The 72089-nt window shown below is 47.4% G+C and overlaps 1 protein-coding gene across 1 annotated transcript; it reads left to right on the top strand.

The window, feature by feature from the left end:
- The first annotated feature begins 51671 nt into the window (after positions 1-51671).
- On the top strand, positions 51672-53141 carry LOC123039122 (putative disease resistance RPP13-like protein 1). The gene has a single exon (XM_044462407.1). It carries the CDS (start codon positions 51672-51674, stop codon positions 53139-53141), a length of 1470 nt encoding a protein of 489 aa, XP_044318342.1.
- Positions 53142-72089: the final 18948 nt, after the last annotated feature.

Genomic DNA, 72089 nt, shown 5'->3' with positions numbered 1-72089 from the left:
TCAATTTCTGTACACGGATGAGTACTGTGATGCAATTCAATACGAGGGTCTTGTGTTTGCTGCCACCACTCATGGCACTATTTTTTGCATGGAATCCTGATGCTTTTGGTACGTTTGTCTTCCACCGTAATTATAATTGTTTCATCCACATGCATGCGGGTTAGCTAGTTTCCCTTTACTAATTAAACTTCTTGTGTTTCCAAGGTCCTGTGAACATTCCACCACCTATACTTGAAAAATTTTATAACCAAGGGGGAGATGACGATGCTGATAATCACAAGCAGGACCCATATACTCATTGGCACCTGGCAACTTATTTCGATGGATCACCTCTTCTTGTCTGTATACAGGGCACTGCTGATGTTACTAAGGAAGCAGGTGTTGTCTTGCATGGTCGCACTCTCCGGACCTCCAACATCTGTTGCAGGGTATTCGGGATGGATACTGGTGTACTAGCACCAATACCTTCTCCCTGGTTCAGTATTGAAAATCTTGGAGGAAACTCACTCTTCCTTGGACAAAACTATCCAATGATGGTGGAAGGCGATCAGATGCTATTGACACAACGTTACTACCATTTATGAGAAGCAACTGTATATATACCTCGGACATTGCTATGCTTCCCTACTGCCCCAATATGGGTCCTGACATAGGTTTTGGATGATCAGTCCTGCGTTTGTCTCGAGTTTGACAGTAGCTGCCCCTTCCCAGAGAATCCTTCTGGTTCAAAGCAAGCGTTTCCAACACCGACGAATGGTTGAGCTGAAGTTCATTTCATCACTTTGTTATTTGTTATGTGAGAAAAACTTCACTAGAATGTTTTGTTGGAAATGATCTATAATCCAATGTGTATCCTCGTTGTCATTGTGGATTGATGACTTGTTGTATGTAATCAATGGTACATTTGCATATGTGTCCATCAACTCATGCCTGCTAGTGGTGTCCATATGAACAGTGCTAGTGATTTTAGTTGCAAAAATTAGATAGTGCTAGTGATTTTTAGCTGCATATTTTGACAAATTGCAGTGTTACAAGGTCGACAAATGGCAATGTTACTAGATAAACAAATGTCAATCTTTCCAGTTTGACAAATGGCAACATACAAAAAATGACAGATATGCAAATCTTACCCAATTGTTTGTATGTGGTTGCACATGGGTCATGCAAAACAACCGTTTGCTTTGAAGGGATGCAGAAATCCTGCTCGACACATTTTCCCTTGGCTTCCTGGGGAAGCTGTCGGTTTGCATATGGGTGTTCTAACTAAAACGTTTGTGATGAGTGTTTTATATTTAAAAACCATTGACGTTTTTTCAAAAGAAAGTCGTTTGATAAGTCTGTACATTAAGAGAGAAAAACACAAGTTTGTTCAAACCATATCTTTCATTCAGTCACACTGTGAATTTATATTCATATGATCGAGAATTCGAGATATAGTATTAAACCCAAAAAAACTATTTCCGGTGGCTGCGGAGGCGGCGTGCCGCACCGTCGTTGTCGTTGTCGTCCTCCGGGACGCTGTTGTTGAAGTCTTCAAGGCAACACAAAATGTTCTTCACTTTTAAATCAAACATCATGTCGTCGCGTGATCGACAGGCGGGGCACGGGAGGACAACAACTGGCACCGCTGCGAGGTAGCGGTCGACGGCAGCGTCCCATGGAAGTCAAAGAGCTCGCTTTCCAGTGAGCCTGCGCAACGTACAACTCGCATGCTTCCCAGTGAGCCTGCACATTGGAGGACAGCTTGCACGCCTCTCAGTCAGCCTGCGCACCGGACTGCGCTCACACGCCTCCCGCTCAGTCAAGGTCAAGCAGCTGTCCGCACAACACCTCCTACAACCATTAAAACCAAGACACATGGCATCACGTGAATGGTTAACAGAACGCACACGGTTTGAATTATACAAACATTTGAGATATTAAAGTGGTAGCTATTTTTTTAAAATGCCTTTGTTGGCTATCATTATTTGAGTGCTCCTTCTCTCAAAATGGGCACGAAAAATGCCACAGCATGTCGGGTGCCATTCCATGATAGCATGCCAAGTTACATGAATTTCAGACGAGTTTTGGATTTACTAGAATTTAAAAACCAGGCATCTCAATGTTTTGCCGGCAATCAATGGTGCCCTGCTGTTTGAAATTCATTCCCATTTCTTGCATGGGACCTAATCATGCACCCAAGGACACAAATTTGATTTTTCAACCAATTTATATGCACTGGAGCATCTGCATGTGGTTCAAATTTGAATTATGCACATAAATGCATTGAAAACTCAGTTAATGCATAAAAATGTCCAAACGAACCCCAAAAAATCCCAAAAATTGACACAACACTCCTGTTGTTCTATGTTGACACGAGAAATTTTTTGAAAGCATGCAATGGATATCGTTTCGTCCCCAAAGATGGGACATTCCCTACCGAAACCATGCTTGTTGTGAGAAGCTCTGGTTTGTGAGAAGCATATATATACCCAAACCTGCCCCAAATGGGACAAATTTTTTACCACGACATGTTGATGCCGCTCCATGATAGCATGCCAAGTTTAATGAATTTCAGATGAGTTTTGGATTTACTAGAATTTAAAAACCATGCATCTCAATGTTTTGCCGACAATCAACAATGCACTGGTGTTTGAATTTCATTCCCATCTCTTGCATGGGAACTAGAAATTCACCCAAGGACACATATTAGATTTTTCAACTAGCTTTAGTGCATTGGAGCATGTGCTTGTAGTTCAAATTTGAATTATGCACATAAAATGCCTAGAAAACCCAGTTGATGCATAAAAATGTCCAAACAAACCCGGAAAAATCACAAAAATTGACACAACACTCCTGTTGTTCTATGTTGACACTAGAAAGTTTTGAAAGCAATAAGATGCAATGGATATTGTTTCGTCCCCAAAGGTGGGACGTTCCCTATCGAAAACCATCATGCTTGTTGTGAGAAGCTCTGGTTTGTGAGAAGCTTATACCAGAACCTGCCCCAAATGGGGCAAAATTTTTACCACCGCATGTTGATGCCGCTCCATGATAGCATGCCAAGTTTCATGAATTTTAGACGAGTTTTGGATTTACTAGAATTTAAAAACCAGGCATCTCAACGTTTTGCCGGCAATCAACAATGCCCTAGTGTTTGAATTTCATTCTCATCTCTTGCATGGGACCTAGAAATTCAAGCAAGGACACAGATTAGATTTTTCAACCAACTTTAGTGCATTGGAGCATGTGCTTGTAGTTCAAATTTGAATTATGCACATAAAATGCCTAGAAAACCCATTTAATGCATAAAAATGTCCAAACGAACCCCGAAAAATCACAAAAATTGACACAACACTCCTGTTGTTCTATGTTGACACTAGAATTTTTTTGAAAGCAATAAGATGCAATGGATATCGTTTCATCGCCAAAGGTGGGACGTTCCCTATCGAAAACCATCATGCTTGTTGTGAGAAGCTCTGGTTTGTGAGAGGCTTATACCCGAACTTGCCCCAAATGGGACAATTTTTTTACCATGACATGTTGATGCTGCTCCATGATAGCATGCCAATTTTCATGAATTTTAGACGAGTTTTGAATTTACTAGAATTTAAAAACCAGGTATCTCAATGTTTTGCCGGCAATCAACAACGCCCTGGTGTTTGCATTTCATTCACGTCTCTTGCATGGGACCTAAGCATGAACCCAAGGACACACATGTGAATTTTCAACCAACTTTGGTGCATTGGAGCATGTGCTTGTAGTTCAAATTTGAATTATGCACATAAAATGCCTAGAAAACCCAGTTAATGCATACAAATGTCTAAATGAACCCCGAAAAATCACAAAATTTAACACAACACTCATGTTGTTCTATGTTGTCACTAGAAAAAGAATTGAAATCAAGAAGAGGCAACGGATATCGTTTCGTCCAGAAAGCTAAAGCGTTCCCTACCGTAACCATGAGGCTTGTTGTCAGAAGCTCTGGTTCTTGAGAAGCTTATATACCCCAACCTGCCCCAAATGGGACAATATTTTTACCACTGCATGTTGACGCCTTTCCATGCTAGCGTGTCAAGGTTCATACATTTCAGACGCGTTTTTGATTTACTAGAATTTAAAAACCAAGTATCTCAATGTTAGCGGCCGAGCGACGGTGGCAAGGTGTTTGACATTCATTCCCATTTCTTGCATGGGACTTAAGCATGTAACCAAGGACACACATTCCAATTCTGAACCACTTTATATGCACTAGAGCATGTGCATGTGGTTCAAATTTGAATTATGCACATGAATGCATAGAAAACTCAGTTAATGTATAAAAATGTCCAAGCTAACCTTGAAAACTCCCAAAAAATGACACAACACTCGTGTTGTTCTACGTTGACACGAGAAAAATTTAGAAAGTAAGAAGAGACAACATATATCGTTTGTCTGCCAAGGTGGCATGTTCCCTACCGAAACCATCTGGTTTGTTGTGAGAGAAGCTCCGGTTTGTGAGAAGCTTATACCCAAACCTGGCCCAAATGGGAAAATATTTTTACCACAGAATGTCGATGCCGTTCCATGATATCATGTCAAGTTTCATGAATTTCAGCCAAGCCTTGGATTTACTATAATTTTAAAACCATGTATCTCAATGTTAGCGGCTGAGCGACAATGTCAAGGTGTTTGACATTCATTCTCATTTCTTGTATGTGACCTAAGCTTGCAACCAAGGACAAACATTTGATTTTGCAACCCGTTTTTAGGGACTGGAGCATGTGCTTTGATTTTGAATTGTGCACCTGAAATTGCTAGAAAACCAATTTAATGTGTAAAATTTCCAAATGAACCTTGAATAATTCCAATTTTTTACGACACACCTATAGTTGCATGTTCACTGCAGATAAAAGGTCTAGCAATTCAAACACTGTCCATTGCCGCTGTGACCCCATTATGCAATTCAAATCAAAATGAAAAATCAAGTAGATTCCACACAGTTTATTGTCACCAACCGTGTGAGATGCAGTACAAAATATCCTGGAGCATCGTTGGTGTATAGTACGCCTATGGCTTACGCGAGAAGGTGCGTCGGCTACAGTCTACAGCCGGTGTGTCAAGCACACTAGCTCGCTCCCCAAATACTCCTGCCTCTGCATCCCTCGCAATCTCAAAAATGTCTGCTCGCCCTTATCCAAATTTTCAGTAACCCCGCCTTGTTACTCCCGCCTAATAAAATTTTCAGTTGTCGCGGTATTTCCTCAAACACCACCTTAACCCCCCAGACACACTCCACACACTCCACAAAACCTGCACTCACCAACACATGGCCGCTGAGGTGTCCCCGTCATCCTCCGCGGGCTCTTTATTGATCCGTCGTCGCCGTTCCCCCTATCCGCTAGCCGCCGCGCCCCCTGTCGTGGTTCTAAGTCTGACAGTAGAGTGGGGGGTAGGTATGGAGAGGCAAGGTCCTAGCTATGGAGAGGTTGTAAGCACAAGAGATGTACGAGTTCAGGCCCTTCTCGGAGGAAGTAAAAGCCCTACGTCTCAGAGCCCGGAGGCGGTCGAGTGGATTATGTGTATATGAGTTACAGGGTGCCGAACCCTTCTACCTGTGGAGGGGGGTGGCTTATATAGAGTGCGCCAGGACCCCAGCCAGCCCACGTAGGAGAGGGTTTAAGGTGCGTTAAGTCTGGGGCGTTACTGGTAACGCGTTACTGGTAACGCCCCACATAAAGTGTCTTTACTATCATAAAGTCTACTTAATTACAGACCGTTGCAGTGCAGAGTGCCTCTTGACCTTCTGGTGGTCGAGTGAGTCTTCGTGGTCGAGTCCTTCAAGTCAGTCGAGTGAGTCCCTCGTAGGTCGACTGGAAGGTGATCTCTTCTAAGGATGTCCCTGGGCAGGGTACTTAGATCAGGTCTGTGACCCTACCCTAGGTACATGACTCCATCATTAGCCCCCGAATGGATTGAGGCTTGAGTGATGAAGGAGTTGATGTTGTTTCCGATTAGCCTTCGCATGCTAGTCGTGCGTTGCTTTGAACCAAAAAATCTCTTTGTTGATAGTGAGCAACTTTTCTTCAGTCGACTCGATCCATTCTTTTTCTTCGTCGAGTGATCTTTTGGACTTCGCTGATTTCCGAGCGACGGATCGCAGGGAATCCCGCGTCTGGCAGACTGATCTGCCGTTCGCGGATTCCGCGGGATACGGAATTTGGGGGAGCGCGCGAAGCGGAGCGGTCCGCGGCGCTCGGATGGGACGGGGCATAGACGCCTCGATCCCCGCGCCGCTTTTTTCGCCACGTATCACGCTCGCGCAACTGTTTCAGGATATGATTAGATCGACCGGGCCCACCTGTCATCCACTCGGAAGGGATCTTATAAATGCGCCCGGCGAGGGTTTTTTGAACAGTGCCTCAGCATTCTCCCTCTGCTCCCTTCGTCTCCGCCCAACGCGCTCGCTCTCGCCTCCGCACAACCTCTCCTCGCGCGCCTCGCCGGTAGCCATGGTCAAGGAGAAGACGGCGGCGCTGGAACGCGCGAAGAAGGCGTCGGCGACGGAGAAGGCGAAGGGGAGATCCACCAGCCGCGGCGGGTCTTCGTCTAGATCTCGCCTGCCGAAAGGCTGGGTCCAGGGAGATTGGATCCAGTCGACCATCACGGAGAAGGATCTCCTCGACATGGCCAACGAGGGCCTGATCCCTCATGGAGCTGCGAGGCTTCCGGGGAAAGAGTGGCAGCCCCAGCCAGAAGAGGGTGAGTGCGTGCTTCTGGCTACCCATGTCGACCGCGGATTCTCTTTGCCGCCGAGCATTTTCTTTCGTGGTTTCTTGAACTTCTTTGGAGCGCAACTCCACCACTTCACCCCGAATTCTATCGCCTATCTTGCCGCGTTTGTGTCCATGTGTGAGAGTTTTCTGGGTTGTCGACCGCATTGGGGCTTGTTCAAGCACATATTCACGTGTCGCTCTCAGACCGTGAAGAAGGCGAGCCCAGGCGACGAAAAAACCCGAGTTGTCCAAATGTGTGGGGGTCTGGGGATCCAGGTGAGGAGCAAGAGCACCTTCCCAGCCATGACATTTCCCGAGTCAGTCAGAGGCTGGCAGTCGACCTGGTTCTACTGCCAGGATCAGTCGACGCCGGGACAGTCGAGTGGACTCCCTCAATTCACCATGGACCGAGTGAACAAGCCCTCCTCTCTGAAGGTGATTCCGGAGGAGAAAGCTGACGTGAAGATGCTGATGGAGCGTGTAGTTCAGTTGGTTCGGGATGGAGTGACGGGTATGGATCTCCTGGAGGTTTTCCTTAGGCGTCGTATCCAGCCTCTTCAATTCCGGAGCCATTGCATGTGGCTGTACTGCGGGACTGAGGATGTGACTCGGGTCAATCCAGAAACAGTCGACGATGCCACTCTGGAAAGGTGGATGGCCGCTGTTACTGGGAACAAGGATAACCCTCGCGGAGCCAGAAGGATTCCTCCACTCGACTGCCACAGTGATCCAAACAAGGTATGTCTGCTCCACTTCCCATTGTATTCTCGTCATATTTATTTCTGTTTTCCCTGCCGATCGGTCGACTGATCTTTGTCTGGATGTCTATCAGGCCCTCACTGAGCTGTACTCGATGCCCAACGGAGCACAAGCTCCGACTGAGGAGGGAGAAGCGAGCGGGGGCGAGAGCCAGGAGGAGGAGTGGGACTCGGACGCCGCTGAGGATGATGATGATGACGATGACACTGATGACGATAATGATGATGTTGATGAGGACGAGGAAGAGGAGGAGGAGGAGGTTGCACCACCGCGCTCGGAAAGGCGGTCGAAGCTTGTCCATGACCCTGCGACTGAACGTGGCAAGGGGGTTGCGACTGTCACTCAGTCGACCAAGCGCCCTCGGACCACCTCTCCGGCGCCGACTGAAAAGGCGTCGAAGCAGCCCAGGGCGGCCCCGTCAAAGCCGACCAAGCACCTGCCGAAGATGAAGGTGTCCATCCCCACCATATCAGGGTAATCATGTTGCTTAAGTCTTCTTGTTTTGCGTGAACTTTATCTCTGGTTGGCGCTGGAGTTAGTCGACTGACTCTTTGGAGTTGCAGTGCTGCTACTTCTGAGACCTCAGCCCGGGCTGACGATCATGAGATGGAGGACGCAGCAACCTCAAAACCTGGTACTATACTCTTAACCCCGTTTCTAGTCGACTGACTCATGATCTCTAATTCTGATTCTTTTCTGTAGCTCCATCCAATGTTGTTATCACTCTCCCTGATGATGATGAAGATGAGGAACCGCTGAAGCACAGAATGAGGAGGAAAGCGTCTGCCAGCAGGGTGCCCCAGGATGTGACGGTGCCTGAGACTCTGGTCGCGGAGGAGGAGAACACCACTCGACACACTGTGTCCTTCGCAGATCCGCTGACGAGTGCTCCGCAACCCTCCCTCTTCACGACGCACCACGTCCCAGAGGACCAAGCTGGCGCCGCGAAGGAGGCGATACGCCAGGCAGGTATCATGATGGAGCAGTTGAAGACCATCCGGGATGCGAGCCAGGCAGCTTACGACGCCAGTTCCGCCCTTCAAAGGAATGTTCAGGTCAGTCGACCACCACTTGTTCTGTTAGGATATGCTATCAAAAAACTTTTCTTTCCAGAATTTATAGTAGTCACCCACTGGGTGTGTCGATTTAAACTCCGTGTTAGCGGGGGCACGCTGAGTGCACCCGCTGGGTGTAGTCCCCAAGGCTAAGGTCGACTGCTGGCAGTCGGCCTTAGGCTTTATAATTTCAGTCTCTCCGTCATTCGACTACGGCGAATGGATTTCGCAAACCGGTGGGGGCACGCTGAGTGCACCCACTGGGTGTAGTCCCCGAGACTGTGGTCGACTGCTGGCAGTCGGTTACAGTCTTAAAGAATACATCTTGTTTTTTTTTGAGGTCGACTGGTCGACTCTGTCTTCAATAGGATTAGTGGGGGCACGCTGAGTGCACCCACTGGGTGTAGTCCCCAAGGCTAAGGTCGACTGCTGGCAGTCGGCCTTAGGCTTTATAATTTCAGTCTTTCCGTCATTCGACGATGGCGACTGGATTTCGCAAACCGGTCGACTGGTCGACTCTGTCTTCAATAGGATTAGTGGGGGCACGCTGAGTGCACCCACTGGGTGTAGTCCCCGAGACTACGGTCGAATGCTTGGATTCGGCTGTAGTCTTAGAAACGCGTGATTTTTCCTTTTCCACTCGGAAGTGAATTATCTTTGACATTTAGTCGATTGGTTCTTCGCAGAACTCCTGTGACCTTGCGGCTCGCTACACTGAACTGGAAAACAAGCACATTCAGCTCGAGCTGAATTTGAAGCTGGTTCAGGAGAATCTGACGAAGGCAAAGGAGGAGACCGAAGGTATGTTTGGTGAGACCTCGACGACTGCTTTTTCCCTTCATTTGTTTCAAAATCTGATCTTGCTGTAACTTGCAGGTAAGGTGAGGGAGGCCCAAAGGAAAAAAGACCTTGAACTAGCTGAGAGGATCAAGCTTGCCGACGAGAAGTTAGCTTCAGTTACCAAGCTTGAACAAGAAAATACCAATCTGAAAGCTGCTCTTGAGAAGAAAAATGATCTGGAGGCCTTCCTGAGTGGTCTTGCCAAGAAGCTGTTTCTTATGCTTGAAGGTAAACCTTCAACAATCACTTTCAACTGTGGTTTTTTTCATTCGACCATTGCTTTGACTCGGTGATCGTCCTTGCAGAATTTTGTCAAAACTTTGAAGAAGAGACTAGCCGGCTGGAACCAAACCTTGACCCCGTCAATTCTCCGGTGAACGACGAAGTTGCCATGAATGTTTTCCGACTGGAGTCCCGTGTTGCAGCTGCCGTGGACTATCTTGCAAGGCTGAAGGTCGCCACATCTCGCATCGACTCAACGCTCTGGCCCGGGGAGACACTCCAGAACGACCTCGAGTCGCTGATGGCTCGTTTGAACGCTGTCCCTGGTCGAGTGCAGGAGTGGAAAAAGTCCTCGGCTCGGTGTGGTGCAGATGTTGCTCTGTGTCTGGCCCGAGTCCACTGCAAAGATGCGCGAGAAGACAAGCTGGCTGCCCTCCGAGTGGCCAACACCAAGAAACACGACTTCAGGTCCTTTATGGAAACTTTCCTTGCTGCTGCCACTCGGATCGCAGATGGAATTGATCTTGATGAGTTTGTTGCACCTTCCAGCCCTCCACAGGAGGGGTAAAAAACTTCTTCTAAGCTCGACGCTTTAAATTTGCCTCGGTATGCCGAGTGGAGTTGTAACCGATAAACCTTAACAGGCTTAGCGCCTGAGCACTTTCGGTTCCTTTAGGTATCGATCTGAACTTGAATTTGGTGTTTGAATATGATTGCTTTTGGCTCGAAATGTCTTTTGCAGGTTCAAAGCAAGACGCTCACTGCAGTCGACTTATTCCTTAATCCACTTAGGCGAGCGCTGGGCTGCAGCTAAGCCTCCCGAGTGAGAGGTTTGCTCTTCACTCGGTAGGATTTCTATATCTTAGGCGAGCACTGGGCTGCAGCTAAGCCCCCGAGTGAGAGGTTTGCTCTTCACTCGGTAGGATTTTATATCTTAGGCGAGCACTGGGCTGCAGCTAAGCCCCCGAGTGAGAGGTTTGCTCTTCACTCGGTAGGATTTTTATATCTTAGGCGAGCACTGGGCTGCAGCTAAGCCCCGAGTGAGAGGTTTGCTCTTCACTCGGTAGGATTTTTATATCTTAGGCGAGCACTGGGCTGCAGCTAAGCCCCGAGTGGAAGGTTTGCTTTCACTCGGTAGGATTTTTATATCTTAGGCGAGCACTGGGCTGCAGCTAAGCCCCCGAGTGAGAGGTTTGCTCTTCACTCGGTAGGATTTTTATATCTTAGGCGAGCACTGGGCTGCAGCTAAGCCCCCGAGTGAGAGGTTTGCTCTTCACTCGGTAGGATTTTTATAACTTAGGCGAGCACTGGGCTGCAGCTAAGCCCCCGAGTGAGAGGTTTGCTCTTCACTCGGTAGGATTTTTATATCTTAGGCGAGTACTGGGCTGCAGCTAAGCCTCCGAGTGGAAGTCTGGCTTACCACTCGGTAGGATTTTTATATCTTAGGCGAGTACTTGGACTGCAGCTAAGCCTCCGAGTGGAAGTCTGGCTTACCACTCGGTAGGATTTTTATATCTTAGGCGAGTACTTGGACTGCAGCTAAGCCTCCGAGTGGAAGTCTGGCTTACCACTCGGTAGGATTTTTATATCTTAGGCGAGTACTTGGACTGCAGCTAAGCCTCCGAGTGGAAGTCTGGCTTACCACTCGGTAGGATTTTTTATATCTTAGGCGAGTACTTGGACTGCAGCTAAGCCTCCGAGTGGAAGTCTGGCTTACCACTCGGTAGGATTTTATTAATCTTAGGCGAAACGGATTCGCAGCTAAGCCTCCGAGTGGGAGTCTGGCTCACCACTCGGTAAGGATTTTTACAAACTTAGGCGAAACGGATTCGCGGCTAAGTCACCCACTGAGGGGAAAATTTTATTGGACAAAAATAAAAAGTGACAAAAATTATGGAGGAACTATGACACTATTATTTTGAAATCCATGAACTACAGGAGTACTTTATTGCAACTCATCCGAGTGATAAACTTAAGTGTAAAATGGGCGGAGAAGTTCCGCGTTCCAAGCTCGGGGCTCGTCGATATTATGTTCGACGTTGTAAAGACGGTATGCCCCGTTGTGGAGAACTTTGGTGACGATGAAGGGTCCTTCCCAAGAAGGAGCAAGCTTGTGTGGTTTCTTCTGATCCACTCGGAGAACTAAATCTCCTTCCTGGAAGGCTCGACCTCTCACATTTCTGGCGTGGAAACGACGCAAATCTTGTTGGTAGATGGTCGATCGGATCAGAGCCATCTCCCTTTCTTCCTCTAAAAGGTCGACTGCGTCCTGCCGCGCTTGTTCAGCTTCTGCTTCGTTGTAGATCTCAACTCGAGGAGCATTGTGGAGAAGATCACTCGGCAAGACTGCTTCAGCTCCGTAGACCAAGAAGAATGGAGTTCTTCCGGTCGACCGATTAGGTGTGGTCCGCAGTCCCCAAAGCACCGAGGGAAGTTCGTCGACCCAAGCTCCAGCTGCATGCTTGAGATCACGCATCAGTCGGGGTTTCAATCCCTTGAGAATCAGACCATTGGCTCGCTCTGCTTGTCCATTCGACTGCGGATGGGCGACTGAAGCGTAGTCGACTCGTGTGCCTTGAGAGTTGCAGAAATCCCTGAATTCTTCCGAGTCAAAGTTCGACCCATTATCCGTAATGATGCTGTGCGGGACTCCATATCTGAATATCAGTTCCCTGATGAAGCTAACAGCAGCACCGGCGTCAAGGTTCTTGATTGGTTTAGCCTCAATCCACTTGGTGAACTTGTCGACTGCCACCAGTACATGCGTGAAGCCACTTCGCCCTGTTCTCAAAGGACCGACCATGTCCAACCCCCATACTGCGAAAGGCCAGACGAGTGGAATGGTCTTCAGAGCTGATGCAGGCTTGTGCGACATATTAGAGTAGAACTGACATCCCTCGCACTTATCCACTATCTCCTTTGCCATCTCATTCGCCTTTGGCCAGTAAAATCCGGCTCGGTATGCTTTGGCCACGATGGTCCGAGAGGACGCGTGATGACCACAGGTTCCCGAGTGGATATCATTGAGGATGATTCGACCTTCTTCTGGTGTTATGCACTTCTGACCAACTCCAGTCGCGCTTTCTCTATATAGCTGTCCTTTGATTACGGTAAAGGCTTTAGATCGACGGACGATCTGTCGAGCCTCTTCCTCATCCTCCGGGAGCTCTTTTCTCAGGATATACGCGATATACGGAACTGTCCAGTCGGGAATGACCACCAAGACCTCCATGACCAAGTCGACTACTGCTGGGACTTCAACCTCAGTCGGATCTGTGGCACTCTTGGGCTGTGGAGCTTCTTCGGTGAAAGGATCTTCTTTGACTGACGGAGTGCGTATATGCTCCAAGAACACACCACTCGGAATGGCTCCTCTCTTGGAACCTATCTTTGCTAGATCATCAGCTGCTTGATTTTTCAGTCGGGGTATATGATGGAGCTCCAACCCCTCGAACTTCTTTTCCAGCTTCCTCACTGCACTGCAGTATCCAGTCATGGCTGGGCTTCTCACGTCCCACTCCTTCATCACTTGGTTGACCACTAAATCCGAGTCGCCATAGACCATCAGGCGACGGACGCCGAGTGAAATGGCCATGCGCAATCCGTATAAGAGGGCCTCATACTCTGCCTCATTGTTGGAGGAATCAAAGTGAATCTGGAGCACATATCTGAGCTTATCTCCTCTGGGGGAAACCAGGACAACCCCAGCACCGGAACCATTCAACATCTTAGAGCCATCAAAAAACATGGTCCAATGCTCCGAGTGAACTTCAGTCGGCTGCTGCTGTTCAATCCATTCGGCGAGGAAATCTGCTATTGCCTGGGACTTAATGGCTTTCTTTGCCTCAAACTTGATATCAAGGGGAAGAAGTTCAATCGCCCATTTAGCCACTCGACCAGTTGCATCTCTGTTGTGCAAAATCTCTGATAGTGGAGCGTCGCTGACGACTGTGATGGAATGATCAGAGAAATAATGAGCAACCTTCTTTGTGGTCATGTATATTCCATACACAAGCTTCTGATAATGAGGATATCTTTGCTTGGATGGAGTCAAGACTTCAGACAAATAATACACTGGGCGCTGAACTTTGAAAGCTTTTCCTTCTTCTTCCCGCTCGACCGTAAGCACAGTACTGACGACTTGTCCTGTGGCTGCGATATAAAGCAACAGAGGCTCTTTGCTGATTGGAGCAGCAAGCACCGGCTGGGTGGAGAGCAGAGCTTTTAGCTCGGCAAACGCTGCATCAGCTTCTGGAGTCCACTCGAACTTGTCTGCCTTCTTCATCAGTCGGTAAAGAGGCAATGCCTTTTCACCGAGTCGTGAGATGAATCGACTTAATGCGGCCAAGCATCCAGTAAGCTTCTGGACATCGTGCACTCGCACAGGGCGTTTCATTCGGAGAATAGTGCCGATCTTCTCTGGATTAGCATCGATCCCTCGCTCGGAAACGAGAAAACCGAGTAACTTGCCACCAGGAACTCCGAATGTGCACTTTGATGGATTGAGCTTGATATCATACCTTCTGAGGTTGGCAAATGTTTCGGCGAGGTCAGCGAGCAGGTCGGAACCTTTTCGTGACTTGACGACGATATCATCCATATACGCTTCCACATTCCGACTGATTTGAGTGAGTAGACACTTCTGAATCATTCGCATAAATGTGGCTCCGGCATTCTTGAGGCCGAATGGCATGGTGATATAGCAGAAGCACCCGAATGGAGTGATGAAAGCTGTTTTTACCTCGTCGGGTCCGTACAGACGGATCTGGTGGTACCCGGAGTAGGCGTCTAGAAAAGACAATCTCTCGCATCCCGCGGTCGAGTCAACAATTTGATCTATGCGAGGGAGAGGAAAATGATCTTTCGGGCAGGCCCGGTTGATGTGCTTGAAATCAATGCACATTCGGAGTGATTTGTCCTTCTTAGGAACCATGACGACATTAGCGAGCCACTCGGAGTGGTATATCTCTCGGATAAATCCTGCCGCCAACAGTCGAGCCACTTCCTCACCAATGGCTTTTCTCTTCTGGACGGCGGACCGCCGAAGATGCTCTTTGACTGGTTTTGCAGATGAGTCGACTCTTAGGCGATGCTCAGCCAGTCCCCTGGGAACACCTGGCATGTCAGCGGGCTTCCATGCAAAAATGTCCCAGTTCTCACGGAGGAACTGGATGAGCGCTTCTTCCTATTTCGGGTCGAGTGTTGTGGAGATGTGGGTCGGAGCTGCATCGGGGTCGGTCGGGTGAATGTGAACAGGCTTCGTCTCACCGGACGACTGAAATGCAGATTCTGTGGCGGGTTTCTTGGATCGCAGCAAGTCACTCGGATCTGCGTTTTGCTTGTATTCTTCGAACTCGACCGCTGTCACCTGGGAATCAGCAATCTTTGAGCCCTTCTGAAAGCACTCTTCTGCCTTTTTCCGATCACCGGTGACAGTGATCACTCCTTTGGGGCCGGGCATCTTCAATTTGAGGTACACGTAACATGGTCGAGCCATGAACCGTGCATAAGCTGGTCTCCCCAAAATGGCATGATATGCACTCTGAAAATCCACGACCTCAAACGTCAACTTCTCTTTGCGAAAATGTTTCGAATCACCAAACACCACGTCCAGAGCTATTTGGCCGAGTGACTCGGCTTTCTTCCCTGGTATAACTCCATGAAAGCTCATGTTACTAGTGCTCAGTCGGGACATCGGAATGCCCATTCCTTTCAGTGTGTCTGCATACAACAAATTCAGCCCGCTACCACCGTCCATCAGCACCTTTGTCAGTCGAGTGCCTTCGACAACTGGATCGACCACCAAAGCTTGCCTCCCAAGGGTGGCAATATGAGTCGGGTGATCAGTTTGGTCGAATGTGATGGGTGTTTGGGACCATTTCAAATAATTTGCTTTTGCTGGGGTAACCATGTTCTCCTCATGGTTAATGACTTTCAATCGACTCTTGCTTTCCACATCTGCAAAGATCATCAGAGTGGAGTTGATATGCGGATATCCTTCCTCACTGTCCTCCTTGCCTTCGGCCTTGTCCGACTCCTTTTCCTTGTCCTTAGACTGTTTTCCTTGAAACTGCTGGATCAGGAGTCGACATTGGCGAGTGGTATGCTTTGGGTAAATGATATTCCCCTCTTCGTCTTTCTTCGTGTGGATGTGGCACGGCATATCCATCACGTCGTTCCCTTCTTTATCCTTTACCTTCTTAGGGTTCCAGGATCCTTTTGGTTTCCCCTTAAACTTTCCCTGAGTCACGGCCAGAGCCTCTCCAGGAGCTGCCGGTTCAGCCTTCCGCTTCTGTTTCCGACTGGTGTTTCCCTTCTCCGACTGACTCGGCTTGTGCTTGCCGCTTCGGAGTCGGTCTTCTTCTTCGCCGTTGGCGTACTTGGTAGCAATTTCCATCATCCGACTCAAGGTCATGTCACCGGTTCGACCAAATTTCAAACTCAATTCTCTGTTCTTGACACCATCCTTGAAGGCGCAGACTGCCTGATGATCAGACACATTCTCCACAGTATGGTGCAAAGTGATCCACCTCTGAATATACTCCCTGAGAGTCTCATTGGTCTTCTGCACGCAGACTTGCAGCTCCGTCAATCCAGCCGGTCGCTTGCAAGTTCCTTCAAACGTTCTGACGAACACTCGGGACAGATCTTCCCAAGTGTAAATGCTGCTAGGAGGTAACTGAGTCAACCATGCTCTGGCAGAACCTTCCAACATGAGGGGCAAATGCTTCATGGCCACCTCGTCATTCCCACCACCAATCTGAACCGCCACTCGGTAGTCCTCAAGCCAAGTTTCAGGCTTAGACTCACCAGTGAACTTGCTGACTCCTGTTGCCAACCTGAAATTGGGAGGGATCACTGCGGCTCTGATAGCTCTGCTGAAACATTCCGGACCAGAAACATGCACTCGACTGCTCGTAGGCGCATCTCTGTCGAGTCCACCTCGATGGGCTCTGTTCCGGTCGACCAAGCCTTGCACGATAATGGATCGCTCGTCGAAGCCTGGTTCTCTGGGGTCGACTGGAACTCTTCGCCCCGCACTGAGCTGACGTCTGTCATCTTGCTGCCGAGGAGCGTAAGACCCACCCCTCGGAGGGGAATTGGGCACTCGACGCCTATCATCTCGGTCGTGTCGGTCTCCATATTGGTCTCGCCGATTCTCGCGCCCTTCACGCCGCGGAGGCGATCTGGGGCTGTGAGCCGACTGAACCGTATTCGCAGCGACGGATCGACTGTGAATTCTGTTGCGCGACTGCGACACGGCCGAATTCTGATCACCTGCTGCCCGGAGCAGATCCCTGATCTGCATCAAGCCTCTGCCAGCTTCCGACTGAGAGGGCTGGATGGACTCTGCAATACGGGTCGCAGCTGCTAAATTCTGGATTGGGGTTCGATATACCTGAGTCGGCGGGAAGAGTTGACGTCGACTGGTGTCGGGAACTCGTTGCCGCGCGCGCTCGTCGAGTGCTCGCTGAAGATTCTCCAGGCGAGTGCGTTCGGCCAAGTTGGCCAAACGTGCCTCCTCCAAGGCGCGAGCCTCGGGGGTTTCTCCTGCGATGGGAGTACGCAGGGCATCCACGTTCCTGCGGCGAAGTTCCTCTCTTTGCAGAGAGTCGAGTGGCTCGGGCTGGTACTCTTCGTGGTCTCGTGCGGGGTCGCCTCCGTCGCCTGCCCCACCATCACGGGCGAAGCCAGGGGGACTGCGGGGCCCGTCGACCATCAGGATTTCCGCCGCTGGATCACTGCTATCGCACTCGGATGCAGTCTCTACGGAGCCAGTCGACAGATCGAACAGGCCGTAAAGAGATTCGTCGGGCTCGATTGCCGCAACTTGGGTGGTGGCCGTCTGGCGAGCCACCGCGTGCCTCACCCACCGCTGAAGCCTCGACCGGCCCGAGCGCTTGCGCTGGCGGGAGACCGGGAGGGTGGCCGATGGGGGAGTCGACCGATACGGGGTCGACGGTTGCCGCAGCAGAACGCCGCGGACACATGCGCGAAAATGCGTCGCACCGCGGACGGGGAGCGCATCGACGTCGAGTGGAGCCTCCTGGAGCCAGGCGGAGTCGTCGGCGACGAAGGTGAGAGCACCGAGACGGATCTCTCGGCCCTCAACCAAAACTCCAGCAGCCACCATGATGAAAGTACTCGGAAGAATCGCAACTTCTCCACAAAATCGCTAAAACACCTGCCCCACGGTGGGCGCCAACTGTCGTGGTTCTAAGTCTGACAGTAGAGTGGGGGTAGGTATGGAGAGGCAAGGTCCTAGCTATGGAGAGGTTGTAAGCACAAGAGATGTACGAGTTCAGGCCCTTCTCGGAGGAAGTAAAAGCCCTACGTCTCGGAGCCCGGAGGCGGTCGAGTGGATTATGTGTATATGAGTTACAGGGTGCCGAACCCTTCTACCTGTGGAGGGGGTGACTTATATAGAGTGCGCCAGGACCCCAGCCAGCCCACGTAGGAGAGGGTTTAAGGTGCATTAAGTCCGGGGCGTTACTGGTAACGCCCCACATAAAGTGTCTTTACTATCATAAAGTCTACTTAATTACAGACCGTTGCAGTGCAGAGTGCCTCTTGACCTTCTGGTGGTCGAGTGAGTCTTCGTGGTCGAGTCCTTCAAGTCAGTCGAGTGAGTCCCTCGTAGGTCGACTGGAAGGTGATCTCTTCTAAGGATGTCCCTGGGCAGGGTACTTAGATCAGGTCTGTGACCCTACCCTAGGTACATGACTCCATCACCCCCACGCCGGTTCGAGGATTTCCCCGTCCTCCCTCGGACCCGGCAGCCGATGAGGTCCTACCTCGGGGTCTGGCAACGACGGTGGGGGACGTGGGTCACCGAGATTACAGATCAGGAGACCCACACCCGCCGGTGGCTCGGTAGCTGCCACACAGCCGAGCTCGCGACCATGGAGTACAACCACTGGCAGGTCCTCTACCACGATGCAGCGGCTAGGCTCAATTTCCCCTTCGGCACATGTCCGGTCCACCTCGTTCCGCTGGAGCCAAGGGTGGCGAGGTCAGCTATGGAGTGGGAGGACCGCGAGGCGTGGGAGTGCCTTGAGGCTGAGGCCGCCGACGAGGCCTACATGCAAGAGCTCCGCCGGCAGCACCCAGAGCTCGTGGAGGCGGAGCGGGCGATCTTTGCCGGCACAGAGGTCGGCGAGGTTATTGCGCTCTCCTTCGATGATGCGGTCGAAGTCGAGCAAGGACGGCGGCATGGACGACAGCAAGATTATCGCGCTGTCCTCTGATGACAAGGTCGAAGGCGGCAAGGACGGCGGCGTGTAGGGTGGCGAGGTTATCGCGCTCTCCTCTGATGACGAGGTCGAAGGCGGCGGCGCGGAGGGCGTCCAGGTGGGCAGTGAGGACGAGGAGATCGACGAGTGGAGGAGTGCCTTCCCCAACGACCCCGATGACGGCACCGGCCCAGACCCGGCTCGTGGCACACCGTACCTGACGAGGAAGGATTGGGTCGACCTCTACTTTGACCGAAAGTAGTTTAGCTTAGTTTAAATTTATGTTTTATGTTCGGTTATGCAAAACCATCTATGTTTATGTTTGAATGCATGCTACTTTCGGTTGAACCTGCTTTGAACTTGATCAAATTGAAGTTTACAACATTAAGTTTAGGCGATCGACTAGAAATGGCCAAAAATTGCTGGAGTATATATATATATATATATATATATATATATATATCCACTAATTGTTTTAGTCCTTTAACTTTTAAAGGATCGGCTAGAGATGGCCTTATGCCTTGTTTATTTTAGTTCTTCACAATGTGATGCTCTATATGTACAACTATTTGCCACGCAATTCAATTTCAACAATAACAGTTTCAACAATACCACTATGATTTACGATATTTGGTTGCTGTTAAGGATATTGTAGTTAACATGCCTTTTCTTTTTTTAACAATAACTAGTGTACTTTAGACCTGCACAATACCAGTTTGAATGACTATTTTCTTGTTTATAAATGTTATGCCTGATGCAGTTAACACACCTTTCCACTTCTTATTTTGCTTAACTAGCGTGCTTAAGCCTGCACACTGAAGCTATCATTTGTAGATTATGTTGTCTACCATTGATATATTTGGTTGATGTTTAGCCTGTTGTGCTTAACATGCCTTTATATGTACAGGACAATATTGAGAATAGTGCTGTTTTTTCCATCGAGGTTAGTTTCATCGCACTGCTTATATGTACTCACTGTTTAGGATCTCGGTAGCTGGTACCATATAGCCTGGGGCTGATAAGGGATTAATCGTCGAATTGGACATTTCACTGAATATATCTGTAACCCATTTATCGGTAGGTTAAATAGGCCATATTTAATATATCTAAGGCTACATAGCAACATGAATTATAATGAATGACTAAATATGCAATCCCAGGCTACATAGCAACAAGGAAGAGTGTTACCTTAATGTTCGTGTTACCTTAATGTTCTGATGATGTCTAGATATACGTGTAAAAGATCTTATATAATGGGATGGAGGGAGTGTTGTACTACATCATTTTGCAATTGTTGTTTAGCTTCTAATATTAACTTGGTGCTTTTAGGTACACATGTCATTGCCAAAGATCCACACTTCGACCCTTTCTATATATGTGGCAATGAGATATTCATGAACCAACATCGAGTGAGAAAACTGATAAAGATTGTTATTAAAATGGGTCAAAAGATGTCAATCGAACTATATGTTTACACTTTATGCAAGACAACAATGAACTGCAGGATGGTAAGTAAGAACCCTGTAGCCTTCTTTTTACTGCCCGTAATGAGTTGTGTTAGATGACAATGTCTGAATCTTTTTCCTTTGCAGTGGATCCTGAAACAGTTTACTCAAGATTACCTCTCAAACTACATGATTGGTGGCCGTCCATCACAAGGTGTTGGACTAGAGTCGTGCGTGCCTTCTGCATCCAAGAGAGCACAATAGGGCCATTCCGCTTCACCTTGTTTAGCAACCAGAATGTCTGTTTCCTCTTTCTTTACCATCTATAATAGTACAAGTATAGAAACCTGGTTCATCATTATTTATTTGGTGCTTATGTAATTCTTAAACATATGTACCTGTGAATTGAATAATGCATTGGTTGTTTGAACCCGATGGATATGAATAAAGCTATAGCCTACTTTCAAGTTTAAATTAGGTACAATTTTAAATAGCAGCAATTAAATTAGGGCGAAATTACGTTGTGCAGGTCATTACGGCGCACATGGTTAATAAAGCACAACATGTGCGATATACATCATAATCCGACACGGTTCACGGAGTGAAAACGTGTGTAACAATGCACACAGTTGCTGTTTGCAAAGCGTGTGTGATGTCAGACACTATCACATACGGTGCGGGAAAACTAAATGTGTGTGAATGTCTACCTATCGTACATGGTTTACAATCATGAACTGTTTGTGATGTGCCAGGCATCGTACGTAGAGCCGTGCCTGGAATCTGCCTGGGCCTGGAATTTGCTTGGGTTTAGATAAAAACCACAAAACTCCGACTGTGATGGCAATGCCAGCACAAACAAGTAGCAAGGATGAATCGTTTTGGATGTGCAAGACATCGGAAACCGTTATAGAGGGGCAACTGTATGCATCAAGGCTCCCTATCCCTGAGGGTTTCTGGGTCGTGTGGGAAGGACCCCCTAATCGCCCACACTCACTAGGCGACAGTTCCAAATGCCATCGTGGAAAGGGGTTTTAAACCGTTTGTATAGCACCGACGCGTACCAGTGAGCTCCCACTCACTTTCTTGTAAATACAGGCTTCTCCAAAAGTTTGTATAAAACCATATGCTTTGATCACCTCATCAAAGCATATATTCCAACTCCGAGATGCTTGCACCAGTCCATAAATGGATCGTTGGAGCTTGCACACTTTGTTAGCACCTTTTGGATCGACAAAACCTTCTGATTGCATCATATACAACTCTTCTTTAAGAAATCCATTAAGGAATGAAATTTGACATCCATTTGACAGATTTCATAATCATAAAATGCGGCAATTGCCAACATGATTCGGACAGACTTAAGCATCGCTACGGGTGAGAATGTCTCATCATAGTCAACTCCTTGAACTTGTCGAAAACCCTTTGCAACAACTCGAGCTTTATAGACAGTAACATTACCATCAACGTCAGTCTTCTTCTTGAAGATCCATTTATTCTCTATGGGTCGCCGATCATCTGGAAGATCCACCAAAGTCCACACTTTGTTCTCATACATGGACCCTATCTCAGATTTCATGGCCTCAAACCATTTATCGGAATCTGGGCTCATCATAGCTTCTTCATAGTTCGTAGGTTTGTCATGGTCAAGTAACATGACTTCCAGAATAGGATTACCGTACCACTATGGTGCGGATCATGATCTGCCAGACCTACGAGGTTCTGTAGCAACTTGATCTGTAGCTTCATGATCTCTATCATTAGCTTCCTCTCCAATTGGTGTAGGCATCATGGGAATAGATTTATCGGATGAACTACCTTCCAAATTGAGAGCAGGTACAATTACCTCATCAAGTTCTACTTTCCTCCCACTCACTTCTTTCGAGAGAAACTCCTTCTCTAGAAAGGTTCCGTTCTTAGCAACAATAATCTTGCCTTCGGACTTGTGGTAGAAGGTATACCCAATTGTTTCCTTAGGGTATCCTATGAAGACACATTTCTCTGATTTGGGTTCGAGCTTATCGGGCTGAAGCCTTTTGACATAAGCATCGCATCCCCAAAATTTAAGAAACGACAGCTTAGGTTTTCTACCAAACCACAGTTCATACGGTGTTGTCTCAACGGACTTTGACGGTGCCCTGTTTAAAGTGAATGCAGCTGTCTCTAATGCATAACCCCAAAATGATAGTGGTAAATCGGTAAGAGACATCATAGATCGCACAATATCCAATAAAGTGCGGTTACGACGTTCAGACACACCATTACGCTGTGGTGTTCCAGGTGGCGTGAGCTGTGAAACTATTCCACATTGTTTTAAATGAAGGCCAAACTCGTAACTCAAATATTCTCCTCCACGATCAGATCATAGAAACTTTATTTTCTTGTTACGATGATTCTCCACTTCACTCTGAAATTCTTTGAACTTTTCAAATGTTTCAGACTTGTGTTTCATTAAGTAGATATACCCATATCTGCTCAAATCATCTGTGAAGGTCAGACAATAACGATACCCGCCACGAGCATCAACACTCATTGGACCACACACATTGGTATGTATTATTTCCAATAAGTTAGTTGCTCGTTCCATTGTTCTAGAGAATGGAGTTTTAGTCATCTTGCCCATAAGGCACGGTTCGCAAGTATCAAATGATTCATAACCAAGTGATTCCAAAAGTCCATCTTTATGGAGTTTCTTCATGCGCTTTACACTGATATGACCCAAACGGCAGTGCCACAAATAAGTTGCACTATCATTACAACTTTGCATCTTTTGGCATCAATATTATGAATATGTGTATCATCACAATCAAGATTCAGTAGAAACAGACTACTCTTCAAGGGTGCATGACCACATCCGTCATGGCTAGTCCGGACAATCTATTCAGCTCAGCCCACTCAGCCAACTGATCGGTCAACGGCAGTGGACGCTCCAGACTATGGAATTGAGACCAAAACAGCTCTTCCACTTCATGATCCTTCTGACTTCGGAAGTGCCGAACTGCGTCCGCCGCACTCGCCGCCAAATCCAGATAGGGATCCTCCGCACTCCACAACTGGCCCAACTGAGCATACTTCGGATCCGTGAACTTCCTACGCAACAGAAAGGGCTTTCCAGCCGCAATGTCTCTGGCCTGACGCAGTTCCTCCTTTATAGCCCGCATTGCAGAACGAGCATCCTTGGCTTCGGCGGTGGCCTTCTTCAGTCCCTCTTGCTCCACTTCACGTTCTCTTTCAAGAACCTCATAGCAGTCGGTAGCATCTTTTAATTTCATGGCCATTACGGCCATTTCCTCCATGCTTCAGTAGTGAGCAGCCTTCTCGGCTTTTAGCTCCTCCGCTGCCTTCGAGGCAGCCACATCACTTCTTCTGGTTTGCTCCTTGGCTCGGGCAAGTTCTGCCCGGAGGTCTTCCACAGCAGCGGCACCATCTGCATCAAGCATACATGTTGTAAGGAGTGGGCATCAGCTCCCTTACCAGGTGACCACGGAGAAACCACCTACCTTGTGACTCGTCAAGTCGTTTATTGACCAGCGCGATGTTCGCATCCGCAACGTCGAGTTGCCGCTTCAGCTCGGCAACTCTATCAGTCCGGCTGGCCACCGAACGCTCCGCCACCTGCTTAGGAAAGGCAACATTTTGTAACTGAGATTATGATCCTCGGCACGCTGTCGCTTTCGACAACATACCGAGTCTCAGGGGCTACTATCTATACAGGGCGCACCCTATGTGCAAAACTGTCAAAGGGTATGCCATTTTTTGCGTACCTCAAAACCCGTTAGTAAGCTTCCGACGGCCTCATGTAACCCGCTCTCGGCGGATGAGATCCTTTCAATCACCGCACTCATTAATGCGCGGTGATCTTCTGAGAGAGACGCCCTCTCGAGTAAACCCTGCAGCTCCACCGGCCGTACTCCAGTGGGTGCCGAACTCCCCGGCCCCGTCGGACTCGGGGAGACCCTCCGTGACGACACCTCAGGATCGTCCGCCCCGCCTGACGGGGCGGCAAATGGAGGCGTTTCGCTCTCCATCTCCGGACAAAGGTCCCCCAAGGAGGAGCTCTGCTGAGAAGGGATGAGATCCGAACTACAAGGTAAAAACTTCGATTATCCTCAGAAATAAAATATGGATGTCCCTTATTATAAAACTCCCCTTTTTTCTACTTATGGCTCGCTGGAGGGCTGATTCCTTTGGGGAGACTGTGCGGTCGGGACTCCCCCCGGCACAGGACCTTCCGGTGCAGATTTCTTTCCCCGCTTCGAAGCTTTGGCCTCCGGGTTTTCAGAAGCGGTCCTCTTCTTCCCCTGGAGGGAGGGATTCTTGATTCCCCCCTTACTAAGAGTCTCCTTAACAGAGGTGGTAGTTTCCCTGTTCCCCCCTTTGCCCTCCTCCGAAGGCGCTACCTCCAACATTTTGATTAATACGGGATCCGGCGTGGTCTCAGGGAGGGGGGTCGGACACCGTATCAGTTTTGCTTGCGCTATCCACTCCTGTTCAAGGGATAGCCGGTTAAAAGGAAAATCCATGATAAATAAATGGATGATATGTCCGGTCACAGGGCTACTTACTTGAGTATCCGGGCGATTGCAGCTTAGGCCAGCGTCCTCGGTCAAGTCTGGACACACTTCTTGTGATCCGAAGAACAGTTTGTACATCTCCACGGGTTTTGTACCCATAAAGTGTTGGAGAGCTCGTGGTCCCTCCGGATTGAATTCCCACAGGTGGAGGGGGCGACGTTTGCAGGGCAGAAGATGCCGAATTAGCATAACCTACGTCACTACGACCATATTGATCTCCCTCTCTTGGAGGTCTCGAATCCGGCCCTGCAATGGGGGCACGTCCTTGGACGGCCCCTAGTCGAACCCTTTGTTGACCCACGATGTCAGCCGTGGTGGAGGGCCCGGGCGAAAGGCGGGCGGCAGCCTCTGCCTGCTGCCCCTGGGAGCGGTGATATAGAACCACTCTTGTTGCCACAAACCGAGCTCCTCCTAAAAAGAGCCCTCGGGCCATGGAGCATCGGCCCTCTTGCTTATAACCGCCCTGCCGCACTCTACCTGATGCCCCTCAATCATCTTCGGCTCCACATTGAAGGTTTTGAGCCACAAAAAAAAGTGAGGGGTAGTGCGAAGGAAGGCTTCGCAGACGACAATAAATGATGAGATATGGAGATAGACTTCGGAGCCAGGTCGTGGAATTCTAGCCCATAGTAAAACAGGAGCCCCCTCACGAAGGGATCCATCGGGAAGCCTAAACCCCGATGGAGGTGAGACACGAACACGATGCTCTCGCCAGTCTCAGGGGTAGGAATGACTTGCCCTTGGGCAGGCAACCTATGTGAAATCTTGTAGGCTAAGTACCTGGCGTCCCTAAGCTTTAGCACGTCCTCTTCCGTGACGGAGGAGGGCATCCACCGGCCCTGTAGGTCGGAGCCGGACATTGTCGAAGGTCCGAAGTGCCCGAATCTGGAGCCCTGGGTGTTGGAACTCGGGGCGAGGGGTGGATTCGATTGAGGATTGAAGAAAAGGAACGGACCTTGGTCTCATTATAAAGGGGGAGAATACCAAGAGTCGTCTTCGTGACCGTTTGGAACTCGCCTTCGATGGAGGGGGCGTGGCAACAGGCGCGGTTGGGTTACCCACGTCCGTATTAATGAGAATCCCGGGATAAGGGGAACACGATCTCTGCTTCGACAAGACGTGCCAAGGAAACCGCTTCGCTAAACGCGCTGAGGTGGTATAATAAAAACGATTCAAGTAAAGGCTTGGTTGTGGTATGACGTCACGCCACGAAATACGTCAGCAGATTGAACTTGTGTAAATATTATTCTCTCTACGGTGGAATGTGGAATTTATTTTGCAGAGCCGGACACTATCCTGGTGTTCACAACCTTCTACATATTATTCGGAGGGGGAACCCGCCTTGCAATGCCGAAGACAATATGCGCGCCGGACTCGTCGTCATTGAAGCCTGGTTCAGGGGCTACTGAGGGAGTCCTGGACTAGGGGGTGTCCGAATAGCCGAACTATCATCATCGACCGGACTCCAAGACTATGAAGATACAAGATTGAAGACTTCGTCCCGTGTCCGGATGGGACTTTCCTTGGCGTGGAGGGCAAGCTTGGTGATACGGATATGTAGATCTCCTACCATTGTAACCGACTCTGTGTAACCCTAGCCCTCTCCGGTGTCTATATAAACCGGATGGTTTTAGTCCGTAGGACATAACAATAACAACAATCATACCATAGGCTAGCTTCTAGGGCTTAGCCTCCTTGATCTCGTGGTAGATCTACTCTTGTAATACCCACATCATCAATATCAATCAAGCAGGACGTAGGGTTTTACCTCCATCAAGAGGGCCCGAACCTGGGTAAAACATCGTGTCCCTTGTCTCCTGTTACCATCCGCCTAGACGCACAGTTCAGGACCCCCTACCCGAGATCCGCCGGTTTTGACACCGACAGGAAGTAATAAGGAAAGGGAGGGTTCACATACAAATATATTATCTTGGACATCTTTTATGATTGTGAAGCACTCATTAAGTATGACATGCTAAAAGAGTTGATGGTGGACAAGGAAGACAACATAATGGTTTATGTTTTCTCACATCTTAGTTAAAGTATATTGTCATTGATCTTCCCAACATGTTGAGCTTGCCTTTCCCCCTCATGCTAGCCAAATTCCTTGCACCAAGTAATACTACTTGTGCTTCCAAATATCCTTAAACCCAGTTTTCCATGAGAGTCCACCATACCTACCTATGTATTGAGTAAGATCCTTCAAGTAAGTTGTCATGTCGCAGACAATAAAAATTGCTCTTTAAATATGTATGACTTATTAGTGCAGAGAAAATAAGCTTTATACGATCTTGTTGTGGAAGCAATAAAAGTGACCGACTGCATAATAAAGGTCCACATACAAGTGCCAATATAAAGTTACGTTCTTTTGCATTAAGATTTTATGCATCCAACCCTAAAAGCACATGACAACCTCTGCTTCCCTCTGCGAAGGGCCTATCTTTTACTTTATGTTTTTACTTTATGCTTGAGTCAAGGTGATCTTCACCTTTCCCTTTTCCATTTGGCAAGCTCCTCGTGTTTGAAAGATCTTGATATATATATATATATATATATATATATATCCAATTGGATGTAAGTTAGCATGAACTATTATTGTTGACATCACCCAAAGGTGAATACGTTGGGAGGCAACACAATAAGCCCCTATCTTTCTCAGTGTCCGGTTGAAACTCCATAACCACAAGTATTGCATGAGTGTTAGCAATTGTAGAAGACTACATGAAAGTTGAGTATGTGGACTTGCTGAAAAGCTCTATTCTTGACTCTTTCTGATGTTATGATAAATTGCAATTGCTTCAAAGACTGAGATTATAGTTTGTTAGTTCCCAATGAAATTTCTGAACCATACTTGACATTGTGAATTGATTGTTACTTGAGCATAAAAAAATTATATGACAAAATCTATATATGTTGCTGTTATAACAATGATCATGATGCCCTCATGTCCATATTTTATTTTTATCGGCACCTCTATCTCTAAACATGTGGACATATTTTTCGTTACTGGCTTCCGCTTGAGGACAAGCGAGGTCTAAGCTTGGGGGAGTTGATACGTCCATTTTCCATCATGCTTTTATATCGATATTTATTACATTATGGGTTGTTATTACAAATTATATCTCAATACTTATGGCTATTCTCTCTTATTTTACAAGGTTTACCATGAAGAGGGGGAATGCCGGCAGCTGGAATTCTGGCTGGAAAAGGAGCAAACATTGGAAACCTATTCTACACAGCTCCAAAAATCCTGAAACTCCACGAAACTTATTTTTGGAATTAATAAGAATTATTGAGCGAAGAAACTACCAGAGGGGGCCCACACCCAGGCCGGGAGGGTGGGGGGCACGCCCACCCCTACTGGGCGCGCCCCTGTCTCCTGGGCCCCCTGGTGGCCCTCTAGTGCCCATCTTCTGCTATATGAAGGCTTTTACCCTGGAAAAAATCAGGGGCAAGCTTACGGGACGAAACTCCTCCGCCACGAGGCGGAACCTTGGCGAAACCAGTCTAGAGCTCTGGCAGAGCTGTTCTGCCGGGGAAACTTCCCTCCGGGAGGAGGAAATCATCACCATCGTCATCACCAATGATCCTCTCATCGGAAGGGGGTCAATATCCATCAACATCTTCACCAGCACCATCTCCTCCCAAAACCCTAGTTCATCTCTTGTATCCAATCTTGTATCAATACCACAAATTGGTACCTGTGAGTTGCTAGTAGTGTTGATTACTCCTTGTAGTTGTTGCTAATTGGTTTGCTTGGTGGAAGATCATATGTTCAGATCCTTAATGCATATTATTATTCCTATGATTATGAACATGAATATGCTTTGTGAGTAGTTACGTTTGTTCCTGAGGACATGGGTGAAGTCTTGCTATTAGTAGTCATGTGGATTTGGTATTCGTTCGATATTTTTATGAGATGTATGTTGTCTTTCCTCTAGTGGTGTTATGTGAACGTCGACTACATGACACTTCACCATTATTTGGGCCTAGAGGAAGGCATTGGGAAGTAATAAGTGGATGATGGGTTGCTAGAGTGACAGAAGCTTAAACCCTAGTTTATGTGTTGCTTCGTTAGGGGCTGATTTGGATCCATATGTTTAATGCTGTGGTTAGGTTTACCTTAATACTTCTTTTGTAGTTGCGGATGCTTGCAATATGGGTTAATCATAAGTGGGATGCTTGTCCAAGTAAGGGCAGTACCCAAGCACCGGTCCACCCACATACCAAATTATCAAAGTACCGAGCGTGAATCATATGAGCATGATGAAAACTAGCTTGACGATAATTCCCATGTGTCCTCGGGAGCTCTTTTCTCATTATAAGAAATTGTCCAGGCTTGTCCTTTGCTACAAAAAGGATTGGGCCATCTTGCTGCACTTTATTTACTTTCATTGCTTGTTACCCGTTACAATTTATCTTATCACAAAACTATCTATTACCTACAATTTCAGTGCTTGCAGAGAAAACCTTACTGAAAACCGCTTATCATTTCCTTCTGCTCCTCGTTGGGTTCGACACTCTTACTTATCAAAAGGACTATGATAGATCCCCTATACTTGTGGGTCATCAGTCGTCTCGCCAACCATTGCTTCTACGACTATCGCTATCGCTTAGTGATAAAGTAAAGCAATTACATAGCGCTTGTATTTCATACAATAAAGCGACAACCATATGGCTCCTGCCAGTTGTCGATAAATTTTATAAAACATGATCATCTCATACAACAATCTTTATGTCACATCATGTCTTGACCATATCATATCACAACATGCCCTGTAAAAATTAAGTTAGACATCCTGTACTTTGTTTGTTGCATGTTTTACGTGGATGCTACGGGCTGCTAGCATGAACCGTACATACCTACGGCACAAAAACCACACCGGTGATTTATCAAGTTTGTTGTTTAACCTTCACAAGGACCGGCCGCAGTCAAATTCGATTCAACTAAAGTTGGAGAAACAGACACCCACCAGCCACCTTTATGCAAAACTAGTTGCATGTATGTCGGTCGAACCGGTCTCATGAACGCGGTCATGTAAGGTTGGTCCGGGCCGCTTCATCCAACAATACCGCCGAATCAAAATAAGACATTGGTGGTAAGCAGTATGACGATCACCGCCCACAACTCTTTGTGTTCTACTCGTGCATATCATCTACGCATAGACCTAGCTTAGATGCCATTGTTGGGAAACGTAGCATGCAATTTCAAAAAATTCCTGCGCTCACACAAGATCTACCTAGGACATGCATAGCAATGAGAGGGGGAGAGTGTGTCCATGTACCCTCATAGACCGAAAGCGGAAATGTTAACTTAACGCGGTTGATATATTCGAATGTCTTCTCGAATCAACCGATCAAGTACCGAATGTACGACACCTCCGAGTTCTGCACACATTCAGCTCGATGATGTCCCTCGATCTCTTGATACAGCAGAGTGTCGATGGAGTCGGTGAGTTCTGTCAGCACGACGGCATGATAACAGTGTTGGTGACGTGATCCGCGCAGGGCTTCGCCTAAGCACTACGATTATACTATCGGAGGAGTAAACGGTGACGGGGGCGCCGCATACGGCTAAGACAATGTTGTCTTTGGGGTTCCCCCTGCCCCCGTATATAAAGGAGGGGAGGAGGAGGCCGGCCACCAAGGGCCGCGCCATGGGGGGGAGTCCTACTATGACTCCATTCCTAGTAGGATTCGCCCCCCTTTTTTTCCTTCTTTCCGGAGTAGCAAAGGAGGAAAGGGAGAGGGAGTAGGAGAGGGAAAGGGGGGTGTCGCCCCCTCCCCTAGTCCAATTCGAACTCCCATGGGGGGGAGGGGCGGCCACCCCTTATGGGCTGTCCCCTCTCTCTCCCGTGGCCCATGTTGGCCCATTACTTCCCCGGGGGGTTCCGGAACCTCCCGGTACTCCGAAAATTATCTGAAACTTCCCGAAACCATTTCGGTATCCGAATGTAACCTTTCAACATATCAATATTTACCTCTCGGCCATTTTGAGGCTCCTCACCATTAGTCCCCCTGGGGTTCCGGTAACCCTTCCGGCATTCCGTTTTTACCCGAAACCACCCGGAACACTTCCGGTGTCCGAATAACATGGTCCAATATATCAATCTTTATGTCTAAACCATTTCGAGACTCCTCGTCACGTCCGTGATCTCATCCGGTACTCTGAACAACCTTCGGTCACCAAAACACATAACTCATATAATACCAATCGTCATCGAATGTTAAGCGTGCGGACCCTACGGGTTTGAGAAGTATGTAGACATGACCGAGACACCTCTCTGGTCAATTACCAATAGCGGAACCTGGATGCTCATGTTGGTTCCCACATATTCTACGAAGATCTTTATTGGTCGAACCGCAATGTCAACATAGCTAGTCCCTTTGTCATCAGTATGTTACTTGCCCGAGATTCGATTGTCGGTATCTCTATACCTAGTTCAATCTCGTTACCGACAAGTCTCTTTACTCGTTTCGTAGTGCATCATCCCGTAACTAACTCATTAGTCACATTTCTTGCAAGGCTTCATATGATGTACATTACCGAGAGGGCCTAGAGATACCTCTCCGATACTCGGAGTGACAAATCCTAATCTTAATCTATGCCAACCCAACAAACACCTTCGGAGATACCTGTAGAGCACCTTTATAATTACCCAGTTACGTTGTGATGTTTGATAGCACACAAGGCATTCCTCCGGTGTCCGGGAGTTGCATAATCTCATAGTCGGAGGAATATATATTTGACACGAAGAAAGCAGTAGCAATAAAACTGAATGATCGTTATGCTAAGCTAACGGATGGGTCTTGTCCATCACGTCATTCTACTAATGATGTGATCCCATTATCAAATGACAACTCATGTTCATGGCTACAAAACTTAACCATCTTTTGATCAATGAGCTAGTCTAGTAGAGGCATACTAGGGACACGTAGTTTTGTCTATGTATCCACACATGTATCAAGTTTCTGATTAATACAATTCTAGCATGAATAATAAACATTTACCATGAATAAGGAAATATAAAATAACAACTTTAGCCTCTAGGGCATATTTCCTTCAAAATTAAGCAAGTGGTATCTGATGATGTTCAGAATATAAATCAAAGCGCACCTCAAGGGGTTCAAGCCTATTCAGGAAATGAAAATTTTGCACAAAAGAATCTGTAATGAGGTGGTGTTGGTCACACTCATCTGCGAGGAAGTTGGTAAGTACAACATTTGCAATGATTGTCACGAACTCTTGGTGGAATCTGGCTTTGTTCATGAAGACAATGTGCAACCATTCGCACAGCCGGACCTTCCCCTTACAACGAGTGTGGAGGTCACTATTTGAGGATTCACCAAGGACTCCCTTGGCATTCCGCTTTGAGGAGCTCCTCCGGAAAATGTCCATTTTTCCTATGAACAAATTTCTAGAATTTTTGGGTCACAAAATGATATCAATAAAGCTTCACAAAACTGATAGCAACTACTCATATGGATGTCTAGAGGCTATATCACGAATTCAAACTACTTGAAACTCAAAGAATTCAACATGCAAGCTCATTTTCAGCAGCACCAAGAGTAGCTAATTACTCAAAATATAAACCACTAAAGCAAAAAACTAATTGGAGCAATGGAGGAGTCACATACCAAGTAGAAATACCCCAAAACAGTTCCAGAAATAGAGCTCTAAGCAAAGAGATCAAAAATCTCAGCTTTGGGAGCAAGAACACGAGAGAGAGAGAGAGAGAGAGAAAGAGAGATAGAGCAATTTTTACTGGAGGTGAGTGATGATGTGAGGTAAGAGAGTAAGTGAGGGGGTCCCTTGTGGGGCCCACTGCCCACCAGGGCGCGCCAGAGGGGTGTGGCGTGCCCTTGTGCCTAGTGGGCACCCGGGGCACCCTCCCGTGGTGTTTTCAGTGCTAGAAATTCTCAAATATTCAGAAAAAAATCATGTTAAAATTTCTGCTTATTTTGAGCACTTTCATTTTTGGCACTTTTTTATTGCATGGATAATTCAGAAAACATGATATCGGTGGCATTTTATTGAAGTTAACTAAAAATATCATAAAATATAAAACGAGTACAGAAGATTGTGCCTACTAAATTCATCGACCACATGCCGCTCGAAAATAATACATTAATAAGGTTGATCAAGTCTTATTAACAACCACTTTCGATTAGCATGAACCTGAAGAATCTTCGTAAAACACTACCTCAACGGGGATATGCATCTCCCCAACAATAAATGTCTCATATTTCTTTTTGACAGTAGGAAGAGAAATTTGAAAACTTTCAATAGTAATTGTCGAAGTCTTTTCAATAACATTACTACCAGTCACTTGAAATTTGTTTCTTCGAAAAGTGCACCATATGCTCATTACGATTGACATGAAAGTGACCCTGCTTTTGTTGCAATCAATAACAACCCCTGTAGTATTGAAAAAGGGTCTACCAAGGATAATCAACATGTTGTCGTCCTCGGTCATATCAACTATAACAAAGTCTGTTAAGATAGTAACATTTGCAACCACAACGAGCACATCCTCACAATTACCGATAGGTATAGCGGTAGATTTATCAGCCATTTGCAATGATATTTCAGTGGGTGCGAGCTTATTCAAATCAAGTCTTTTATATAAATAGAAAGGCATAACACTAACACCGGCTCCTAAATCAGACAAGGTAGTTTTGACATAATTTCTTTTAATGGAGCATGGTATAGTTGGTATTCCTGGATCTCCTAATTTCTTAGGTACTCCATCCTTAAAAGAATAGTTTGCAAGCATGGTGGAGATTTCAGCTTCAGGTATTTTTCTTTTGTTACTGAAAATATCTTTCATATATTTAGGCCTAAGCATTTCAGCAAAACATTCAAATTCTTCCTCATACTTTTTTGTTAGATGGTTTAGGTGGAAAGGGCATGGGTTTAGGAACCCATGGTTTTCTTTCTTTACCATGTTTTCTAGCAACAAATCTCTCTTATCATAATGTTTATTTTTGGAAGGTGGGTTATCAAGATCAACAACATGTTCTATTTCAACATCATTATCTGGTTCTTTATCATTATCTGGTTGAGCATCTACATGAACATCATCATTGTCACTATCATTATCACTAGGTGAATGTTCATTAGCCGATTGGGTTTCAGCATCAGAAATAGAACCATCATCACCATCCTCAGAAGGTTTTTCTACCTCAGGTTCACTAGAAGTATGCAAAGTCCTATCATTTTTCCTTTTCCTTTTTTATTTAGAAGGACTAGGTGCATCAACATTAATTCTTTGAGAGTCATGTTCAATTCTTTTAAGGTGACCTTCATGATAAAGTGGCTCCTAATTCATTTACCTCCTCTAGTCATTACTCTAACAGCATGATCATTCATATTATTATTCATTTCATTGAGCAATTCACCTTGAGATTTAGCAACTTGTTCTAACTGAGTTTGGACCATAGAAGCATGTTTACTAGAACCTCTGACATCATTAACAATTCTAAATAGCAAGTCACTCAAGCGATCAGTCATGTATGCATTTCATTCAATTGTCTCATAAGATTTGCATTAAAATGATCTTGCTTAATAATGTAATTGTCAAATTCATACAAGCATTGACTGGGAGATTTATTATAAGGAATATCACCTTCATCAAACTTTATAAAATAATTTACGTCTACCACATGTGGTGGTGCGGCAAGATCATGCATTTCTTCAGTAGGCAGTAAATTCTTAACATCTTCAGCTTTAATATCTTTTTCTTTCATACATTTCTTTGCCTCTTGCATATCTTCAAGACTAAGAAATAAAATACCCCTCTTCTTCGGAGTGGGTTTAGGCGGTGGTTCAAGAAGTGTCGAATTATCATAGTTCTTTCGTATATCATTCAATAGTTCTTCAGCTTGTTCAATAGTTTGTTCCCTGAAAACACAACCAGCACAACATCTAGGTAGTCCCTAGAAGCATCAGTTAGTCCATTATAGAAGATACCAAGTATTTCATTTTTCTTAAGAGGATGATCAGGCAAAGCATTAAGTAATTGGAGAAGCCTTCCCAGGCTTGTGGGAGACTCTCTTCTTCAATTTGCACAAAGTTAAATATTTCGTGTAAGGCAGCTTGTTTCTTATGAGCAAGAAAATATTTTTCACAGAAGTAATAAATCATATCCTGGGGACCACGCACACAACCAAGAGCAAGAGTATTGTACCATATCCTAGCATCACCCATTAATGAGAAAGGAAATAACTTGAGAATATAGTATTAGCGATTTTTTTATCATGAGCAAATAGGGTGGCTATATCATTTAATTTAGTAAGACGTGCCACAACAGTTTTAGTTTCATAGCCATGGAAAGGATCATATTCAATCAAAGTAATTCATAATCCTTATCAGTAATAAAGATAGGCGAAGTAGCAAACTTAGGTTCATATTTTGTTCTAGCATTCAAAGATTTTTCTTTCAACTTGCATAGTAATTTCTTAAGATCATCTCTATCCTTACAAGTAAGAAAGTCCCTAGCAACTTCTCCATCCATAACATAACCCTCAGGCACCTTAGGCAATTCATATCTAGGAGAGCTAGGTCTAACAGGTGTTTCATAATTTTTAGTTTCAATAACTTCATCAGTTTTAGTAATCTCATCAATTTTAGCATTCTCAATCTTTAGCTCTAGCAAGTTATTCATCAAGAAATTCACCTATTGGCACATTCTTATCAAGCAAAGTACTAGGATCATCAATAGCATCATTCATAGCAGAAGTAGTATCATCAATTACTTGTGACATATCAGGATTAATAATAGGTGATGGTGTTGCAAGCTTACTCAAAACAAAAGGTGAATCAAGTGCAGAGCTAGATAACAGTTCCTTACTGCTACTTCTTGAGCTTGCGTTAGTTTTTCCCTTGAAGAGGAAAGGGTGATGCAGCAAAGTAGAGCCTCAGTTTGAGAACCAAGGTATCAATCCAGTAAGACACAACGCACAAATCACCGAATACCTACAAAAACAATCAAACAACTTGCACCCAACGGGATAAGGGGTTGTCAATCCCTTCATGGTTATTTGCAAAAGTGAGCTCTGATAGAGATAGATAAACGATAAAGTAAATATTTTTGGTATGTTTGGTTTATAGATCGGAAAGTAAAAGATTGCAAAATAGTAGATCGAAAACTTTGATGATGAAAAATAGACCCCGGGGCCATAGGTTTCACTAGAGGCTTCTCTCAAGATAGCAAATAACACAGTGGGTGAACAAATTACTGACGAGCAATTGATAGAAAATCGCAAAGTTATGACGATATCTAAGGCAATGATCATGAATATAGGCATCACGTCCGTGTCAAGTAGACCGAAACAATTCTGCATCTACTACTATTACTCCACACATCAACCGCTATCCAGCATGCATCTAGAGTATTAAGTTTATAAAGAACGGAGTAACGCATTAAGTAAGATGGCATGATGTAGAGGAATTAACTCAAGCAATATGATGAAAACCCCATCTTTTTATCCTCGATGGCAATAATACAATACGTGCCTTGCTGCCCTACTGTCACTGGGAAAGGACACTGCAAGATTGAACCCAAAGCTAAGCACTTCTACCATTGCAAGAAAAACCAATCTAGTTGGCCAAACCAAACCGGTAGTTCGAAGAGAATTACGAAGATATCAAATCATGCATATAAGAATCCAGAGAAGATTCAAATAATATTCATAGATAAGCTGATCACAAATCCACAATTCATCGGATCTCGGCAAACACACCGCAAGAAAAGTATTACATCGAATAGATCTCCAAGAACATCGAGGAGAACATGGTATTGAGAACCAAAGAAAGAGAAGAAGCCATCTAGCTACTAGCTATAGACCCGTAGGTCTGCGGTAAACTACTCATGCTTCATCGAAAGGGCGATAGAGTTGATGTAGAAGTCCTCCATGATAGAATCCCCCCCCCGGCAGGGTGCCGGAAAAGGTCCCTAGATGGGATCTCACGGGTACAGAAGGTTGCGGCGGCGAAAAAGTGTTTTCGTGGATGCCTCTGGTGGTTTGGGGATATATGATAATATATAGGCGAAAGAATTAGGTCCGGAGGGTCACGGGGGCCCACAAGGGTGGGGGCGCACCCTCCATCCTTGTGGCCGCCTCGTGGCTCCTCCGACTTCATCTCCAAGTCTCCTGGTTGTCTTCTAGTCCAAGAAAAATCATCGTGAAGGTTTCATTCCGTTTGGACTCCGTTTGGTATTCCTTTTCTGCAAAACGCAAAAACAAGGAAAAAACAGAAACTAGCACTGGGCTCTAGGTTAATAGGTTAGTCCCAAAAATAATATGAAATGGCATATTAATGCATATAAAACATCCAAAACAGATAATATAATAGCATGGAACAATAAAAAATTATAGATACGTTGGAGACGTATCACTTACCCCCCCCCCCCCATCTTAGAGGGAACGATCTTGGTTCTATCATCCTTAAGATTCTTCATATTGATCAACAAATATAAATCCCAAGTGACTCAACAAATATAGCTATGCTCCCCAACAATAACGCCAGAAAAAGGTCTTGATAACCTACAAGTATAGGGGATCACAACAGTTTTCGAGGGTAGAGTATTCAACCCAAATTTATTGATTCGACACAAGGGGATCCAAATAATACTTGAAAGTATTAGCAGTTGAGTTGTCAATTCAACCACACCTGAAGACTAAATATCTGCAAGAAAGTGATCCGTAGCACAGTAGTATGATAGTTTCATAACATTAGCAATGATAGCAACAGTAACAATAATGGTAGCACCAATAGCTTTGTAGTAGTTGTAACAATAGTAACGGCAATAGTAACTTAGCAAGAACAATATATGAAAAACTTGTAGGCATTGGACCGGTGATAATATTGGATAGTATTCATTATATAACAGTCATAACCTAGGGCGACACGGAACTAGTTCCAATTCATCAATGTAATGTAGGCATGTATTCCGTAAATAGTTATACGTGCTTATGGAAAACTATTTGCATGACATCTTTTGTCCTACCCTCCATGGCAGCGGGGTCCATAAAAAAACTAAGGGATATTAAGGCCTCCTTTTAATAGAGAACGGGAACAAAGCATTAACACATATGAATACATGAACTTCTCAAATTATGGTAATCACCAGAAATAACCTCAATTATTGTCACCTTGGGGTATGCGGATCATAACACGTAAGAGGTGCATATAACTTGCAAGATCGGATCAAGAACACAAATATATTGGTGAAAACATAAATGGTTCAAATATGAAATCATGGTACTCGGGCCCTAGTGACAAGCATTAAGAATTAGCAAAGTTATAGCAACATCAATCTCAAAACATAGTGGATACTAGAGATCAAGCCCTAACAAAACTAACTCGACTACATGATGAATCTCATCCAACTCAGCACCGTCTAGTGAGCCTACGAAGGAATTACTCACTCCCGGCGGTGAGCATCATAAAATTGGTGATGGGGGTTGGTTGATGATGACGAAGACGGAAGATCCCCCTCTCCGGAGCCCCGGACGTACTCCAGATCAGGCCTCCCAATGAAGAACATGAGGTGGCAGCGACTCCGTATCGTAAAATGCAATGAAACTTCCTCCCTGATTTTTTTCTCGGGAAATAGGAATTTATAGTATCCTGATTAGGATCAGCGGGCCTCGAGGGGCCCACTACCCACCAGGCGGCGTGCCTTGGTTCCTAGTGGGTATCAAGGCCCCCCCTCTAGTGGGTCTTTGCTCCAGTATTTTTAAATAATTCTCCAAAAAGTTTCATCCAATTCCGAGAACTTTTATTTCTGCACAAAAATAACACCATGTAAGTTCTGCTGAAAACAACATCAGTTCGGGTTAGTTTCATTCAAATCATGCAAATTAGAGTCCAAAACAAGAGAATAAGTGTTTGGAAAAGTTGATACGACGGAGATGTATCATTAGCCCCTAGGCCGCCAAGCTTAGATTCCGCTCTAGAGCCAATTCAGCTTGCCATCATTCGGTCCAAGTCAGACTAGTGTGGGCCCCTCTTGATCCTCTTAGCCCTTGGGTGGCAATAGTACGCGAAGTCCTTTTGCTTGATCCAGCACCAATCGGCTCTCCATTCAACCCACTTGATGTGGAGCTTAACTTCAAGGTACCGTTCCTTCATCCCAGTCCGGTAAATCAAAGTGACACTGCCGGAAAGGGCATCACCCTCAATTCGCGGCATGTAGAAGTGGCCAAATAGGGGCACATTTGGAACTACCCCCAGAAAGTTCTCGCACATATGGGCGAAATCGGACATACATGTGACCGCATTTGGAGCAAAATCCAAAACTCAGAAACCGTATGTCTGCATCACCTCATCAAAGAAATCCGAGAAGGGGAAAATCAAACCACAGCAAAAATAATCCGCGAAGAACGGATACTTATCAATCAGAGGTCGGGGTGCTTCCTAGCAGTACAGCAATGCCTTCGCGATCCTTGGTCTTTTTCCCCCACATGTACGAATACCTATTTGTGAGGTCCGAGACATCCAGCTGCAAGGAAGGTGACATTTTCCATCTGCATCGTCGTCATGACGACCTTCCTTCTTTCCGCTTCCTCATCCACCGACTTCTTTGCCCCTATCTTGGGAGCCATGGTAGTTAGTGGATTTGGTGGAGGGAGAAGGCGGATTTGGCGGGGGAAGCAAGGATGAAGGCAGTAATGGGAGAATCGTGCGGAGAAGCAAGGTTCCGTTCTTGCGCAGGGAAGAAGAAGACAGGAGAGGCGAGATGGATTGGAGGCGAAGGAGGTAAAATGAGCAATGCTCCCGCAAATGCCTTTTTATGGGGAAGCGCAGGGGCTGGCCTTTTTCCGTCCAACGTGGCTACACTTTTTCAGGCACATGACCCAAGTTGTCGTTTCACTCCACCACTCCCATGTCCTGTATTTAATGTGCCAACGTGGGCGTTCAGAAAAAATCATCATTACGACAGTTATCATCTGCCACGTTTGTCTGTGCATTGTTTTGGGCCTAGCCCAAATGATGCTTCGCACGCGTCTAGCCCAGGCCCCGGGGCTCCTGTCGGTGTATAGAAAATGGGTGTTCAATACCCCTGGCTATGCATAGACAGTGGCAGCCTCCTCACGGGGAAGGACTTGGTGGAAGACGACTTATTCCAAGTACTCAATACTTGGTAGATAAAAACCATGAAGAATACCTCGAGGTAGGTCATCGAGAAGTACTAAGTACTGAAGATCAAGACTCAGGTTGTCGGCAAGCTCCAAGTCGACAAGGTTCGAGTTAGCAAGCTCCAGATCGGCAAACTCCCTCCATCGCTCCAGCTCAGCAGCTTGTCAGAGGCTCATCGACAGATGGCAAGCGCGCAGGCGATTAGGTGAAGCTTGTTAGGGCACGTGGCAGCTCGCCGCCTGAAGATCGACTTTACTGACACCCGTCGAGATGGTGTTTCAGTAGAATAGAAGGTAGTTCGGCTGACGGCACAGGTGGAGCATCACTCCCTTGCTGGCATTCATCCCAGCGTGACACCTAACGACGAGCAATTAATTCTCTTGTCCTATACCGTCAGGGTTAGGTATGATAGCATTGTAGCCACTATGCACCCTTTGTAATTACTATTTTGCCACTATGGTAGCCCCTTTCATTTATAAAAGGAGGCCCACGACAACTGTCGGTGTCAAAACCGGCGGATCTCGGGTAGGGGGTCCCAAGCAGTGCGTCTTAAGATCAATGGTAACAGGAGGCAAGGGACACGATGTTTTACCCAGGTTCGGGCCCTCTTGATGGAGGTAAAACCCTACGTCCTGCTTGATTGATATTGATGATGTGGGTATTACAAGAGTAGATCTACGACGAGATCAAGGAGGCTAAACCCTAGAAGCTAACCTATGGTATGATTGTCGTAATTGTTGTTGTATATGTCTATCGACTAGCCTGGCCCCGGTTTATATAATGCACCAGAGGCCTAGGATAACAAGAGTCCTGGCCGAATACGCCGGTGGGGGAGGAGTCCTTGTCTTGATCGCCAAGTCTTGTTGATTCTTCCTTGTATGCGGCAGCTGTCCGGACTGGCCCATGAGTATACGGCTATGGGGATCCTCGGCCCAATCCACCTGATCGGGAGACGACGTGGTGAATACCCCCTAGTCCAGGACACCGTCAGTAGCCCCCTGAACCAGTCTTCAAGTTAGGGATGCTGCTCGATTCTTCCGAACTGTTCTTCATCTTCGGTTACCGGTCTTGAAAACTGGTTCAACAAATCTTCTCATCTTCTATCTTGAGGATCGCCGAAATGCATTCGACGAGTTTACACGTTGGGTATCCGAGGAGCCCCTTTAAGTTTACGGCCTTTATCAATGCCTTGTTATCTTTATGCCATGCCTCGGGTTTGAAGTTGTTCACGGGCGGCAACGTCCTCTTGCGCCCGAGCTCCAACGCTGGACTGCATTCGAGGTATCTTTTGCAGCCGAGCACCAATGCCGGACTGCTTCCCAGCTCTAACGCCGGACTATGTATCCGAGCTCCAACGCCGGACGGTATCCGAGCTCCAACGCCGGACTACGTATCCGAGCTCCAACGCCGGACTACATATACGAGCTCCAACGCCGGACTATATCCGAGGTGTCATAAATCACCTTGGTTAAAAGAAGTTTGAAGGAGTTTAGCCGAGCTTAATGCCGGAAGTGCCCTCTATGGAGCCAGCCACTAGCGCCCGAGCTTTATGCCGGACTGCTGCTGAGGTGGTGCACCACCCCGAATGTTGGCCGATTTTTGTCAATATTTTTTATTGATGTAATTTATTCACTCACGAGATATATAGCCAGTAGCCCTCAAGGTATGTATCGGTCTAAAACCCGAGATGCACCTGAAGGATGACATAAGACCGCTGATCCCCGTAGCCGCTGAGACTCAGGTTGATTTGCAAAATCGGTCTGAGGATCAAGTCCTAGCTCGGCAGAATACTTCGGGACACAAAAAGCGGCATGCTCAGTCCTCGAGACTCAGGTTGGGTGCGGCCGACCAACCTGAGGATCAAAATCTCCTCAGAAACTGTATTGCACTTAAGATTTTCTGCATAGAACAAGCAATGCAGTAGCCCCCGAGACACTGGTCGGTTGGCAACACCAGATCAGGGGATCAATGTGCCCCTTTAATATTTGTAAATAATAAGCCCGAAGCCCAGTAGCCCCCGAGCCTTAATGCGGGCACGGGTGGCCGGATTAAGGATCAATATCCATAGTAAAATCACAAATTATGTGTAATGACTCAATGTATCCAAGTACTTTACGTCATTAATGCTCGGATCCGCATTGTACAAAACTTTGTTGACCGACCATCGGCTTCCACCTCCTCGGCCAATAGCCGAGGAGTGTTTGTCCTACTTTATAAAGCCTTTATGAGGGCAAAGATTTACAACAAACAAGGCAATCTGGCCATACGGTTTTATAAACAAAGGTACGCGGAGAGATATGTTATATTACTGTTTAACAGAAGAAATGTCTTCCAAAGAAAATAGTCCCGCTATCGGTTCCTTTCTTTGGGTTGTCATGCTAAGCATGATCATGAAACCTCTGCTCCAATGTAAGAGCAAAATATCGAGGATTTAGTTTGGGAGGCCAGTTAATAGCCCCCGATAGTGTTCGACGACAGTCGAGGTCAAGCCGGAAACACTTCGTCCAATGAATGGCCCGTCATTTAATATAGTCATCAGATCGCTGACCAGTTTACACCTATTGTGACAGTCAGTTTTCGGCTTTCTCCACTGAGGTGCTTGACCATGCGAGCTGGAAGCACAATCGCAGTGGTTCTCCCTTTGCACACCTAGCCGAACAAAGAGGAACATAGGAGGCAAGCGCGGGAGCCGGGCAACCCAACTATTGACCGAAGACACAATTCGAAACTAATGCATATATAGCAATATCCGAGAATGTTTTTGCCGAATCTCAAAAGGTGTCCGGCGTTGCACTGCGAGACTTGTGCTGAAAACACACAAATAGTTTAAAAGTGCCAAAAGCTTGGTAAACCAAAAAACGTCAGTAAAAACATGACGTCCGATCAAGATCAAGTGTTCAGTGCCAATCCGAAAATTGGACTTTAGAAAAAAGTGCTTCTGCCGTGCTTTAACTTTGCAACGACTAAGAAGAAAAACACTTAGTATGAAACGGCTCAAATAAACATAAGAGCCCCCAAGCGACTTGGGTAAAAGTTGACTATAAAATGTAAGGTGACATGTAGAATGCCTTCTAGCCGGATTGTAGATCGTTTGTCGTAGCGTACCTTTTCGCTTCAACCTCTGGACCCAATAGTCCGGAGTGTGTCCGAATACCCTCGCGGTTATAAGAACCGGGGCATGCGTGGAGACCAGGCGTAGGGGTCATTAGTGCTTTATCAGACAAGTGCCCAACTAGTTATGTTATATTACATGGTTAGTAAGAAACATCTTCCAGGGAGAATAGTTCTGTTAGGGGTTCCTTTTCCTGGGAGGCATGCTCTAAAGTGCATGTCCGGACTGCGAAAAGAGCAGAAAAACATCTGGGGGCAGGTAAATAAATAGGTAAGAAATCATCTTTTAGTTCACCGACCGAGTATTCCCTTAAGAACGCTAGCTTTCGGCTTCACCCAGTCTGAGGTACACATCCGGCTGACCCGGCAATAAGAATCGCAGAGGTGCTCCCTTTACCACCTAGCCGAACAATCAGGAACGTAGGGGTAAGCACAGGAGCCAGGCAACCCAGCTTGGCCAAAACTTAAGTCATATTGATGCATATAATGGTGAATAAAAGGTACATGCGGAAGTGTGACACATGTGTTGGGCATAAAGCCCGAATTAATAAGCTTCTGTTAAAGAAGCCCCCAGGTATAATGAGCGCGGGTAGCGCGTCAAGTGTGTGCGAACAAAGTTTCGACAAGGAAGATTTTTACAAGCAACTTTTTTCCAAAAATTATAATGCTTGGTCGAACCGAACACAAGTTAGAAATTTTAAAACTTTGAGCATGAAGGCAACTTAGCTGGTTAATTTGTTCGGTATTGATGATGCGGTCCGAGCTTGATGCGGGACAGGGTTCTATCCCCCAAGCTGGTCCCGAGGTGGCGGAGCAAAGAGCTCGGCACTGTGAAGTGGTGACATGGCATGGTCAATGTAGGACGGCAGAGTGATGCCGAAGTTCCTGGCATGGGGTAATGAAGTGTTGACGAAGCCCCCCGTCCAGCCGAGGTGACGTCAAAGGATATAGTCCGGCTGGATCATTTTCCTATGCACAAAAAATAGTGCAAACCAGAGATAATAGTAAAAAAAATCATTGCATAATAAATAATTTATGCAAAGTGAGTAATAAAAGAAATATGGCCTGGCGCCGAAGTCGATGTCGATGCAGGTCGTCGGCGTAATGCAATAAAGGCATGGCAAAGCCTGGATTCACAGGTCGGTCCGAGTTCCGGATGCAGCGTTCGCCGAACTATGTACGGAAACTGACCGAACCATCATGCGACCGTCGATAATGCGGCCACCATTTGATAGACCTGTGTACATATGCAGGACTAACCAGAGTAATAATTCCTTGGGAAAAATTTAACCCAAACGAGCAAAAAGAAATACTAGGATTAATAGCACCTGGTTTATTTGTTGTAGCAATCCGAAAGAAGGTGATTCCCAAAATTGGGACTCGATCCGTGCACCCATGCCTGGTCGGCTAGTGACGCCGAAGTGTCCGGAGTAGATTGATGAAGGGATGGCGAAGCCCCCGGTCCAGCCGAGATGTCGAAGTAGGTCGGCGTGATGGACACCAGCTTGAAGAAGCAATAGTGCGGCCCTGCCGATGCAGGTCGTGACGTGGTCGATGCCGGCTTGATGAAGCGACCGTGCGGCGATGCCGGTATGCCCGCTCCGTGTAATCCATGGGGCGGCGATGTTGGTGATGATTTATCCTTCGCGATGCCGGACTCTTGTTCGGCTTGCCAAGATGATGATCCGAAGAAGTTGAGCTTGGCTCAACAAAGTGACGATGTGTCTAGCGCAGGTCGGCAGCCGTGGAGCAATATTGCCGGACTGGTTTGACACCAGCATGATGTTGAAGATCATGTTCAAAAGATCTTAAAGTTAGTGGGACGTGTTCGGGAACAAAACACAATACCCCATACAAAAGTTCCTTCAAAAAGGATGTCCGAAATCCCGTTCATAAAAAAGACGAACTCGGGTCGGATTCGTTTTCGCGCAGAGAACAGATCCAAAAAGTGATGCACTAATCGGAAGTTTCCCGGAGTTTGGACGATTGGATCGAGCTGAATTCTTGGCAGGTGGTAGATAAGGGAATTCTGCAGCAAATTAACGGTTGGATCCTCCAAAGGACATCCGAGCTAGACGCTGGATACCACGCCCTAAACTCGTCCGGATTCTCGTCCAGATTCAACAGGGCTCCGGTATATCGGAGATTGCCGGAGATTTCTCCATCGGAACTTGACGAAATTTTTTGCAGGGCTGTTGTAGACTTAATTCCGCATAATTCCACCAAAGTAATCGTTTAGACGACACTCGATGAGGTGGTGGCAGCGGATACAAGTTTGTTGTCCAGAAAAATAGCACGGTCGCCTGAGGGCAATGTTGACGTTGAGCCCCCGAGCTCCATGGATGACTCCTCCATGATCTTGATAGAGATCGGAGTTGGTGTTGATGAAGGCCTTCATCCGAACATGACGATCGGAGGTAGGCCGCGGTCCTCGGTCAAGCCAAGGTGACCAGTCGAACTGGTGACGAAGAAGCCGACATCGCAGTTGACCTGCAGTCGAGCCATTGATCCTTTCGCCGATCACACAGCGGAACTCTCAATGAAAGCACCAATGTTGGTGTCAAAACCGGCGGATCTCGGGTAGGGGGTCCCAAGCAGTGCGTCTTAAGATCAATGGTAACAGGAGGCAAGGGACACGATGTTTTACCCAGGTTCGGGCCCTCTTGATGGAGGTAAAACCCTACGTCCTGCTTGATTGATATTGATGATGTGGGTATTACAAGAGTAGATCTACCACGAGATCAAGGAGGCTAAACCCTAGAAGCTAGCCTATGGTATGATTGTCGTAATTGTTGTTGTATATGTCTATCGACTAGCCTGGCCCCGGTTTATATAATGCACCAGAGGCCTAGGATAACAAGAGTCCTAGCCGAATACGCCGGTGGGGGAGGAGTCCTTGTCTTGATCGCCAAGTCTTGCTGATTCTTCCTTGTATGCGGCAGCTGTCCGGACTGGCCCATGAGTATACGGCCATGGGGATCCTCGGCCCAATCCACCTGATCGGGAGACGACGTGGTGAATACCCCCTAGTCCAGGACACCGTCAACAACCTTTACAAGGGTTAACACCCTGCCCATTTGCATTAGCTAGCTGCACCTCCCGAGCTCCTTGTCGGCAAGGTTGCACTCTCTTGTAACTTGGGCATTTCCACTCATATTCCACCAAAGCAGGAGTAGGGTTTTACGCTTCACAGCGGCCCGAACCTGGGTAAACTGATTGCTCGCTTCGTGGTTGATTCTGCTCTTTGTGTGTTGCTAGCCCTAACCGAACGGAGAAGGGCCTCTGGGCGCATAGATTGTCGTACGTCGACAATATCTGACATACCTGCATGTTCTGGAAGATAAGGATGCACTAGTCTTCGACCTGTGTGCAACTCATCTGCTCGGCGCAGTCAGACATCCCTGAGACTTCTCTATTTTGCTTCCCTAGAGACTTGTCTAAGTGGACAAGAGTCTATGCAACACTTGGCAGAGCATAAAACCTCGTTACATTTGTTCAGAGACCGAACAACGGCTTACCTCATCAACTCCATCCATGGAGGTTGCTATGTCTGTCGTTGCAGGTGAACTTGTGAGCCGTTTCATCTCCTTCCTATTGAGCAAGTACCATTCGAGTCATCCACACTTGGAGGGGAAGGTGGCGGAGAGGTTGCAACATCTTCTGATGAGAGTTTGCACCATTGCTGAGGAGGCGGACACGCGATACATAACCAACTCCGGGATGATGGCGCACCTCAAGACGCTCTCAGAGACCATGTACCGAGGATACAGTGTGTTGCACAACTCAAACTACCGAACCCTCCAGGATGGTGTAGAGGTTAGCAACAATGAGTCATCTAGCATTAGCTTGTAAGCCTCCTAGAACAATAACTGATAAGGCCATGCGCCCTGAGTTACATGGTGCCTTCGAAAGCTTAGAAATTGTTGTTGCTCATATGACATAATTTGTTCTGCTTCTCAGTGGTTGCGAGCGCATGTCTCATAGGCCTTAAGATATGTATCTTTACACCGAAACTTCATGTTCAGTTGACATGCTAAGAAGCAAAAGCTCTTGACTTTCTTAATGCAGCACAACGACCTTCCTGGTGATCATGCACCGGCCATTCTTCCAATCATAGGAGGTGTTACAGTTGGGAAGAAGACTTTGGTTGCTCATTCGTGTGGCGATGAAAGGGTTGGCCCACGCTTCTCCTTATTTTGCACTTGAATGGAGATAACCTTTTGAGAATACTTGAGCATGTAAGGACCATGTTTGGGATGGTTCTGGTAGTTATTGAGTTTGCTTCTGATATAGGTGACAATGATTGCCAAAAGTTTCTCTGCTTTGTCATAACAATGGGAAGAGGAAGCAAGATCATCATCACAAGTAGACTTGAAAGACTAGCTTGATTTGGATCGGTGAAACCTATTTTCCTAACTGTTCTATCTTATGATCAATTGAGATACCTTTTCAAGATGTTCGGAAGCGTAGACCCCATGCAACATCCACGACTCCTAGAAATAGCAGATGAATATGCCAAGGTGTTGCATAGTGCGCAAGGTTCACTTGTCTCTATAAAAATGTTCACGGATGTGTTGAGAAGGAACCTTGATGTTTAGTTCTGGCGTGGCATATTGGAAAAGGGGATAAGAATGAATGAAAGAAACCTATCCATATATGGTATGCAGCCAACCATGCTTATAGAACAAGGCCATCCGGTGGACATAACGGACCTTGCTTTGCATCCATTTAGCATGAAATCGTTGTACAGTTAATGTGTCAATAATGGAAGAATTGCTAAGTGTGACATTTGGGAAATTGCTAACAGATCCTAGTGTCAGACCGGAACAAGATTCATTTTAATTTCATGGGAATCAAGGATACCTCCTCATAGCTCATTTGCTCATTTTGTTACAAGTCATGCTCAGGATACACATGAAGGTAGTGCCTTACCGGGGAGGAAGCGACGAGGAGCGCCAATCTAATTTTGGTTCAGAAGTCACATAATGTAACCGTTGTTGTATTTTTTTTGATACATGATAAACAGATGTGTTCACATAGCCATTAAACTAAATGCATTGGAGACCTCGATTAAAACTTACTGTAACAAGACTCAGGCCCCGTTTGATAGCAAAGTATTTTCTAAGTATTTTGAGAATACTACAGTTTGTGAGATTACCACAGTTATATTTACAATGACCTGTTTGGTTGCCTCTAACAACTGTGATTTTAATACTGTAGTATTGGCGAAACTGCAGTTTTTTCTTTGCATAAAAAAAGAACCTGAAACCTCTTTTTAAAAAACAGAGCAATCGAAAAGAAGGGTCTGCGTAGGAAGTAGGCACCCATGTGTGTAAGTACAAACTGTCTGAGCTGAGGTCTCATAGTTGTTCGTTACCTGCGGCTGCAGTACTTGAACACACTGCTTTTGTTTCATCAGCGTTGGCAAAAATCTGACATGAGAAATTTTCGCTTTCCCCCATTGTCTGTATGATGATTGAGAGGTTGTTCAGCTTTGGCTGTTATGCACGCAGATGTTAAGGGATAGCTAGCTACAAAAACCCAACAGAAATACTAGTATTCAAACAGCCGGCTAGGTACGTGTGCTTGTACTGGGAGATAACGCAACGGCTAGGTAGCTGATGATTGTTTCAACACAATGGCCAGGCAGCAAAATTTACAGCGTTGTGCAGCAACAACCAAACAGGTTCTGTGTATTGTGAATACTTCGAAATATTGTGTTTTGGTAAAACTATGGTATCTCATACCTACAGACAAAAATACTGTAGTTTTTGATACTTTGGTTTATATAATACTTTGCTATCAAACACATCCTGAATTCTTGCTCCAACCTGCAGTTTAAATATGAGGGAATGGCAAGACCGGGACCTCCTCTCCCATATCCTCGATGTAGACATCCAGAGGATCACTGATGGAGACTAGTGCATGCCCATCTTCCAGAACAAGCGGACAGTTGAGCCAATAGTTATTTTTTGCCACTATGATCTCATCTCTTCGAGCTGTTTACTGCATCAGCTTGTTATTTTATTTCCTCTTTCAACTGTGTCTGCATCTATTCGAGATCCATGCATTCTTTTAATCCTTTGTACAAACAATTCAAGGCCAACATTTGTTATCTTGTATTCCATTATCGTAGTGCTTTAAGAAGTTATGCATTTTCCGAGCAAGATGTTGACTACAGTCTACATGCGAGAACGTCCTCCTCGATGTACAATTACTCCCTCGAATACTTTGTTTGTCAGAAGTTTTTAATTCTGGCCTTGGTATTTGCTATAACTATAAGAGAAACTTCTAAGCCAACTGTTCTGAACGCAGTTGTATATAATTCATCTCTTATGGATAAGCAGTGCATGTGCAGCTTGTCAGGCAGCACCTGGTAATTTTGTAGCTTTATAATCAAAATATACCCCCAAAAATTACATGTACATGCCACTAAATGCATGTTGCCATAACGACATGGTGGATCTGGGAAGAGGCCATAAGGAAAATCAGGCTACTTCTAGTGTAAGAAGGTAAATATCAGCAAAAAGGAAACGTTAAAACTTGCATTTCATTCACCCAAGGTGGGGCTATATACTCCCGCAAAGGTCACATTAGGCACTTGGCAGTTAGTTCACTTAAGGTTAGGCTTAAACAGCTAACTAAAAACAACAAGGAAATGGTAAATAACGAATAGAATCAGGCTATTGGATTCACTTGGTCACTCCTGAACTGTCGATGAATCTTGAGTGAAGGCGGTGTTCATCTTGAGTGAAGGCGGTGAAGCGAATGAATCTTGAGTGTGTTCTGAATGTTCAAAAGTTTCAGAGTCCTTAAAGACAACACTTGAGGGTGTGTTTGATAGCAAAGTATTATATAAACCAAAGTATCAAAAACTACAGTATTTTTGTCTGTAGGTATGAGATACCATAGTTTTACCAAAACACAATATTTCGAAGTATTCACAATACACAGAACTTGTTTGGTTGTTGCTGCACAACACTGTAAATTTTGCTGCCTGGCCATTGTGTTGAAACAATCATCAGCTACCTAGCCGTTGCGTTATCTCCCAGTACAAGCACACGTACCTAGCCGGCTGTTTGAATACTAGTATTTCTGTTGCGTTTTTGTAGCTAGCTATCCCTTAACATCTGCGTGCATAACAGCCAAAGCTGAACAACCTCTCAATCATCATACAGACAATGGGGGAAAGCGAAAATTTCCCATGTCAGATTTTTGCCAACGCTGATGAAACAAAAGCAGTGTGTTCAAGTACTGCAGCCGCAGGTAACGAACAACTATGAGACCTCAGCTCAGACAGTTTGTACTTACACACATGGGTGCCTACTTCCTACGCAGACCCTTCTTTTCGATTGCTCTGTTTTTTAAAAAAAGGTTTGAGGTTCTTTTTTTTATGCAAAGAAAAAACTGCAGTTTCGCCAATACTACAGTATTAAAATCACAGTTGTTAGAGGCAACCAAACAGGTCATTGTAAATATAACTGTGGTAATCTCACAAATTGTAGTATTCTCAAAATACTTAGAAAATACTTTGCTATCAAACGGGGCCTCAAACTTCCTTGAGTAAAATGGAGAAGAAAAAGGAGAGAGCGCAGTGACCTCCAATGCCCAAAACGGGCTAGAAATTCTGAACAGAAATAGAATTCAAGATTAGTTTGACACAAACTTGAAGGAAACTTAACTTCCTTGATGGTAAACACGAACAGACACACCCTAGGTAGTATCTAGGTAACCTGCACACTGATTGCAACAGAGCAGATCACATAAGTGGATTAGCACCAGAGTTACTACACTATTGTTTACTCTCTGCCTGACTTGTCTTTTGCTAGAAGGACAACCGATAAAACTGACCCTACAAGGCGGGCGTGAAGATGCAGGCGACGGTGATGACTTGCAAGTTACGCCACCTCCTTGCACATGGCCAGTAGCTTGTTTGCAAGATTTTCGGGTACAATGCCCTCCGGAAGATCACTACTACTAAAGTATAGAGTTAAAATTATTCTCATCACTGACCAAGGTAAAACGGTATATACCATTTCCTTGCCAATGAGTAGCGCCATGCTTTCTCTAGAGAAGTTCATCTGGAAAAGCTCAAACAGTTTCCACCGTCAAACTTTGCTCGAGTAGAAAACATGCACTGGATGCCATGGAAAATGTAAAAGGAGTCCAACACAAAAGAGAAATACATATATAATTAACATGTACACGTTGGTATGGACCAACCTTAATTTGGACCTGTGAATTTTAAAAATACAAGTCAATGTTTTCATATCGCTTGGGCAGTTGGCTTGTCATTCTCACATGTTTTTTCTAGGAGCCCAACTTTTGTATTCCATGGGGTAGTAGACAAGTGCAGAGTAAAGGTACATGTATAGTATATAAGGATAAATGTTAGCAGCCGTCTATCACCCACCCTTGAACTCGCCACAGTCAATTGGAGACATTTCTACTGTTTGATGAATTTCTGTAAGACTTGCAGAAGCTTGGTTAAATTGTCCAGACTCCATAGAGACCGACCAGCAGCTTCCCTCATCAATTGTGTTGTTGCTTGCCATGGAGGCTTCAATATCTGTAGTCGCAGGTGAACTAGTGAGTCGTTTCATCTCCTTCCTGATGAACAAGTACCACTCCTCCTTGAGCCATGCACAGTCAGAGGAGAAGCTGGTGGAGAGATTGCAGAACCTCCTGATGAGAGTCAGCATGATCGTCGAGGAAGCAGATGCGCGGTACATAACAAATACTGGGATGTTGTTGCAGCTCAAGACACTGTCGGAGGCCATGTACAAAGGATACCGTGTGCTGGACACCTTGAGCTACCGAAACCTCCAAGGCAGTCCAGGCATTGACGAGGTTAGCATCAATGACCCATCTAGCAGCAGCTTGTACTTATCTATTCCTGTCAAGCGTTCTCGAACAAAAGCTGAGAAGGATGAGAAGGCCATGCGCCTCGAGTCAGATGGTGCCTTGAAAAGCTTAGAAATTGTTGTTGCTAACATGGCAGAATTTGTAGTGCTTCTGGGTGGATGCGAGCACATGTCTCGTAGGCCATATGATGTTTATCTTTACACAAAAAACTTCATGTTCAGCCGACATGCTGAGAAACAAAAGCTCTTGAGCTTCTTGTTGGAGCACAAGAACCCTCCTGGTGATCATGCACCGGCAGTTCTTCCGATCATAGGTGGTTTTGGAGTTGGGAAGAAAACATTGGTTGCTCATGTGTGTGGCGACGAAAGGGTTCGGTCACGCTTCTCTATTTTGCACTTGAATGGAGATAGACTCTTGACAATACTTGACCATGGAAGGACCATGTCTGGGACGATGTTGGTAGTTATTGAGTTTGCTTCTGATGTAGGTGACGATGATTGGAAAAAGTTTCACTTGTTTCTCAATAGAATGAGAGGTGGAAGCAAGATCATCATTATAAGTAAACTTAAAATATTAGCCCGGTTTGGGTCTGTGAAGCCTATTTTCCTAGGTGTTTTGTCTTACGACGAGTTGAGGTACCTATTCAAGACGCTGGCATTCGGTAGCGCAGACCCTGCAGAACATCCACGACTAGTACAATTAGCAGATGAGTTTGCCAAGGAGTTGCACAGTAAGCAAGGTTCACTTGTCGCAATAAATACATTCGCATATGTGTTGAGAATGAACCTCAGTGTTCAGTTTTGGCGTTGCTTATTTGATAAGGGGGTAAGATACGTTAAAAGAAACCTCTCCATACATGGTGTACACCCAAGTATGCTTATAGAACAAGGCCATCCAGTGGACATCACGGACTTCGCCTTGCATCCACTTACCATGACAAGTAATGTTCCAATCAAGGAGGAATCACCAAGTGTGACATTGGTGGAACTTCTGGCAGATCCTAGTGTTACACCGGAAGGAGACTTCCGTCTAATTGCATGGGAATCAAGGATACCGCCTCATAAATCATTTGTTCATTTTGTTACAAGTCGTGCTCAGGATACACATGAAGGTAGTAGTGCCTTGCCAGGGAGGAAGCGACGAGGAGTGCCGATCTAATTTTGCTTCAGAACTCTGTAATGTAACTCTTGTTGTATTTTTTTTTTAAAACGTGACAAACAGGTGTGTTCATGTGGCTATGGAGTTAAACGGATGTGTTCGTGTATACCACTGGCTATGTATATTTTATCAGATTCAACAGTCCACCTGCTCTTCTTAGATAACGAATAACATCTAAAGTGGCAGTACCTACTAACAGTCCTCACAGTCTCTAGCTAGTCCCAAGAAGGTGGCTAACTAATGGCACAGAAACTAGACTACGAAGAAAAAGGTCTATGTATTATCACCATTGCATAGTTTTGGTTCAAATTTTGTTTTTACTGATCCCAACCGTTCCATCCAATCAAGCAAAGGCAACACTATATAGAAAGAGGATGAAGTACTGTGTTAAGCTGTGCTATTGTGTCAATTTGGATGCCAAAAAAACTTATTGTCATGCTCTAACACATGCGGCCGCATTTCGAGGATATGATTAGATTAAGAAATCTGCTAGGCATCAGGTCGGATCAAAGCGCCTCCCCCCAAAAATCCTTTTTGGAGATTCCGGTATCTAAACAGGTTTATTGAAATTACCGACGACTGCGAAAACAGAGCACCGAGCACAGTGGTGCATTGCATCTGCGAGGCGCACCGCGCACGTTGCCGCTGCCAAGGCGCCCGTGCACGCTAGCCCTTGAGGCGCTCGTAGACTCGTAGTCGACCTTGCTAGGTGCATCTCTTCCCTTCCTCTGCACGAGGTGTGATGGGATACTGCGTCCTGGGTGGAGCAGCTCCACCTGGGCAAAGCATTATGTATCATATGCATTAAGCAATGACCTTGAATTGTTTGTCTGCTTTTTCATGCATTAGTTTCTATTTCCTTCTTTTTTTTACTTATAGCATTGTGTATCATAAGCAATGACTTGTATGTATATCTGCTCAAGCAAAGGCGATTGAAAATTCAAAGCATGCATGGACCTAGAATAGATGCAGTCAAAATGAACCCGAAAATAGAATAACAAGCTGACACCAGCAAATAGTTTGAAAGAGATGACATTCATAGAGGTGGATATAAATATTAGCTCACCTCTCTGCTTGTTTCTGGGAGATGAGGATGCTGGATGTCTAAATGGCGGATATGGATGAGGTCCCGGTCTTGCCATTCCCTCATATGTAAAATGTAAAAGGAATCCACCAAAATACAAACATAAAGATGGTTATCTATACAATTTTCTATGGAGGAACAACAATTAATTTGGACCTGCGTACTGCGACTATGAAAAATACTAATCATCTTTTCATGTTGCTTGGACAGTTGGCTTGTCTTGTTCGCACATTTGGACATTTAGACAATTAGGCGTATGTGTGATCAACCAAATGGAGAGGACAGAAGGCGAAGGAGGTGGAGGATACCGGCTTCAAGCTATGGTACACGGGGACGGCTGCAAACAGAAATGGCGTAGGCATCTTGATCAACAAGAGCCTCAAGTATGGAGTGGTAGACGTCAAGAGACGTGGGGATCGGATTGTCCTGGTCAAGCTGGTAGTTGAGGACTTGGTTCTCAATGTTATCAGCGCGTATGCCCCGCAAGTAGGCCACAATGAGAACACCAAGAGGGAGTTCTGGGAAGGCCTGGAAGACATGGTTAGGAGTGTACCGATTGGTGAGAAGCTCTTCATAGGAGGAGACCTCAATGGCCACGTGGGTACATCTAACACAGGTTTTGAAGGGGCGCATGGGGGCTTTGGCTATGGCATCAGGAATCAAGAAGGAGACGATGTCTTAAGCTTTGCTCTAGCCTACAACATGATTGTAGCCAACACCCTCTTTAGAAAGAGAGAATCACATCTGGTGACTTTTAGTAGTGGCCAACACTCTAGCCAGATTGATTTCATCCTCTCGAGAAGGGAACATAGGCGTGCGTGCCTAGACTGTAAGGTGATACCTGGAGAGAGTGTTGTACCCCAGCATAAGCTGGTGGTTGCTGACTTCCGCTTTCGGATTCGTGTCCAGCGGGATAAGCGGGCTAAAGTCGCTAGAACGAAGTGGTGGAAGCTCAAGGGGGAGGTAGCTCAGGCGTTCAAGGAGAGGGTCATTAAGGAGGGCCCTTGGGAGGAAGGAGGGGATGCGGACAATGTGTGGATGAAGATGGCGACTTGCATTCGTAAGGTGGCCTCAGAGGAGTTTGGAGTGTCCACCAGGGGAAGGAGAAGCGAAGATAAGGATACCTGGTGGTGGAATGATGATGTCCAGAAGGCGATTAAAGAGAAGAAAGATTGCTTTAGACGCCTATACCTGGATAGGAGTGCACACAACATAGAGAAGTACAAGATGGCGAAGAAGGCCGCAAAGCGAGTTGTTGGTGAAGCAAGGGGTCGGGCGTATGAGGACCTCTACCAACGGTTAGGCACGAAGGAAGGCGAAAGGGACATCTATAAGATGGCCAAGATCCGAGAGAGGAAGACGAGGGATATTGGCCAAGTCAAATGCATCAAGGACGGAGCAGGCCAACTCTTGGTGAAGGACGAGGAGATTAAGCATAGATGGCGGGAGTACTTCGACAAGCTGTTCAATGGGGAGAATGAAAGCTCTACCATTGAACTGGACGACTCTTTTGATGAGACCAGCATGCGTTTTGTGCGTTGATGGGGTTATGTACCTAGGGTAGGGTCATGGACCTGATCCAAGTGACTTACCCCAGAACATCCTTAGAAGAGGTCGCCTTCCAGTCGACCAACGAAGATTCACTCGACTGGCCTTAAGGACTCGACCACAAAGACTCACTTGACCACCAGGAGGTCAAGAGGCACTCTGCACTGCAACGGCCTGTAATCAAGTAGACTTTATGATAGTAAAGGCCTTTATGTGGGGCGTTACCAGTAACGCCCCAGACTTAACTCACCTTAAACCCTCTCCTACGTGGGCTGGCTGGGGTCCTGGCGCACTCTATATAAGCCACCCCCCTCCACAGGCAGAGGGGTTCGGCACCTTGTAGTTCATACACTCATAATCCACTCGACCGCCTCCGGGCTCTGAGACGTAGGGCTGTTACTTCTTCCGAGAAGGGCCTGAACTCGTACATCCTTTGTGCTTACAACCTCTCCATAGCTAGGACCTTGCCTCTCCATACCTACCCCCCACTCTACTGTCAGGCTTAGAACCACGACAGTTGGCGCCCACCGTGGGGCAGGTGTTTTAGCGATTTTGTGGAGAAGTTGCGATTCTTCCGAGTACTTTCATCATGGTGTCTGCTGGAGTTTTGGTCGAGGGTCAAGAGATCCGTCTCGGCACTCTCACCTTCATCGCCGACGACTCCGCATGGCTCCAGGAGGCTCCACTCGACGTAGATGCGCTCCCCGTCCGCGGTGCGACGCATTTTCGCGCATGTGTCCGCGGCGTTCTGCTGCGGCAACCGTCGACCCAGTATCGGTCGGCTCCTCCATCGTCCACCCTCCCGGTCTCCCGCCAGCGCAAGCGCTCAGGCCGGTCGAGGCTTCAGCGATGGGTGAGTCACGCGGTGGCTCGCCAATCGGCCACTACCCAAGTTGCGGCAATCGAGCCCAACGAATCTCTCTACGGCTTGTTCGATCAGTCGACTGGCTCCGTAGAGACTGCATCCGAGTGCGGAAGCAGTGATCCAGCGGCGGAAATCTTGATGGTCGACGGGCCCCACAGCCCTCCTGGCTTCGCCCGTGGTGGTGGAGCAGGTGACGACGGCGACCCTGCACGAGGCTACGAAGAATACCAGCCCGAGCCACTCGACTCTCTGCAAAGGGAGGAACTTCGCCGCAGGAACGAGGATCCCCTGCGTATTCCCATCGCAGGAGAAACCCCCGAGGCTCGTGCCTTGGAGGAGGCGCGTCTGGCCAATTTGGCCGAGCGCACTCGACTGGAGAACCTTCAGCGAGCACTCGACGAGCGCGCGCGGCAACGAGTTCCCGACACCAGTCGACGTCAACTCTTCCCGCCGACTCAGGTATATCGAACCCCAATTCAGAATTTAGCAGCGGCGACCCGTATAGCAGAGTCCATCCAGCCTTCGCAGTCGGAAGCTGGCAGAGGTTTGCTGCAGATCAGGGATCTACTCCGGGCAGCAGGAGATCAGAATTCAGCCGTGTCTCAGTCGCGCAACAGAATCCACAGTCGATCCATCACTGTGAATACGGTTCAGTCGGCTCACAGCCCCAGATCGCCTCCGCGGCGCGAAGGGCGTGAGAATCGGCGAGATCAATATGGCGACAGACTCGACCGAGATGATAGGCGTCGAGTGCCCTATTCCCCTCCGAGGGGTGGGTCTTACGCTCCTCGGCAGCAAAATGATAGGCGTCAGTACAGTACAGGGCGTAGGGTTCCAGTTGACCCTAGAGAGCCAGGCTTCGACGCGCGATCCATTATCGTGCAAGGGTTGGTCGACCGGAACAGAGCCCATCGAGGCGCACTCGACAGAGATGTACCCACAAGCAGTCGAGTACATGTTTCTGGTCCTGAATGTTTCAGCAGAGCTATCAGAGCCGCAGTTATCCCCCCCAATTTCAGGTTGGCAACAGGAGTCAGCAAGTTCACTGGTGAGTCTAAGCCTGAAACTTGGCTTGAAGACTACCGAGTGGCAGTTCAGATTGGTGGTGGAAACGACGAGGTGGCCATGAAGCATTTACCCCTCATGTTGGAAGGTTCTGCCAGGGCATGGTTGACTCAGTTACCTCCTAGCAGCATTTACACTTGGGAAGATCTGTCCCGAGTGTTCGTCAGAACGTTTGAAGGGACTTGCAAGCGACCAGCTGGATTGACAGAGTTGCAAGTCTGCGTGCAGAAAGCTAATGAGACTCTCAGAGAGTATATTCAGAGGTGGATCACTTTGCACCACACTGTGGAAAATGTCTCTGATCATCAGGCAGTATGCGCCTTCAAAGACGGCGTCAAGAACAGAGAACTGAGTTTGAAATTTGGTCGAACCGGTGACATGACCTTGAGTCGGATGATGGAAATTGCTACCAAGTACGCCAATGGCGAAGAAGAAGACCGACTCCGAAGCGGCAAGCACAAGCCGAGTCAGTCGGAAAAGGGGAACACCGGTCGGAAACAGAAGCGGAAGGCTGAACCGGCAGCTCCTGGAGAGGCTCTGGCCGTGACTCAAGGAAAGTTTAAGGGGAAACCAAAAGGATCCTGGAACCCCAAGAAGGTAAAGGATAAAGAAGGGAACGACGTGTTGGATATGCCATGTCACATTCACACGAAAAAAAACGAAGAGGGGAATATCATTTACCCAAAGCACACCACTCGCCAATGTCGACTCCTGATCCAGCAGTTTCAGGGAAAACAGTCTAAGGACAAGGAGAAGGAGTCGGACAAGGCCGAAGACAAAGAGGACAGTGAGGAAGGATATCCGCATATCAACTCCACTCTGATGATCTTTGCAGATGTGGAAAGCAGAAGTCGACTGAAAGTGATTAACCGAGAGGTGAACATGGTTGCCCCAGCAAAGGCAAATTATCTGAAGTGGTCTCAAACACCCATCACATTCGACCAATCTGATCACCCGACTCATATTGCCACCCCTGGGAGGCAAGCTTTGGTGGTCGATCCAGTTGTCGAAGGCACTCGACTGACAAAGGTGCTGATGGATGGTGGAAGTGGGCTGAACTTATTGTATGCTGACACATTGAAAGGTATGGGCATTCCGATGTCCCGACTGAGCACTAGTAACATGAGCTTCCATGGAGTTATACCAGGGAAGAAGGCCGAGTCACTCGGCCAGATAGCTTTGGACGTGGTGTTTGGTGATTCGAAGCATTTTCGCAAAGAAAAGTCGACGTTCGAGGTCGTGGATTTTCAGAGTGCATATCATGCCATTTTGGGGAGACCAGCCTATGCACGGTTCATGGCTCGACCATGTTACGTGTACCTCAAATTGAAGATGCCCGGTCCCAAAGGTGTGATCACTGTCACCGGTGATAGGAAAAAGGCAGAAGAGTGCTTTCAGAAGGGCTCCAAGATTGCCGATTCCCAAGTGACAGTGGTCGAGTTCGAAGAATACAAGCAAAACGCAGATCCGAGTGACTTACTGCGATCCAAGAAGCCCGCCACAGAGTCTGCATTCCAGTCTTCCGGTGAGACGAAGCCTATTCACATTCACCCGACCGACCCCGAAGCAGCTCCGACCCGCATCTCCACGACACTCGACCCAAAATAGGAAGAAGCGCTCATCCAGTTCCTCCGTGAGAACTGGGACATTTTTGCATGGAAGCCCGCTGACATGCCAGGTGTTCCCAGGGGACTGGCTGAGCATCGCCTAAGAGTCGACTCGTCTGCAAAACCAGTCAAAGAGCATCTTCGGCGGTCCGCCGTCCAGAAGAGAAAGGCCATCGGTGAAGAAGTGGCTCGACTGTTGGCGGCAGGATTTATCCGAGAGATATACCACTCCGAGTGGCTCGCTAATGTCGTCATGGTTCCTAAGAAGGACAAGTCGCTCCGAATGTGCATTGATTTCAAGCACATCAACCGGGCCTGCCCGAAAGATCACTTTCCTCTCCCTCGCATAGATCAAATTGTTGACTCGACCGCGGGATGCGAGAGGTTGTCTTTTTTAGATGCTTACTCCGGGTACCACCAGATCCGTCTGTACGGGCCCGATGAGGTAAAAACAGCTTTCATCACTCCATTCGGGTGCTTCTGCTATATCACCATGCCATTCGGCCTCAAGAATGCCGGAGCCACATTTATGCGAATGATTCAGAAGTGTCTACTCACTCAAATCAGTCGGAATGTGGAAGCTTATATGGACGATATTGTTGTCAAGTCACGAAAAGGTTCCGACCTGCTCGCTGACCTCGCCGAAACATTTGCCAACCTCAGAAGGTATGATATCAAGCTCAATCCATCAAAGTGCACATTTGGAGTTCCTGGTGGCAAGTTACTCGGTTTTCTCGTTTCCGAACGGGGAATCGACGCTAACCCAGAGAAGATTGGCACTATTCTCCGAATGAAACGCCCTGTGCGAGTGCACGATGTCCAGAAGCTTACTGAATGCTTGGCCGCATTAAGTCGATTCATCTCACGACTCGGTGAAAAGGCACTGCCTCTTTACCGACTGATGAAGAAGGCTGACAAGTTCAAGTGGACTCCAGAAGCTGACGCAGCGTTTGCCGAGCTAAAAACTCTGCTCTCCACCCAGTCGGTGCTTGCTGCTCCAATCAGCAAAGAGCCTCTGTTGCTCTACATCGCAGCCACAGGACAAGTCGTCAGTACTGTGCTAACGGTCGAGCGGGAAGAAGAAGGAAAAACTCTCAAAGTTCAGCGCCCAGTGTATTATTTGTCTGAAGTCCTGACTCCATCCAAGCAGAGATATCCTCATTATCAGAAGCTTGTGTATGGAATATACATGACCACAAAGAAGGTTGCTCATTATTTCTCTGACCATTCCATCACAGTCGTCAGCGACGCTCCACTATCAGAGATTTTGCACAACAGAGATGCAACTGGTCGAGTGGCCAAATGGGCGATTGAACTTCTTCCCCTTGATATCAAGTTTGAGGCAAAGAAAGCCATTAAGTCCCAGGCGATAGCAGATTTCCTCGTCGAGTGGATTGAACAACAGCAGCCGACTGAAGTTCACTCGGAGCATTGGACCATGTTTTTTGATGGCTCTAAGATGTTGAATGGTTCCGGTGCTGGGGTTGTCCTGGTTTCCCCTAGAGGAGATAAGCTCAGATATGTGCTCCAGATTCACTTTGATTCCTCCAACAATGAGGCAGAATATGAGGCCCTCCTATATGGGTTGCGCATGGCCATTTCACTCGGCGTCCGTCGCCTAATGGTCTATGGCGACTCGGATTTAGTGGTCAATCAGGTGATGAAAGAGTGGGACGTGAGAAGCCCAGCCATGACTGGATACTGCACTGCAGTGAGGAAGCTGGAAAAGAAGTTCGAGGGGTTGGAGCTCCATCATATACCCCGACTGAAAAATCAAGCAGCTGATGATTTAGCAAAGATAGGTTCCAAGAGAGAAGCCATTCCGAGTGGTGTGTTCTTGGAGCATATACACACTCCGTCAGTCAAAGAAGATCCTTTCACCGAAGAAACTCCGCAGCCCAAGAGCGCCACAGATCCGACTGAAGTTGAAGTCCCAGCGGTGGTCGACTTGATCATGGAGGTTTTGGTGGTCATTCCCGACTGGACGATTCCGTATGTCGCATATATCTTGAGGAAAGAGCTTCCGGAGGATGAGGAAGAGGCTCGACAGATCGTCCGTCGATCTAAGGCCTTTACCGTAATCAAAGAACAATTATACAGAGAAAGCGCGACTGGAGTCGGTCAGAAGTGCATAACACCAGAAGAAGGTCGACTCATCCTCAATGATATTCACTCGGGGACCTGTGGTCATCATGCGTCCTCCCGGACCATCGTGGCCAAAGCATACCGAGCCGGATTTTACTGGCCCAAGGCGAATGAGATGGCAAAAGAGATAGTGGATAAGTGCGAGGGATGTCAGTTCTACTCGAATATGTCGCACAAGCCTGCGTCAGCTTTGAAGACCATCCCACTCGTCTGGCCTTTTGCAGTTTGGGGGCTGGACATGGTCGGTCCTTTGAGAACAGGACGAAGCGGTTTCACGCATGTACTGGTGGCAGTTGACAAGTTCACCAAGTGGATCGAGGCTAAACCAATCAAGAGTCTTGACACCGGTACTGCTGTTAGCTTCATCAGGGAACTAATATTCAGATATGGAGTCCCGCACAGCATCATTACGGATAATGGGTCAAACTTTGACTCAGAGGAATTCAGAGCTTTCTGCGACTCCCAGGGCACACGGGTCGACTACGCTTCAGTCGCCCATCCGCAGTCGAATGGACAAGCAGAACGAGCTAATGGACTGATTCTTAAGGGATTGAAGCCTCGAATAATGCGTGATCTCAAACACGCGGCTGGAGCTTGGGTCGATGAACTTCCCTCTGTACTCTGGGGACTGCGGACCACACCTAATCGGTCGATCGGAAGAACTCCATTCTTCTTGGTCTACGGAGCCGAAGCGGTCTTACCAAGTGATCTTCTGCATAATGCTCCCCAAGTCGAAATCTACAACGAAGCAGAAGCTGAACAAGCGCGGCAGGACGCAGTCGACCTTTTAGAGGAAGAAAGGGAGATGGCTCTGATCCGGTCGACCATCTACCAACAAGATCTGCGCCGTTTCCACGCCCGAAATGTGAGAGGTCGAGCCTTCCAGGAAGGAGATTTGGTCCTCCGAGTGGATCAGCACAAACCACACAAGCTTGCTCCTTCTTGGGAAGGCCCCTTCATAGTCACCAAGGTCCTCCACAATGGGGCGTACCGTCTTTACAACGTCGAGCATAACTTCGACGAGCCCCGAGCTTGGAACGCGGAGCTACTCCGCCCATTCTACACTTAAGTTTTATCATTCGGATGAGTTGCAATAAAGTACTTTTGTAGTTCATGGACCTCGAAATAATATCTGTCACTTTTTATTTTTGTCCAATGAAATTCCCCTCAGTGGGTGACTTAGCTGCGAATCCGTTTCGCCTAAGTTTGTAAAAATCCTACCGAGTGGTGAGCCAGACTCCCACTCGGAGGCTTAGCTGCGAATCCGTTTCGCCTAAGTTATCAAAATCCTACCGAGTGGTAAGCCAGCCTTCCACTCGGGGGCTTAGCTGCAGTCCAAGCACTCGCCTAAGTTATAAAAATCCTACCGAGTGAAGAGCAACCCTCTCACTCGGGGGCTTAGCTGCAGTCCAAGCACTCGCCTAAGTTGTAAAAATCCTACCGAGTGAAGAGCAACCCTCTCACTCGGGGGCTTAGCTGCAGTCCAAGCACTCGCCTAAGTTATAAAAATCCTACCGAGTGAAGAGCAACCCTCTCACTCGGGGACTTAGCTGCAGTCCAAGCACTCGCCTAAGTTATAAAAATCCTACCGAGTGAAGAGCAACCCTCTCACTCGGGGGCTTAGCTGCAGTCCAAGCACTCGCCTAAGTTGTAAAAATCCTACCGAGTGAAGAGCAACCCTCTCACTCGGAGGCTTAGCTGCAGCCTCGTGCTCGCTTAGGTTATAAAAATCCTACCGAGTGGTAAGCCAGCCTTCCACTCGGAGGCTTAGCTGCAGCCTCGTGCTCGCCTAAGTTATAAAAATCCTACCGAGTGAAGAGCAACCCTCTCACTCGGGGGCTTAGCTGCAGTCCAAGCACTCGCCTAAGTTATAAAAATCCTACCGAGTGGTAAGCCAGCCTTCCACTCGGAGGCTTAGCTGCAGCCTCGTGCTCGCCTAAGTTATAAAAATCCTACCGAGTGAAAAGCCAGCCTTCCACTCGGAGGCTTAGCTGCAGTCTCGTGCTCGCCTAAGTTATAAAAATCCTACCGAGTGAAGAGCAACCCTCTCACTCGGGGGCTTAGCTGCAGTCCAAGCACTCGCCTAAGTTGTAAAAATCCTACCGAGTGAAGAGCAACCCTCTCACTCGGAGGCTTAGCTGCAGCCTCGTGCTCGCCTAAGGTATAAAAACCCTGCCGAGTGGAGAGCAACCCTCTCATTCGGAGGGCTTAGCTGCAGCCCAGTGCTCGCCTAAGTGGACTAAAGAATAAGTCGATTGCAGTACAGGCACCTTGCTTTGAACCTGCAAAAGACATTCCGAGCCGAAGGCAATCGTATTCAAGCACCAAATCCAAGTTTGAATCGACATCTAAAGGAACCGAAAGTGCTCAGGCGTCAAGCCTGTTAAGGTTTGTCGGTTACAATTCCACTCGGCATACCGAGGCAAATTCAAAGCGTCGAGCCAGAAGAAGTTTTTTACCCCTCCTGTGGAGGGCTGGAAGGTGCAACAAATTCATCAAGGTCAATCCCGTCGGCGATCCGAGTGGCAGCTGCAAGGAAAGTTTCCATAAAGGACCTGAAGTCATGCTTCTTGGTATTGGCCACCCGAAGGGCCGCCAGCTTCTCCTCTCGCGCATCTTTGCAGTGGACTCGGGCCAGACACAGAGCGACATCTGCACCACACCGAGCCGAGGACTTCTTCCACTCCTGCACTCGACCAGGGATCGTGTTCAAGCGGGCCATCAGCGACTCAAGGTCATTCTGAAGTGTCTCCTCGGGCCAGAGCGTCGGGTCGATGCGAGATGTGGCGGCCTTCAGCCTTGCGAGATAGTCCACGACAGCTGCAACACGAGACTCCAGTCGGAAAACATCCATGGGAACTTCGTCGTTCACCGGAGAATTGACGGGGTCGAGGTTTGGCTCCAGTCGGCTGGTTTCTTCTTCAAAGTTTTGACAAAATTCTGCAAAGATGATCACTAAGTCAAGGGGATAGTCGAATGGAAAAAGCCACAATTGGAAATATTTGCCAAACATGGAGGTTTACCTTCAAGCATAAGAAACAGCTTCTTGGCAAGGCCACTCAGGAAGGCCTCCAGTTCAGTTTTCTTCTCAGTCAATTTGCTGACTTGGTCGGTCAGGGCAGTTTTATCAGTTTTCAGTCGACTGACCTCCTTGTTGGCAATCCCAAGAGCAGCTTTCAGATTGGTATTGTCCTGTTCGAGCTTGGTGACTGAAGCTAACTTCTCGTCAGCAAGCTTGATCTTCTCAGCTAGCTCAAGGTCTTTCTTCTGCTGGGCCTCCCTTACCTTACCTGCAAGTTACAGCAAGATCAGATTTTGAAACAAGCAAGGGGAAAAGCAGTCGTCAGGGTCTCACCAAACATACCTTCGGTCTCCTCCTTTGCCTTTGTCAGCTTCTCCTGAACCAGCTTCAAGCTCAGCTCGACTTGAGTATGTTTTTGTTCCAGCTCTGAGTAGCGAGCCACAAGATCACAGGAGTTCTGCGAAGAACCAATCGACTAAGGCTGTGTTTGGTTGGGCTTTTTGTACCAACTTCTGCTTTGAAGAAGCTAAAAGCTAACCAAAGGGGTAAATTTTCACAGCAGCTTTTGAGAATCTGTAACTTCTTCGTAGTGCAAATTTCATAGCCGGGGGTACCCCAACTTCTCAGATTGTAAACCAACCGCTTTTAGCTGTCCCCCTGAAACCGAGTAGTATTTACCCACCAATGCCACTGGTAAGTTGTACCGCTTCGTTGCCTTTCTTCCCTCGCAGGAAAGAAACGAGCGAGAGGAAAGGAAGCTTGTCGCCGCTCCCACGCACGGCTAGGGTTCGCCACCGCCGCCGCCCACCATGGCCCGCCGCCCGGCGACCCTCCACCCTCCTCCTTTATTCTTCCCCCCTCCTTCCTTCCTCTTCCTCACCTGGTCACGGCAGCACTGCTCCGGCCGGCCGGCCGGCCGGCGGCGCCGGTGGACCAGCCATCCGGCGTCCTCATCCCGTCGTTCTCCCTCACCTCCTCCTTCCATTCCTCCTCCCTCCTCCCTCCCTCCCTCCCTCCTCCCTCATCCATAATCCCCATCTATTCTTTTCTGTTCATGATTTATTTCTTCTTCTGTTTTTTTATTTAAGGATTAATAGCATAGATTGAATATCGTCAAATGATATAGTGCTATGCTCCTTCAAATTGTATGATATTGTGGTTTAATTGCCTAATGATGCACAGATCATTGTTCTATGGTGATAGTATTGTTGTTTGTTTGAGAATGAATACACACGACTCTTGACCTTTTGTCATAGCAAAATTTGTTTTCAAGATTGTCATTTGAGTATGGACTCAGGTCTAGAAGGCTGTTTTGTAATAATGTTATGGGATCACTATCAGAGCTAAGTCTATAGTTAATTAGCATATAAACATATTCACTCAGGTCCTAGGGGCGTTACGGAAAATTTGAGCCAAATCTACAGTTTCACAGTCGTTTTAACCAAACAGCTTCCAGCTTTTCCACAGCAGCATTTTCACAGCAGCTTTTCCACAGCAGCTTTTCCGCAGCAGCTTTTGTAGAATCTGCAGCTCAACCAAACACAGCCTAAATGTCAAATATAATTCACTTCCGAGTGAAAAAGGAAAAACACACGTTTCTAAGACTACAGCCAAATACAAGCATTCGACCGTAGTCTCGGGGACTACACCCAGTGGGTGCACTCAGCGTGCCCCCACTAATCCCGATGAAGACAAAGTCGACCAGTCGACCTCAAAAAAAAAGACATGCATTCTCTAAGACTGTGATCAACTGCAAGCAGTCGACCACAGTCTCGGGGACTACACCCAGTGGGTGCACTCAGCGTGCCCCCACCGGTTTGTGAAATCCAGTCGACATAGTCGACTGAAAGAAAAATTGACGTCATAAAGCCTAAGGCCGACTGCCAGCAGTCGACCTTAGCCTTGGGGACTACACCCAGTGGGTGCACTCAGCGTGCCCCCACCGGTTTGTGAAATCCAGTCGACCGGTCGACTGACAGAAAGATTGACATCATAAAGTCTAAGGCCGACTGCCAGCAGTCGACCTTAGCCTTGGGGACTACACCCAGCGGGTGCACTCAGCGTGCCCCCGCTAACACGGAGTTTATTCGACACACCCAGTGGGTGACTACTATAAATTCCGGAAAAGAAAAGTTTTTGGTAGCATATCCAACAGAACAAACAGTGGTCGACTGACCTGGACATTGCTTTGGAGGGCAGAACTGGCGTCATAAGCTGCCTGGCTCGCATCCCGGATGGTCTTCAGCTGCTCCATCATGAGTCCCGCCTGGCGTATTGCCTCCTTCGCTGCGCCAGCTTGGTCCTCTGGGACGTGGTGCGTCGTGAAGAGGGAGGGCTGCTGAGCACTCGTCAGCGGATTTGCGAAGGACACCGTGTGTCGAGTGGTGTTCTCTTCCTCCATAGTCAGAATCTCAGGCGCCGTCACATCCTGAGGCACCTTACTGGCGGACGCTTTCCGACTCCTCCTGCGTGTCAGTGGTTCTTCATCCTCGTTGTCGTCAGGGAGATTGATAACAGTGTTGGGTGGAGCTGCGGAGAAGAATCAGGATCAGAGATCGCGAGTCAGTCGACTAAGAACGGTGTTAAGAATACAGTACCTGGGTTCGAAGTTGCTGCATCCTCCATCTCGTGGTCATCAGCCCGGGCCGAGGTCTCAGAAGTAGCAGCACTGCACTCCAAAGGATCAGTCGACTAACTCCAGCGTCAACCAGAGATAAAGTTCACACAGAATAAGAAAATATGAGCAGCACAGTTACCCTGATATGGTGGGGATGGACACCTTCATCTTCGGCAAGAGTTTGATCGGCTTCGACGAGGCCGCCCTGGGCTGCTTCGGCGCCTTTTCAGTCGGCACCGGAGAGGTGGTCCGAGGGCGTTTGGTCGACTGAGTGGCGGTCACAACCCCCTTACCACGTTCGGTCGAAGGGTCGTGGACAAGCTTCGACCGCCTTTCTGAGCGCGGCGGTACGACCTCCTCCTCCTCCTCTTCCTCGTCCTCGACGTCGTCTTCATCATCGACATCATCATCGTCGTCGTCATCGTCCTCTGCAACATCCGAGTCCCATTCCTCCTCTTCCTGGCTCTCGCCCCCGCTCGCCTCGCCCTCCTCAGTCGAAGCTTGTGCCCCATTGGGCATCGAGTACAGCTCGGTGAGGGCCTAGCAGATGCCCAGACAAGGATCAGTCGACCAGTCGGCAGGGTTAACAGAAATGAATACGACGAGGGCGCAGTGGAGAGCAGAGCAAGTGTACCTTGTTTGGGTCGCTGTTGTGGTCGAGTGGAGGAATCCTTCTGGCTCCGCGTGGGTTGTCCTTGTTTCCGGTGACGGCTACCATCAATCTTTCCAGAGTGACATCGTCGACTGCTTCTGGATGGACTCTAGTCTCGTCTTCGGTCCCACAGTACAACCACATGCAGTGGCTCCGGAACTGGAGAGGCTGGATGCGACGCCTGAGGAAAACCTCCAGGAGGTCCATGCCCGTCACTCCCTCCCGAACCAACTGCACCACGCGCTCCATCAACATCTTCACGTCAGCTTTCTCCTCCGGAATCAGCTTCAGAGGGGAAGGCTTGCTCACTCGGTCCATGGTGAACGGAGGGAGTCCACTCGACTGCCCTGGCATCGACTGGACCTGGCAGTAGAACCAAGTCGACTGCCAGCCTCTGACGGACTCGGGAAAGGTCATAGGCGGGAAGGTGCTCTTATTCCTCACTTGAATTCCCAGGCCTCCGTACATTTGGACGACTCGGGTTCTCTCATCACCTGGGCTCGCCTTCTTCACGGTTTGGGATCGACACGTGAATATATGTTTGAACAAACCCCAGTGCGGTCGACAGCCCAAGAAACCCTCACACATGGACACGAACACGGCAAGATAGGCAATGGAGTTTGGGGTAAAGTGGTGGAGCTGCGCTCCGAAGAAGTTCAAAAAGCCACGAAAGAAAACACTCGACGGCAAGGAAAACCCGCGATCAACATGGGTGGCCAAAAGCACACACTCACCCTCTTCTGGCTGGGGCTGCCACTCCTTCCCCGGAAGCCTCGCAGCTCCGTGGGGGATCAAGCCCTCGTTGGCCATGTCGAGGAGGTCATTCTCCGTGATGGTCGACTGGATCCAGTCTCCTTGGACCCAGCCCTTCGGCAGGCGGGATCTGGACGAAGACCCTCCGCGGCTGGTGGATCTCCCCTTCGCCTTCTCCGATGCCGACGCCTTCTTTGCACGCTCCAGCGCCGCCGTCTTCTCCTTGGCCATGGTCGCCGGCGAGATGCGCGAAGGGAAGTGGTGCGGGGGCGAGAGCGAGCACGCTGAGCAGGGAGGAAGGAAGCAGAGAGAGGGGGAGAATGCTAAGGCGCAGCACAGAAATCCTCGCCGGGCACATTTATAAGGTCCCTTCCGAGTGGATGACAGGTGGGCCCGGTCAATCTAATCATATCTAGAACAGTTATGCAGACGGGATACGTGGCGAAAAAGGCGGCGCGGAGATCGAGGCGTCCATGCCCCGTCCCATCCGAACGCCGCGGTCCGCCCCGCTTCGCGCGCGCCCCCAAATTTCACATCCGGCGGAATCCGCGAGCAACAAATCAGTCTGTCAGGCGCGGTGTTTCCGGCGATCCGTCGCTCGGAGATCGTCGAAGCCTGAAAGATCACTCGACGCAAAAACAGAATGGATCAAGTCGACTGAAGGCAAGTTGTTTCCTGTCGACGAAGGGATTCTTTGGTCCAGAACAGCGCACAACCGGAGCGCAAAGGTTAATCGGAAACGACATCAACTCCTTCTTCACTCGAAGCCTCAATCCATTTGGGGGCTAATGATGGGGTTATGTACCTAGGGTAGGGTCATGGACCTGATCCAAGTGACTTACCCCAGAACATCCTTAGAAGAGGTCGCCTTCCAGTCGACCAACGAAGATTCACTCGACTGGCCTTAAGGACTCGACCACAAAGACTCACTCGACCACCAGGAGGTCAAGAGGCACTCTGCACTGCAACGGCCTGTAATCAAGTAGACTTTATGATAGTAAAGGCCTTTATGTGGGGCGTTACCAGTAACGCCCCAGACTTAACTCACCTTAAACCCTCTCCTACGTGGGCTGGCTGGGGTCCTGGCGCACTCTATATAAGCCACCCCCCTCCACAGGCAGAGGGGTTCGGCACCTTGTAGTTCATACACTCATAATCCACTCGACCGCCTCCGGGCTCCGAGACGTAGGGCTGTTACTTCTTCCGAGAAGGGCCTGAACTCGTACATCCTTTGTGCTTACAACCTCTCCATAGCTAGGACCTTGCCTCTCCATACCTACCCCCCACTCTACTGTCAGGCTTAGAACTACGACATGCATCGAATCCAGGAGTCTGAGGTCAAGGAGGCTTTAAAAAGGATGAAGGGGGGCAAGGCGATGGGCCCAGATTGTATCCCCATTGAGGTGTGGAAAGGTCTCGGGGACATAGCGATAGTATGGCTAACCAGGCTTTTCAATCTCATTTTTCGGGCAAACAAGATGCCAGAAGAATGGAGACGGAGTATATTAGTACCAATCTTCAAGAACAAGGGGGATGTTCAGAGTTGTACTAATTACCGTGGAATTAAGCTGATGAGCCATACAATGAAGCTATGGGAGAGAGTCATTGAGCACCGCTTAAGAAGAATGACAAGCGTGACCAAAAACCAGTTTGGTTTCATGCCTGGGAGGTCGACCATGGAAGCCATTTTCTTGGTACGACAGCTTATGAAGAGATATAGGGAGCAAAAGAAGGACTTGCATATGGTGTTCATTGACTTGGAGAAGGCCTATGATAAGATACCGCGGAATGTCATGTGGTGGGCCTTGGAGAAACACAAAGTCCCAGCAAAGTACATTACCCTCATCAAGGACATGTACGATAATGTTGTGACAAGTGTTCGAACAAGTGATATCGACACTGATGACTTCCCGATTAAGATAGGACTGCATCAGGGGTCAGCTTTGAGCCCTTATCTTTTTGCATTGGTGATGGATGAGGTCACAAGGGATATACAAGGAGATATCCCATGGTGTATGCTCTTTGCGGATGATGTGGTGCTAGTTGACGATAGTCGGGCGGGGGTAAATAGGAAGTTAGAGTTATGGAGACAAACCTTGGAATCGAAAGGGTTTAGGCTTAGTAGGACTAAAACCGAGTAAATGATGTGCGGTTTCAGTACTACTAGGTGTGAGGAGGAGGAGGTTAGCCTTGATGGTCAGGTGGTACCTCGGAAGGACACCTTTCGGTATTTGGGGTCAATGCTGCAGGAGGATGGGGGTATTGATGAAGATGTGAACCATCGGATCAAAGCCGGATGGATGAAGTGGCGCCAAGCTTCTGGCATTCTCTGTGACAAGAGAGTGCCACAAAAGCTAAAAGGCAAGTTCTACAGGACGGCGGTTCGACCCGCAATGTTGTATGGCGCTGAGTGTTGGCCGACTAAAAGGCGACATGTTCAACAGTTAGGTGTGGCGGAGATGCGTATGTTGAGATGGATGTGTGGCCACACGAGGAAGGATCGAGTCCGGAATGATGATATACGAGATAGAGTTGGGGTAGCACCAATTGAAGAGAAGCTTGTCCAACATCGTCTGAGATGGTTTGGGCATATCTAGCGCAGGCCTCCAGAAGCTCCAGTGCATAGCGGATGGCTAAAGCGTGTGGAGAATGTCAAGAGAGGGCGGGGTAGACCGAATTTGACATGGAAGGAGTCCGTTGAGAGAGACCTGAAGGATTGGGGTATCACCGAAGAGCTAGCTATGGACAGGGGTGCATGGAAGCTTGCTATCCATGTGCCAGAGGCATGAGTTGGTTGTGAGATCTTATGGGTTTCACCTCTAGCCTACCCCAACTTACTTGGGACTAAAGGCTTTGTTGTTGTTGTTGTTGTTGTGATCACACACCTTTGAACTCGTCACAATCAACGGTTCGAAAACATTTAGACAACCGGTTTGAAGCAAGTGCCAGTCTAATTCTGTTTCAGAACTCGTGCGATGTACTCCCTCCGTTCCTAAATATAAATTTTTGGAGAGATTCCACTACGAACCACATACGGATGTACGTAGATGCATTTTAGAATGTAGATTTATCCATTTTGCTTCGTATGTAGTTCATAGTGAAATCTCTGCAAAAACTTATATTTAGGTACGGAGGGAGTAACTCTTATTGTATTTTTTGATACAGGACAAACGGGTGTGTCCATGTGTTACCACTGAACTAGATGTATTGCAGGTCTCAATTACTGCACAGTAAAATTGTACGGTAATATGTCTTATCAGATCCAATAATCCAGCGCTATTAAACTTGTTCGATAACAAATAACAACATCTAAAGTGGCACTACCTGCTAGGCCGCTACCACTCCTCACTATCTCCAGCCTAGTCTCCCCTCCATCCATCCCTCCGCCAACTCCGCGTCGGCGACCACACCATGGCTGCGCACGAGGCGCGACGTGCTGGGCGGCAGCGCCGCTCAGCTGTGGCATGGGGCAGGGCGGCAGGCAGGAGGAGCCAGCTCGTGGTTGCCGCCGATGTTGGGTTTGGGGAAGGAGATTGGGGGATTCATCGCCGGTGGCGCGCTGACGGCTGGTTCCCAGCAGAAACTCATCT

This window comes from Triticum aestivum, chromosome 2B (genome assembly GCF_018294505.1).
Source record: "Triticum aestivum cultivar Chinese Spring chromosome 2B, IWGSC CS RefSeq v2.1, whole genome shotgun sequence".
In the NCBI taxonomy this organism is placed as follows: Eukaryota; Viridiplantae; Streptophyta; class Magnoliopsida; order Poales; family Poaceae; genus Triticum; species Triticum aestivum.
This window is presented reverse-complemented; position numbering and strand designations above follow the sequence as displayed.

Bases quoted from the DNA above. Each gene is read 5' to 3' on its own strand.
- LOC123039122 (XM_044462407.1), top strand. From the start codon at position 51,672: ATGGAGGCTTCAATATCTGTAGTCGCAGGTGAACTAGTGAGTCGTTTC.